This window comes from Nicotiana tomentosiformis, chromosome 6 (assembly GCF_000390325.3).
Source record: "Nicotiana tomentosiformis chromosome 6, ASM39032v3, whole genome shotgun sequence".
Lineage (NCBI taxonomy): Eukaryota > Viridiplantae > Streptophyta > Magnoliopsida > Solanales > Solanaceae > Nicotiana > Nicotiana tomentosiformis.
The window spans coordinates 66,361,883-66,433,971 of NC_090817.1; the positions used below are offsets into that span (position 1 = coordinate 66,361,883).

Consider the following 72,089-nt stretch of genomic DNA (forward strand, 5'->3'; position numbering starts at 1 on the left):
TCCCAAGTAGCCTCCTCTACCGGCTGACCGATCCAATAAACCTTCACCGATGCTATATTCTTTTACCTCAACTTCCGAACCTACCGATCCAAAATGGCCACCTGCTCCACATCATAAGTTAAATCCCCGTCTAACTGCACTGTGCTAAAGTCCAAAATATGTGACGGATCACCATAATACTTTCGGAGCATAGAAACCTGAAACACTAGGTGAACTCTCAATAGAGTAGGTAGCAAAGAAAGTCTGTAGGCTAGCTCCCCAACTCTCTCAAGCACCTCAAAAGGACCAATATACCTAGGGCTCAACTTGGCCTTCCTCCCGAACATCATCACACCCTTCATGGGCAAAACTTTGAGTAGAACCTTCTCACCCACCATATATGCAACATCACGAGCCTTCATGTCAGCATAACTCTTTTGCTTGAATTGCGTTGTACGAAGCCACTCCAGAATCAACTTTACCTTCTCCAAAGCATTACAGACCAAATCAGTGGCCAACAACCTAGCCTCCCCAGACTCAAACCAACCAACCGGAGAACGACAGCGCCTCCCATATAAGGCCTCAAACAAAGCCATCTGGATACTCGACCGATAGTTGTTATTGTAGGCGAACTCTGCTAACGGAAGAAACTGATCCCATGAACCTCTGAAGTAAATGACACAGGCACATTGCAAATCCTACAAAATTAGAATAGTGTGTTCGGACTGCCCGTCCGTCTAATGATGAAATGATGTATTCATCTCGACTTGTGTGCCCAACTCTCGTTGTACGACTCCAAAAATATGATGTGAACTGAGTGCCCTGATCCGAGATAATAGACACAGGCACACCTTGGAGGCGAACAAACTCACGAATATAAATCTGAGCCAGCTGCTCCGAGGAGTAGGTAGTCATGATTGGAATGTAGTGTGCAGACTTGGTAAGTCTGTCCATAATGATCCATACTGCATTGAATCTCCTTAAGGTCCGTGGGAGCCCAACTGCAAAATCAATAGTGATACGCTCCCACTTTCACTCCAGAATATCCAACCTTTGAAGCAAACCACCGAGTCTTTGATGCTCGTACTTCACCTACTAATGGTTCAAACACCGAGCAACATACTCAACAATATCTTTCTCAATCCTTCACCACCAATAGTGCTACATCAAATCATGGTAAATCTTCGCATCCCCCGGATGAATGGAATACCGCAAACTATGGGCCTTCTCATGAATCAACTCTCGCAACCCATACATATTTAGAAAACAAATCCGACCCTGTAGCGTCGATACCCCCATCATTGCCAATAGTAACCTCCTTGGCATCATCGTACTGCACCGTGTCCTTTAGGACAAGCAAGTGGGGATCATCATACTGACGCACCTTGATGCGATCAAATAAAGAAGACTGTGAAACCACATAAGCAAGAACTTTGCTAGGCTCCGAAATGTCTAACCTCACGAACGGATTGGCCAAAGCCTGAACATCTAATGTTAACAGTCTCTCCCCAAATGGAATGTAAGATAAATTCCACATGCTCTCAGCCTTCCTACTCAAAGCATTGACCACTGCATAGGAATTCTCCGGATGGTAAAGAATGTGATATCATAGTCCTTTAATAGATCTAACCACCTTCATTGCCTCAATTTCAGATACTTTTGGTTGAATAAGTGTTGGAAACTCCTGTGATCTGTGAATACCTCACAAGACACATCGTAAAGATAATGCCTCCAAATCTTCAGTGCGTGAACAATGGCTTCTAACTCCAAATCATGTACATGGTAGTTCTTCTCATGGGGCGTCAAGTGACGTGAAGCATATACAATAACTCTACCCTCCTACATCAACACGCACCCAATACCAATCGAAGAAGCATCAGAACAGACTGTATAATAACCCGATCATGAAGGCAAAACCAAAATTGGAGATGTAGTCAAGGCAGTCTTGAGCTTCTGAAAGCTCTCCTCACATTCATCAGACCACCTGAATGGGGCACCCTTTTGTGTCAATCTAGTCAAGGGGGCTGCTATAGATGAAAATCCCTCCACAAATCAGTAATAATACCCAGCCAAGCCAAGCCAAGGAAGCTCTGGATCTCTATAGTACAAGACGGTCTGGGCCAACTCTGAACTGTCTCAATCTTCTTTGGATCCACCTTAATCCCCTCACTAGATACTACATGAACCAAGAATTCCACTGAATTAAGCCAAAACTCATACTTGGTGAATTTAGCATATAACTTCTTCTCCCTCAAAGTCCGGAGCACGATCCTCAAGTGTTGCTCCTGATCCTCACGGCTGTGAGAATACACCAATATATCATCAATAAACACAATGATGAAAGAATCTAGATACGACTGAAACACGTTGTTCATCAAGTTCATAAAGGTTGATGGGGCATTGGTCAACCCAAAATACATCACCAAGAACTCATAGTGGGTATAATGCATCCTGAATGACGTCTTCGGAATATCTAAAGCCCAGATCTTTAGCTGATGATACCCCGATCTCAAATCGATCTTCGAGAGCACCCTAGAAACTTGAAGTTGATCAAACAAATCATCAATACGTGGTAGTGGGTACTTTTTCTTGACAACAACCTTGTTCAGCTGCCTATAATCAATACACATCCGCATAGAACCATCTTTCTTCTTCACAAATAGAACTGGTGCACCCTAAGGCGACACACTAGGCTTGATAAAACCCTTATCAAGCAACTCTTGAAATTGTTCCTTTAATTCCTTCAATAACGTCAGTGCCATGTGATACGGTGGAATAGAGATGGGCTGAGTGCCCAGCACCAGGTCAATACAAAAATTAATATCCCTGTCAGGTGGCATGCCCGGAAGGTCTGCAAGAAGAACATATCGGAACTCCCTTACACCAGAACTAACTAAATGGTAGGAGTATCAACACTAACATTCTTCACGAAGGCCAAATACGCCAAACATCCCTTCTCCATCATTCATTGAGCCTTCAAATATGAAATCACTCTACTGGGAATATGATCTAGGGAGCCTCTCCACTCTAACCTCGGCAACCCTAGCATGGCCAACATCATCGTCTTAGCATGACAATCAAGAATAGTGTGATATGGTGAAACCAATCCATGCCCACAATTACATCGAAATCTACCATGCTGAGCAATAAGAGATCAACTCTCATCTCATAACCCCTAATGGTCACCACACACGACCGATATACATGATCTGCCATAATACAATCACCCATCAGTGTAGATACATAAACAAGCATAACAAAAGAATCATGAGGCATATCCAAATAATGAGCAAAGTATAATGACACATATGAATAAGTGGAACCAGGGTCAAATAACACTGAAGTATCTATGTGGCACACTAAAACAATACATGTGATCACGACGTCGAAAGCAACTACCTCTGGCCTGGCCGGAAATGCATAGCAATGGACCTGACCATCGCCTGACCGACCTCCCTCTCTAGGTCGACCTCGAACTAACTGAGCCCCATCCCTAACTGGTTGTGCGACTGGTGTATCTGCTGGTGCTGAAATCATAGGCTGCAAGCTCTGCTTTGGAATCCTACTCAGAAGTCTGGGGAAATCCCTCTTGAGATGACTCAAGTCCTTGCACACGTAACAACCCCTCCTACAAGACTACTGACCCTAATAACCCAAAGAACTTCCTGTGGAACCCTGAGAAGATAGAGCAAGTTAAGAACTATGTGCCGGCAGTGCACTGAATGATGACTGAACTGGGGGAGCACTGTATGAACTGTGGCTAACTAAAGAACCACGAGGATTATGATGAGCTACCTTCACGAGCCTAAGAGGATGACCTCTACTGTAATGTGACTGGCCTCCAAATGAGGCACTGCTAAAACCACATGAACCACGTGGCCTCACATTCAAGCCTATGAACTTGCTCCAATCGTCTAGCAATTTCGACCACCTTGTCAAACCAAGCATCCGTCTCGGCGTCTCGAGCCAAACTGTATTGTAAACCAAAGTTGAGGCTATCAATGAACCTCCTGATTTTCTCCCTCTCTGTGAGAACCAACCATATAGCATGACATGACAAATATGAAAATCTCATCTCGTACTGGGTCACAGTAATACCCTTCTTGCATATCTGCTCATACTCCCTACGCAACTCATCTCTACGAGTCTGTGGGACAAACTTCTCTAAGAAGAGAACTGAGAATGTATTCCATGTAAGTGGTGCTGCACCAGCTGGCCTACCTGACTCATAAGTCTGCCACCATCTGTAGGCTAACCGGTGAGATTATGGGTAAGGGTTCTTGTTCTTCTAAGGGGAAGGTGTTAGGCACACCTTAAAATCTACCCGAGGTAGCTCCATAGGACTTAGACTAGGTTTGGAATCCGTTATTTATACTATGCCTTTATAATTATATTTTATAAATCATGTGTAAAGGAGTTATAATACACTTGGTTTTAGAGAATGGATGTTCATGTAATTCTAAGAGATGTTTGTAAGAAAGTGAGCCTAAGATATACCTTGATTTGAAGACTTAAAGAAAAACCATTTTGTTGAAAATCCTTTAGGGCGATAGTACTTTATTTTTTCGAAATTTTGATTTTCTTTTGAAGATAAAGCTTTCCATTCAGATCCGATTCTCCTTTTGAAAATGGGGCTGCTACTTTTGCTAAGTTCTGGGGACTTCAAAATCTTGTTATGAGAAATAGGTGAGCGAAAACATAGTATGATATAAACAAATGTAATTAGCGAAATGGGGATTAATTACTAACTAATTCTTTTTTAAACCCTATATTGTTTAGGGCTTGCCTATGTTTTATATGACTTAAGGTATAAATCAAAGCATGTAATCCAATATATAAGTGTTAAATACATGTAGGATGGATTAACAACAAAAGATGTTACAAAATGCAATAAGTAGTGGATTAAACTAGCGAAGCAGTAAACAATAATAAAGGAGTTTAAGGAGAGAATTGGAATCTGGAAATTGGGCCTCAAGAAGGCAGGCCCAGCAGTAAAGGGACGACAACAACTGACTCCAAACTTCCAAAAAGGTAGCAGTACCGGGCTTGGGCCTGAGTTCCTTAAGAACTCAGTAGGCCCAAACAAATGTACATGTCCAAAAAAAGAGAAATCATTAGATACATATTTTATATGTTCAGTCATGCATTAGACATATAAACAGATGATAGAAGAAATAATGTAACAAACTATCAATACTATAATGCAATGAGAAAACTTATACTAATGTGGTGATTATACATGGCAAATAATTTACATTAAAAACCTTTCATTGTCATTAAACACTAAACCCCTAAAGAACCAAGAGTGTCAATGAATTGAGGGCTAAGGAGAGAGTTCTACTCAAGGTCGATGCCCCCTTTGAATCCGCTGACACTTCAAAGTTTCCAAGGGTCTCAAGGCCCGGGGCAATGCTTGTGCCGGGGAGAGCAGCCCAACCTAGAGTTAAACTCCACTCCCAAATACCCCTAACCACTAACGACTCATTTTTCCCTATGGGTTTAAGTGTCAATGAGGCCCTTTCAATGTAAACTAAATAATATAGTATTCCCTACCACATAAGCATATTTTTCCCCTTAACAGGATAACATGAAGACACAAAGACAATTTTTGTTCTTATGACTACATTTCTAACACCAGATGAATATATTAAATAAGTCTGAAAGTCAAACTTCAAACACACATGGGAGAGAAACAGAAACACTATAATATTACTATTAAAGGTCTAAACACCGAGTAACACATTCAAAGAAAAGGTAAAGAGAACCCAGTTCAGGTATGCATCACTATAAATACTTAACAACAGATTGGTTAACTCAGGCTTTGCAACTGGCATATGCAGAGATTGATAAGACTACTTAAAATTCTATAGAGATTCAGACAAATGGTCATGACTAGAAAACACTATAGGTATTGTCAAAGATATAAGAACTCTTAACATGACTATAGGTTACAGATCCAAACATGGAACTCTTAAAGATGCTTAACAGGATCATTCTCATAAAAGTATCAATCTTAAACAATCCACTATGTTCAAGTAGTAGCAGTAGAGAACTTCTCATAGGATATCAGATTCAGTTTTAGAATAACAGAAAAGAGAGGACTGAGTGTAACTTCAGAACAAAATATGAAGTCATGCAGACAAACAAGGATACATGCAACATTTGATCACTTATATATATAGACATTTCAAATAGGGGTGTGATCATACACATACAGGGTGAGCTTTACATGTTATAGAATCAAGTTAGCAATGTCATAAAGGGAAGATGGGTTATAGACAAGGGAAGGATTATACTTAAACAGGTTTAAACTCATCCATGTAATTGAGAGTTCCATCTAAACATGAAGCATTTATGCTTAACTTAACATCAGCTACCAGTCAACTATAATAAACATGATTATGACTTATTTTTTATGAAAAAGGATGGCTTAATCTTAGCAGGATATATATAACAAAGTTATTGATATTCATGAAAAAGTTCAACTCAACAAGACTATTTCATACAGATGCAACCAACAATTAGATATAATCATGAGGATGTCATAGGGATAAGCCAGAAGTTTCCCTCAGAGTTAGAAGATATAGGCATAGAGGAGGAAAGAACTTAAACACTTAGACTTTTATGCTTCAGTTAAATGGTGCATGATGTAAACTATGAAATCTCAAGTTTTATCCTAATTAGGATTATCAGATAGTGATCTTGACCATAAGACAAACAGAATGCAAGAAAAAATATGTAGAGAATCATAACGGAATCATCAACGGAAATTATGAAGTCTAAGTAAACATGAGAAGTCATTAAGGCACATTACAACTTAATCATGTAGACTATTTAAACTCAGAAATGAAAGTCATTTGAGGGCACATAACATCTTGATCAACAGTAATTAAAGACTTAGAAGCATGGCAAGTGATCGTAAGTAAACAAAATCTTATCATAAACTGAAAAATAATATTTCTATACTAATTATAAGCATCATAAGCTAGCACGGTTAAAAGAAAGCAATAGCATGTTCATAGTAGTCTAGTAAAACAATTAAAGAGAAGGGGGTGAAGGTGTACTGTCCTTCTCTAGGGCAATATACCAAATAGGACTCGTTTAGCCGTTAGGATCCAAGAACTCAAATACTTCAACCAAATGAGTACCTCATAGCAAAAATCTGAATTCAAGTAAGAGCTTAGCCTTAGTCGAAGAAATTCTACAACTACTATATTGATTTTTTGCCTTTTTAGATGTTCTTAGTGTGTTTTGCTTTAGTGTTAGGTGGTGGCGGATGATAGTAGATGAGAACATTAAAGGCCCTATTTATAGTGACATTAAAGGCTCTAGGGTTTCACATATTCAAAATGATAGTGGAAAGTGACGAAAGATTGATGATGATAGCAGGATTGGGGAAAATCTAAAAGGACAGAGTGAAATCAGAGTGAATCGGAGAGGAAAATGAATGAATATTTTACCTGAGTGCAAGACAATCATTACAAGTGATAAAACCATCGGGTAAAGACCGGAGGTCCAGAGGTCATTGCATTTGACCTCTGGTTCAGAATAATCATCATGAGGAGATCATGCATGCTCTATTTTTGGAAGAACGAGTGGAGAAACAAGATGAATGAAGATTCATCATTTAGGTCTAGGGTTTCAAATTGGGGTTTTGAATTTAATCAACGAAAAAGAGAAATGAAAATCATTGGCTTCGTCACCTAGGGACAAAGGAGACGAATATGTATGTTGGATTTGAAAGAACGAAGAAGAAATGGGGTTTCAACTTTACTGGCCACATCTGATCTCTCAGATTTGAAGAGCAAAAAGGGAAAATCAACGAGATTCGAGGGATGGAGAAGCAGGGAAGGACGATTTGGTGAAGGTTTTGTGACCTTGCATTGATTCGTGCAAGGTTTCATGACTGATAGGTTTGAAGGGATGAGAGAAAGGAGAGAGTAAAGGAAAAGAGAGGTGGCAGAGTGAGGTGAGAAAGGATTAGGGTTTGGGGTGATGGGGAGGCCGTCTCTGAGTTAAAGTTGGGAGATGGAATGGGAGTCATTGGATCTGTTGATCAACGGCTCTGATCATTTTAATAATTAGGAATTTAGAAATGATTTAAATGGAAAAATCGGTGGCCGTTGGATTACTTTGATTAGATGGTTAAAAATAAATCTCTGGATGCTTGAGAATTAAAGTGGAAATAGAATTAAAACGTGGGCCTTTGATTCAAGAAACGAACGGCCCAGATGATTTGTGTTTGTTTTGTGTGTGCTGGAGATGGGTGACATGGCACGTGATGATTGGTGTAAAGGTGATGGCAAGGATTTCCAGAGTGGAATGAGATGGGGAATTTGGATTGGGTCAGATCCGTTTGGGCTTGGTATTTGGGCTGGAAATAATTTAAGAGATGACCACTTTGTTTTTAATTGAGAACTGCAATTGTAGCTTTTTGTCTTTTTATCCATATTTGAAATTAATTTAACTAAACTTAAAAAAATTTAATAAAATATGGTAAAATTATAATTATTATATATATTACTAATTATTTTAATTAATTATTTATAAAAATACTTTATTTTCTAAATTGTAACATTAATTTCGAATTATTAACATATTAACCTAATTTACTAGAAATTAAGGAGTAATTCATTAAATTAACTATATAGGCCTTTGTGATGTATATGTAAAAGTTATTTCAATAATCTTAAAATAGTAAGTATATTTGTTATTACATAATATTAATACTACGTGATTAATTTTAAAACTAATACTTAATTAATTTGTAAAAATAGATATTTATTACTAGAAAAATACTTTTAAAATATTTATTGTAAATTATTAAGTATAAGTAAATTAATTTTAAATTAAGTGAAGATTTTTGAGGAAGTGACACTAGTAGGAATTGCCTCAGTATCGTATTATGACGATACGGCAAGACGGCGGATTGGGCACTCATGATAGCTTGAATTTTGCGGCTTGATTTGAAGAATTTGAAAATTTTGAGTTTCATTAGTCATCTTGAAATTAGATCCTTGCCTGCTAATGGGTTGGCTGCCCCTCATAGCGTTGTAGTTTGGTCTGCTGCTAAGAAAAGTTCCAATCTGCAGTGTTTGTTCCTGCAAAAAAAATTAAATACACGCATACCAATATATTGCAATACAGAGTATATTAAGATGCAATGTAAATGATGCAGGAATGATGATCCTTGGCTGCCGGCGAGCTGTTATTTGGGATCGGGATGATGGGTACTTAATCTTGACTCGATTTGTTAGTCGGGCTGTGTACCTTTTAGGAGTTGTCGGAGCATTTGAAAATTGTCTCCGCTTGTTGGTACAGCTTGATTTGTAGAGTGCGTCTCTGCTTGTTAGAGAGGTTTGCACTAAGAAATGTATCCACTTGTTGGGAGAGCTTAATTTATAAAATGCATTTCCGCTTGTCGGGAGAGCTTTGCACTAAAATGTAAAGTAACCTTTGCTTGGAAGTGACTGATTAAACCGTAATCATGCATGAAGCTGCATGATCAAAATGTCAAAACATACAAAGCAATTGCAAAAGAAATAAAAGCATACCCAAGAGATACTCTTGACTGTGAAGCTAAGTTGCGGCCATCGATTAGCAAAATGTTGGTGACGAGGTTTGCGACTGTCTATTCTGGCATCCATTGTGATGGAGCATTGATGCGGATTGTTTTGTTGTCGAAGTTTATAGTTTGCTATATATAAGGCTCTGATTGGCAAAGCCAACGTTCGATTTATACAGGGCGCTCCGATTGATTATGCTGATGATTTGCTATATACAGGACTTCAATTAGTGAAGTCGATGGCTCATTTGTACAGGATGCTCAGATTAGTTGAGCAGGCAGTTTGCTATATACATGACTTCCTTTGATGAAGCCAGTGATCCATTTTTTACAAAGTGCTCCGGTTGTTTGAGCAGGCGATTTTCTATGTACAGGTTTTTCCGTATCAGTTGTCTGATTCCGAGGTACCTGTAAAGGATTCGAAGGTTAGCTTTACTTGTACCAAAAAAAATTCAAGTAAAGGAGAAAGAGAGATAATCTTAGGCAAGTGGTGGACCCGTCATTTTCCCTAGTGTGGTCTTAGTGCTTCCTTACTCCATGTTGACCCTGCACTCAAAGAAAAATTCTTAGTGGGGGCGGGGAAGTTGATTTGTGTCGACCACAGTATTGGTTTGCCCCGTCCTTTGACATGATTGTGCTGCGAAGTTTGGTAGATGGAACAAATTACTGTACATATATATTATTTTAGAAAACATTTTGAAAATACTTCACTTTTTTAAGGCAAATGTCGTTGTTCCGGATTATGACACGCTACGAAAGGTTCTCCACACGTGAGCGTATTCTCTTGAGAACTTTGTCCTGTTGATGTCGATCCTCCATGATGCTTCTGACAACGTGGTTGCTTGCTATCGCGACTGCGTCCTAATTCAAACTAATGCATTACAAGGCTTTCCTAAGGTTATGACCGAACCCTTTCAGGTTGCCTATGTATCCAAAATGGAATCAGGTCTGAACGTAGTTCGTGGATTATGATAAAATATGATGAAGATAACCGAGCCTGACTCAGGAAGCCTATGTATCCAAATGTAATCAGGTGAAAGCATATTTCCATTACAACATATGCAAAATGATGATCCGAGTCTGACTCAGACTGCCTACGTATCCAAATGGAATCATGCCAGAAGGTAGTTCAATTACAAAAGATGACTGAATCCGATGAGGATTGCCTACGTATTCCTTTATGAGGAAATCAAGTCGGCGTATTTCCTCAGAAACATACAAAAGTGATATTTGGTTTTTCTATTACAAGAGAAAGGAGAGAGAAACCGAACCCTATGTGGGTTGCCTATGTATCCCTCCGTGGGAAGTCAGGTTGAATGTAGTTCTGTTACAGCAAAATGTAACTCTATTTGTCTTCAAATATAGTATCCCTTGATTGTGTCTGGGTTGATGTGCTTCATGTTGACTCTTCCGTCCATTTCTTCCAAGATTAGAGCTCCACCTGACAATGTTCGGTGAACCACGTAAGGGCCTTGCCAGTTTGGTGCGAACTTTCCTTTGGTTTCTTCTTGCTGGGGAAAGATTTTTTTCAAGACCAACTACCCTAGTTTGAACGAGCAAGGTTTCACTCTCTTGTTAAATGCACTGGCCATCCTATTTTGGTATAGCTGACCAGGGCATACTGCATCCATTCTTTTCTTGTCAATGACCATGAGTTGCACCTGTCTGACCCGTATCCACTTTGCGTTGTCTAATTTTGCCTCTTGAATGACCCTTAAAGATGGTATTTCGACCTCTGTGGGTATCACAGCTTCAGTGTCGTATACCAACATGTACGACGTTGCCCCAGTGGATGTTCTTATGGTAGTCTGATAACCCAGTAAGGCGAAAGATAGTTTCTTGTCCCATTGCATGTGATTGTCCACTATCTTTCGTAGAATTCTCTCTATAATCTTGTTGGGTGCCTCGACTACCCCATTCATTTGTGGTCTGTAGGTTGTGGAATTGTGGTGGACGATTATACACTTCTCGCAGATTTCTCTCAAGAGGTCGTTGTTGAGGTTAGCGGCATTTTCAATGATAATAGACTCCGGTATCCCAAATCTGTAGACAGTGTTGTTTCGGACGAAATCTGCCACTACCTTCTTTGTGAAAGCCTTGTAAGTAGATCCCTCGACCCATTTGGTGAAATAATCGATAGCTACCAAGATGAAACTATGTCCATTTGATGCGACAGGCTCTATAGGTCCAATCACGTCCACGGCCCAAGCGGCGGATGGCCAGGGTGAACCCATTACGTTTAACTCATTCGGCGAAACCCCGATGAAATCCCCGTGAATCTGGCATTGGTGACACCTCTGCACATAGCGGATATTGTTGCTTTCCATAGTCATCCAAAAGTATCCAGCTCTCAAGATCATCTTGGCTAATGTGAACCTGTTCATGTGGAGTCCGCACGTTCCTGCACTACAAGAAATTGGTTTATTAGTGGCAACATAGAGCAGCGACCCTATAGGTTGCTACAACAGCAATATTATTAGCAGCGACTTTAAAAGTCGCTACAGAAGGTTAATGTTTAGCAACGACTTTTTAAAGTTTGCCTCTGATGTGGCTGGAATTTTTAGTCCCTCTCAAAATAAAATTTTGGCTCCATGTTTTTTGTGGTGACTTTTTGAAAGTCGCTGCTAAATCTCTCTTGCAGCAACTGGGTCACTCCTATACCATAGATTTTTACTTTTAAAATAATAAAGAAAATAAAAATACCTATCCTAATTAAACACTGTCTGCTGCAAAATCAGCCCTCTCTCTAGAAATCAGTTCTCTCCTCGGTAAAAATTTCACCCAAATCAAAATCCCTCAAATCAAAATGTGAATCTCATTTTTCTGGTATGTTCAAATCCCTAATCTTTTCGTTTGTAGGGAAAGAAGATGCTCTGCTTTAATCGATCGATTTCGCAGAGGCAGGATCAAAAAAATGATTTCTATTCCTAATCGATTATATGCATCCTTTCCTTCTTATTTGTTGCATCCTTTCCTTCTTATTTGTTACTATCTCATGTCTAACTAGCCATGGATGTTCAGGCATTGGCCAATCAGTTGGTTAGATTGGATGTTTCGGAGCCTAGTCGAGTTCTTGCTTTTGTGGTTTCTCGGTCTTCTTTATATGATCGCATCAGATAGCGTCAGTATGACGAACCCTATTTTCTTGTCCTCAAGGACACGGTTCAGGATGGTGATGCCAAGGAGGTTCTATTGGAGATGACGATGTTTTGCGGATGCAGGACAGGTTATGTGTGCCCAATATGGATGGGTTGCGTGAGTTGATCCTTCAGGAGGCCCACAGTTCGCTATTCATCCGGGTGCCGCTAATATGTATCAGGATTTGAGGTAGCACTATTGGTGAAGGAGAATAAAGAAAAACATAGTGGAGTGTGTAGCTCGGTACCTAAATTGTCAGCAAGTGAAGTACGAGCATCAGAGGCCGGGGGGTTTGCTTCAGAGACTCGAGATTCCCGAGTGGAAATGGGAGTGTATCACCATGGATTTCGTTGTTGGGCTCCCACGGACTCATAAGAAATTTGACGTGGTATGGGTGATTGTGTACAGGTTGACCAAGTCGGTTCATTTTATTCCTGTAGTGACTACCTATTCTTCAGATAAGCTGGCTCAGATCTATATTCGCGAGATTGTCCAACTTCATGGCGTGCCGGTATCCATTATTGTACCCCATTTTGCACAAGTCAAAACAATGTACAACTTATAGTACTCTAAAAGTCTAATTATCTAAGGTATATTAGGATACCTATACTATACTTCGTAATATACACTTTAACTATGATCTGCGAAACCGTTGAGATTCTAGGTAAGGGTTCAACTTATCTCGAGGGGAAGGTGTTAGGCATCCCTCAAGATCCAAAAAATATTGTTCTGGTGGACTCAATCAAATAAGGGAGGGAGGTTCAAAGATAATTAACAAATACTCACAACTGTTGCAAAGAATAAGAGAATAATTAACGCATACTCGAATGAATAGTAATGATATTAAATATGTAATGAATTATGTGCGGATGAAGTATGCAAGTACTTTTTATATTTTTGAAATGAAATGATTTAAATATATTGACTCGTATAAAATATATGTAAGTGGACAAGGGAATCGTATTCCAAAAGATAAGCTGAGTGTCAAGTGAGTTCTAGATAAGAATAGCAAACTATTTGAAAAAATATATGTGCAAAAAAGTACAACATGTGAATGAATTAAAAAAGATATTAAAGAATGGTATTTTAGTGTAATTTGAATAATATGAAAAGAACTATACTTAAAGAATTCATGTTAACTCAAATTGTTTGAATAAAGTCTTGAACTTACAAGAATAAACTTGAAGAGAAAAGACTCATAATTAGAGTTTAAAAGTTTAGATGGATGACCACAACGACAAGAATTGACACGACCCTAATTTTCCTCTGTAGGATGTTGTGATGGCACCTAGTCTCTAAGACTAGGTAAGCCTAACATTCATGCAGAAATAACTGAAATAATAATTAAAGTCTCAAAACTCAGTAACTATATAACACAAACTCTGTAACTCAGTATATACAACTCCCAAAACCCAGCGAATACAAATCACAAGCTCTAAATAGTAGTATTGAATAATCGTATACATCAATGTCTATAAAAGGATAAGGAAAAATAGCATAGTCTAGGTAGAGGAGGACTCCAAGGCCTGCGGACGTCGGCAGGTATACCTTGAAGTCTCCGCAGCTGAGCTCTCGCTAATACCTGGGCTGGTAGGAGTTACCTGGATCTGCACAAAAAGATGTGCAAAAGTGTAGCATGAGTATACCACAATGGTGCCCAGTAAGTGCCAAGCCTAACCTCAGTAGAGTAATGATGAGGTCAGGTCAAGGCCCTACTGGAATAAATAAGAAAAACTGTATAAGAGTATGCTAGTGTAGTAATGCCAGCAATGAAATTGAAACAACAATAACTTATCAAGGTTAGCTACACAGAACTAAAGCAAATAATGCAACACAGAGAAAACGAGGAATGATATGCTAAGGAAACAAAATAACCAAAGACAAGGGCAGCAATAGAGAAATACCGACAAGAGTCACTACCGAGGTACCGCCTCGTAGCCCCAAATCAAAAGAATAATTCACAATCTTTCCTTATATCACTGCGGGAGCCTTGCATTTAGTTTTGAAAATCTTTTTCCCGAAATAGCACCCCGCGTTTTAGCCCAACTTATCACACTGCATGACTTCTAGTAGTTCCCCTACTAGCCATGCGTATCAAGCACACCTTATCTCACCGCATGCTCTTCAACCCCAAAACCTTATATCACCGCATCCGTATCAATATCACAATGTATCACAAATCGCACCTCAAGTGCCCAATATCACAACTTGCGAAAGAATCAACAATAACAGTATTTCAATAATAAAGAGCCCATGGCTAAACCATAATATACACAAGAGTCTCAACAATAACAACCGGAAGTGAATAACTCAACAGAATAGTATTTCACAACTTAACACTTGACCTCAATGTAAATCGCGGCCTTTATAACTCAATACCAGTTTTATCAACAAGATATTCCAAGAACAACAACTTCAAGTAAAGAATTCAACGGTCAAATAATGAATATCGAATAAAGGAAACAAGAACTTCAACTAAACATGTAGAGCAATTAACAAGTAAGAGGTAAGACAAGTAGAGCATGTAAAAATAGACTAGTGATGATGAAGATAACATGTTAAGATAACTCGATTAAGTCATAAAAGGAATCTACATTAAGGGTGGGCATAATACCGGCCGAACCATAAATTTCGGTTTTTCGATTTCGGTTTAATCGGTTATTCGGTCAATGTGCGGTTTTTAAATTATTAAATTTCGGTATTTGGTGCAGTTTACGGTTTTGATATTTCGGTTTTCGGTTAAACCGAAAAATCGAAGTTATGAGAGACGAGTTGAGAAAATCAGAAATATACTCATAGAATATTAATTATTGGGTTTGAAAATATGGGCTCGCCCACCTCCCTTTTAGCCCAATTGACCCAATACCAATCCACAAATCTGAAGCCTAATTTACCCAATATCCTAACCCTCCAGTCTAGTACTCTTACTTTACTTTCAGTCTTCCTTAGAAATTAGAAAATAGAAATTGTCTATTTGTCTTAGTTCTAAATTCTAATTAGGGTTCTTGAGAGTTGAGACCTGACTTTCCTTCTTCCTCTCGTCGCCTACTGGTGCTGTGCCTGGTCGCCTGTTGTGACGCCTTCTTCCTCTTCCGCCACTCGTCGCCTCCAGTCCTTCACGCCTCGTCCTTCTTCCTCAGGTTACCTCCTTCTTCTGAGTTCATTTTCCCTAGTTCTCTCCTTCTTCTGAGTTCTAATGTGCATAAATTTGCAGTGCATAAAAAGAAAATTGCAATGTGCATGCTATTAAAATTGCAATATGCATAAAATTAATCTTTCGATTATTATTACTTTATTAGTATTGCTTGTTTTTTTCAACTTTGGATTTTTATGCTCTTGTTTATAGTATTTATGTGCGTTTGCCTCTGACTTTTAGGACACTTTCGAGTTAACATTTGCCAAAAAGAAGTGACAATTGCATCCTCTGTTTTTGCATTTTTAGTTCTGTTTTCATTCGATTTTGTATAGATGGCAGAAGTTGAAAGTAGAGTAAGTGAGGTGGGTTCATCTAAACGTGAACCTACTTCTTCACCTACAAATTCAGTTGAAACTAGTCAAGGCCCAAAAAAAAAATCCATACAATCTAGATCAACTACTTGGGATCATTTTGAAAAGTTTAAAAATGATAATGGAGTTGATAGAGCAAAGTGTAAACATTGTGGTCGTGATTATAAGGCTGATTCACGATTGAATACCACGGAAAGTTGATAATACTCGAACACAATTGTATTTACAAAAGGATGGGCAATTGAATGGTGGGGTGCTTTGGAAATTTGATCAAGAACTAGGTAGGAGGGCTTTAGTTGAGATGGTAATTACGGAGGAATTACTTTTTAGCTTTGTTGAAAAGAAAGACTTTAAGAAGTTTATGAGCATAGCCCAACCTCTATTTAATGTTTCTTCTCGTAGATCAATTACAAGGGATTGTTTTCAAGTTTATAGTGAAGAGAGACTTAAACTAATGAAAAATTTCAAAGAAGTAAAACCAAAAGTTTTCCTTACCACAGACACATAGACTTCGTTACAACGAATTAACTATATGTGTTTGACGAGTCATTTTATTGATAGAGATTGGGTGTTGCATAAAAGAATACTAAATTTTTTCCCTATCTCTAGTCATAAGGGTGACGAGATGGCAAAGGTTATTGGCAATTGTTTGCTTGAATGGAAATTGGATAAGGTATTCATTGTTACTGTTGAAAATGCTTCTTCGAATGATGCCATGGTCAAAGAATTGTCTAAACAATTAGATATGTGGAAAACTAATTCGATGAGTGGTCAGCATCTTCACGTGAGATGCATGGCTCATATACTTAATCTAATTGTGCAAGATCGTTTGAAAAAAATTGATATTTCTGCAAAAACGTGTTAGACAAGCTGTGAGGTATGTGAGATCATCTCTGTAAATGACCTTAAATTTTAGGGAATATTTTATACATCAAGCGGTAGAATATAGCAAAACATTATCTTTGGATGTTCCTACTGGGTAGAATTTCACCTACTTGATGTTGGAAACGGCGCAAAACTTTGAAAAGGCCTTTGACAAGCTTTATTTTCTTATGATGGATTTTCTACTCATCTTTGTACGCAGGTTTGTAAGGATGGGAATGTTGCAGGTCCATTTGTATGTGATGATTGGGTGAATGTGAGAAACGTGATAAAGTTTCTTGAAAGATTTCACGAGCTCACCAAAAAAGTTCCAGGTTCACGTTATGTCACTTCTAATTGTCATTTTGAGGATATATGTGAGCTAGAGAGTCATTTGAAAGTTTGTTTAGCTAGTGATGATACTAGTTTGAGTAAGATGGCAGGGAAGATGATAGAAAAGTTTAAAAAATATAGGGGTGAACCTGAAAAGATGAATAAAATGATATTCATTGCTTCTATATTAGATCCTTATAACAAATTAGAGTATGTTGGTTTTGCACTTGAGGAAATGTTTGGGGAGGAACCAGGGAAGAAATTAACTGCCGAAGTGGATGCTAATTTGAATTCTTTGTTTGGAGAGTATCAAAAAAAAATATTCAAGAGGATGTTATCTTCAATCATCTCCATCTAGATCTACTTCATCTGATGACACATTTGATTCATCTAGTGAGAATGTGAGAACAAAATATGTGAGAATAAAGCTTCAATTGAAAAGGCAAAAGGAAGACTCTGGAAGTGGAGGTGCTAAATCTTAGTTGGAAAGATATATTGGTGAAGGACAAGAGCCAGTGTCTGATGATTCTGATGACTTTAAAATCTTAGATTGGTGTAAAATTAATGCGCCTCTATTTCCTATATTGGCCATTCTAATTTATAGTGTTGCATCGGAATGTGTATTTAGCACCGCATTGATTCATTTAGGAGTTCATTGACTCCTCGGTTAGTGCAAAGTCTTGTTTGTGTTCAAGATTGGTTTAGATGCGAGGGTACTCCTATTAATGTTGAAGAAGATTTAGAGTTTCTTGAGCAAATTGAACTTGGTAAGATTTTGCGTTTTATGAGTGTTTTAAAGAAAATTAATTTACTTTGTAAGCTTATATGACACACTTTATCAAATTATATTTAGATATGGCAAAGAGCGGAAGAGTAACTTGCATTGTTGAAAGAGATACTAGCATTGTTGATGCATAGTTTGAACAAGTGTAAGTTTAAAGATTTGATTATTTTATGATATCCTTTTGTTATTTATAATTAAAAATAATTTATTTAACTTGTGATCTTTTCTTATTTTGTAGGTTCAACTATGCCTCGTGATCCTAAAGCTAGATCGCCTATTTGGGAACATTTTGAGGTAGTTGAAGAAAATAAAGAAGTCTGCAAAGCAAAGTGCGTTCATTGTGGTCGAGTTTATAATTGTCATCCGAAGTATTATGGCACTTTTGGCTTATTGAAGCATATTAAGAAGTGTCGCATGCCTCATCCAGTGATTCGTATTTAAGATTTTACGTATCCTTTTCTAGACTTACTTTATGGCTTGTGGCTTGTGGCTTGTGACTAGTTTGCCACTATTTTGTTGTTTGGTGATGGTATTTCTAGACTTATTTTGGTTATCTCTTGAATTCTACATGATCTTGTATTGAACTAAAATAGTAGTTGTTGCTTGCTTTTTAAAAACTTCTGCATTGCTCTCATAAATAGTAGTTGGTGACTGCTTCAGTGCTTCTGTATAATGTGGCAAAATCTCTAACGTATGTTGCTCAAAAGTGTGAGGGGTTTCATGTGAAAAATAGAAGATTCAATGCTCACTGCAATTGCTGCTAATCCCTTTCTTCTTATTGTTTTGCAAATCTATTTTCATATTCATTTAGTTCATGTTTCATTATTGCCTCCTTCAAGTGTTCCAACTCTTTAACTACAGCAGTCTGCATTTGGCAAAACAAAGATTGATTCTCCATATAGAGCATGCAATCACAAGATGTGTCAAGAGTCTCGGTAGTACTTGAAAAGTGAATCAACAGTCAAGAATTGGATAAAATAGACTTACAACAGGATAACTGTCTATTTCTATGAACACAATTTGCATGTTGACATAGATTTCGGAGATGCTAGCTTTTCACATAATACTTTCCTTTGAACTTTCAACCATCTTCTTCCGAATCAGTTGGTTGACGTTAATTACACAAAGTGTTAACTTTCAAATTGGCAGCACCGGAGGCAACAAACTAAATCAGTAGCATATATCACTTCTCACAAATTAATTTGGCTATGTTTAACTTACACCGTTAATAACCGAAAAACTAAACCAGAAATAACCGAACCGAACCTTAAAAAACCTGCACCGAACTGTAAATACTTTGGTTTGGTTAAGTTATTAATATTTCAAAATCAAAAACCGATAAACCGAACCGCACTTTCATATTAACCGACCGAACCGACCGACGCACACCCTAATCTACATAGCTAAAATCGGTAAATTTCTATATTTATCCTGTGTACATACTCGTCACCTTGCGTACAAAGCTTTCACACATTACATTTATCATAAAACAACACAAATCCTAAGGGGTAATTCCCTTACACAAAGTTTGGCAAGACACTTACCTGAAAATAAGCTACTCAACTAGTAGGTCTTTCCCTCGATTATCCAACTTCGAACGGCTTGAATCTAGCCAAACAACTTCATACTATAAATATAAACTATAGGAAAGTATTTCGAACAATAAAATTACAATCTTTGCAAGAAAATAAAAAGTCAACTCAAAAAGTCAACCCGGGCCAGCATCTCGGAATCTTACCAAAATTACAAAATCCAAACACCCAATCGATAACGAGTCTAACCATACAAGAATTACTCAAATCCGACCGAAATCGCCTTTCAAATCTCCAAATTTTAATTTTTCCTCAAATTTCTAACTCAAATCTGTCACGCCCCAACCTCGGGGAGCGCGATCGGCGCTCAACCGAGTGAACCCGGTCGAGCAAGCCTATTAAACCTTTCCTACCCGACTCATTCATAATTCAAAAAGGGATCGCATCACCATTTGTAAAACCGGGGAGAGATCAGTTATATAAATATATAAACGTTGCTAGTTCATTTTCCTTATATACATTATGCCATAGTTCAGTTTTTAAAATACAACTCGATCTAACGACCACCCCAACACACATACATGACCCACATAAACATCTACGGAGCCTCTAAGGGTACAACAGAGCAACATGACAATGGCGATAACAAGGCCTCGGCTATACCTCAAAATATAAAAACTAATACAAAAGAAGGACTACATGATCCCAGGAAGAAATGGGGCTCACCAAGACTGTTGTGATGAGTGTTAGGGAGAGCACCACTATCTACGATCAGCGCTATCTGCGATGGAACCACCTACATCCATTCAAAGATGTAGCGCCCCCGGCAAAAGGGACGTTAGTACTGTCGAATAGTACTAGTATGTAAGGCAAACACCAATCTTAGTAGAATGAACAGTGAAACAAAGAGAAGGCAGTCATAATAATCAATAAGTACTACATAGAAATACAAAGAAACACCAAGTAAGGATCACATAGTTTCCAGTTCAATTCTTCCATCTTTTTAGGTTGATAATCTTTAGTGCCAAAACCACAACTCATAATGCCACCGTATTTTTACACGGAGTCCGGTCTCGGCCCGACCGGCTAAGCCATCTCAAGTAAGACATATCCATATCCACAATGTAAATCAATAATTCCAACACAAATGCCACCATGTGTACAGCATGGCGTCCGATCTCGGCCCGATCGGCTAAGCCATCTCACTTGAAACATAACCTCTTTCAATTGTTCACTCAATTCACATCTCTTTCCCATCTTTCGTTACATGGCACAATTAGCCTCATTCATTAAGTAGTTCTTGGCACTTGGGTACATTTTACAATTCAAGTCTTTCCCTTTTTATTTGTTCAAATAACATCATCATTCATGTCGATAAGTACCATCACATAAGGCATTCCACACATAAGGGAATGAACTTGGAAAATCATAATTACGTTCTCAAATAGCATGATGACATGGTAACCATCTAAAACAATTAGGGAACATGAATCTTTCAATCAAACACACCAAGGCAAATAATTCTAGTATAATCAAGTTGGAACTTACACCAATTATTCGGACACCAGGAGTTCGATTCTAAGAAGAAGAGAGTTAGCCATACATACCTCAATTTTGCTTCTTTGGACTCTACAATTATTCGGAACCCATAGCAACCTCAATCTATTTTAGCAATATACAAATTGAACCCAGAATTAGGAAAACGTTCATGGTTCTAACTCACTTTATTTCCCCACACTCTTTATCACACATGCATGCAAGATAAACCACCCTCATACTCATGAAGTATCACCCCAGTACCCCATTATAGCTATGTTTGAAATTTAGAGCTGGGGTGATGAAGCCTTACCTTTTAGGGTGAAGAATTTTGGTGCTCTACTTGAATATTTCCAAGGCTTTGAGTGATGATTGAAGATCAATTTGATGAAAACTTAGGCCCTCCCTCTTGAACCCTCTCTCTCTCACTCTAGAAGTATCAGAAAAGGAACTCAAAATAGACCTAAGGGGTGTTTTAACGGAATGGGGGTCAGGTATTAAATTAAGAAAAATGGTGCCCCGACACAGGTCTGCGGTCGCATATGCGACCGCATAATGGTTATGCGGTCCAAAAAGTGACCGCAGAAATGGCCCTCAGGGGCCTAAACTTTCGGCTCAGGTATGCGACGAGTATGCGGTCCGCATACTTGTTCTGCGGTCGCATAATGCACCGCAGAACTTCCTCCGTAGAAACCCAAGAGGAATTATGCGACCGATATGCAGTCCACATATCAATTATGTGGTCGCATAATCGACCGCAAAACTGACCTCAAATTGGCCAAACTTACTGCTTCACTCTGCGGCCATTATGCGGTCCGCAGAGTGATTATGCGGTCGCATAATGGGCCGCAGAAACGCGTTCTTATGCGAAAAAGTTTCCTCTCAGTCCGTAGGGTACTGTTCAATCCAAAAAGTACTTTTCTATTATAGTAACACAGGAATCTATCTTGGCACCATGAAACCCTGAGTATTTTGGTTAAATTTTTTACGGGTCCTTACATCCTCCCCCACTTAAGATCATTCATCCTCGAATGCGGATCAAGGTTCACTTAACACAGTTTCAGTTATGCCACATACCATCAGCCCCAAATTTGCCTACTTCCTGAAAATTTCGTTAGAGTTTCCTTTGTATTTAGGCCTATCCACCTGTCAGAGAGCCCCCAAAACACACCTTAGCAACATATATAGAATTAAATGACACAACAGAATACAAAATAACACCAACGGAAACCTCTTAGGGGACATATAATTAGAAAGGAGTGTCTTTATATTAGCCGGCCAAGTGATACAAAATTTAGGGGCGGACAACTTTATAGAGCTATTACATGGCTATTCAAATAAATGAGGGTACTTTTTTTTCATTTCATCCTCGGCTTCCCAAGTAGCTTCTTCGACTTGTTGGCTTCGCTGTAATACCTTTACGGATGCAATTTCTTTGTTCCTCAACATCCGGACCTATCTATCAAGAATAGCAACCGGAATTTCTTCATATGACAATTCTTCACTAACCTCGATGGTCTCAACCGGCACAATAGCGGATGGATCTCCAACTACCTTCTTCAACATGGACACATGGAATACCGGGTGTACTAATGACATCTCAGGTGGTAGTTCAAGCTTGTACGCCACCTGACCTATCCTTTGAATAATTCTATACGGCCCGACATACCTCGGACTTAATTTTCCTTTCTTTCCAAACCGCATGATCCCCTTCATGGGAGATACCTTCAAGAACACCCAATCATCTTATTTGAACTCAAAGTCTCTGCGACGAACATCTGAGTAGGATTTTTGACGACTCTGAGCAGTTTTCAACCGCTCTTTTATGATCTTAACCTTTTCCATAGCCTGATGCATAAGGTCTGGTCCTATTAGTTCAGCTTCTCCAACATCGAACCACCCAATCGGCGATCTACATCTTCTACCATACAAGGCCTCAAACGGTGCCATCTGAATACTGGCATGAAAGTTGTTGTTATAAGCAAATTCTATGAGCGACAAATGATCATCTCAGCTACCCTTGAAGTCAAGCACACACGCACGCAACATGTCCTCAAGCGTCTGAATAGTCCGCTATGCTTGCCATCAGTCTGTGGATGGAAAGTCGTGCTAAGATTTACCTGCGTACCCAAACCTTGCTAAAATTTCTTCCAGAAATTAGCTGTGAATTGGGCCTCTTGATCGGAAATGATGGAAACTGGAGCGCCATGAAGCCTGACTATTTCCTTGATATATAATTGAGGATATTGTTCCGCAGTGTCGGTGGATTTAACTGGTAAAAAGTATGCTGATTTCGTGAGTCGGTCCACGATCACGCAAATTGAGTCAAACTTACGCAGAGTGCGCGGTAACCCTACCACAAAATCTATGTTGATCATTTCCCATTTCCACATTGGAATTTCTATACTCTGAGCTAACCCACCGGGCCTTTGATGCTCGGCCTTCACTTGTTGACAGTTTGAACATTTTGCCACAAAGTCCGCCACACTCCTCGTCATGTTATTCCACCAGTAAACTTACTTGAGGTCATGATACATTTTCGTAGAACCTGGGTGCACGGAATATCTAGAAGTATGAGCTTCTGCCATGATCCTTTCCCGAAGACCATCTACGTTTGGAACACATAACCGCCCTTGGTACCGTAATGTACCGTCATCCATGCCAAGAGAAAAAGTCATAGTCTTATGTTTATGAATCCCTTCCTTCAGCTGCACCAACACTGGATCACTATATTGCTTCTCCTTGACCTCCGCCACAAGCGATGCTTCCGCCCTATTCCGCACAATCACTCCCCCTTCATTAGAGTCTGCAAGACGAACTCCCAAACTGGCTAACTGGTGAACCTCCCAGGCCAAGGGCCTTTGACATGCCTCCAAGTGAGCCAAACTACCCATAAATTTCCGACTAAGAGCATCCGCCACCACATTAGCTTTCCCCGGATTATACAAAATGTCGATGTCATAATATTTGAGCAACTCAAGCCACCTTCTCTTCCTTAAGTTCAATTCCTTCTGTTTGAAAATGTATTGAAGACTCTTGTGGTCCGTGAATACATATACATGGACTCCATACAAATAATGACGCCAAATTTTTAATGCAAAAACCACCACCGCAAGCTCTAAGTCATGAGTTGGATAGTTCTTTTCATGATTCTTAAGTTGCATTAATACACACCCAAGACCGATCCTTGAAGCATTGCAATACACCACAAACCCCTCGGTACCCTCTGGTAGGGTCAATACCGGCGCCGAACTCAATCTTGATTTCAATTCCTGGAAGCTCCTTTCACAAGTATCGAACCACTAGAACTTAACCGCCTTCTGCGTCAATTTAATCAATGGAGAGGCAAGAGTGGAGAACCCCTCCACAAACCTCCTATAATACCCGGCCAAACCCAAGAAACTGCGAATCTTTGTTGGAGTAGTAGGTCTAGGCCAATCCTTCACCGCTGCAATCTTTTGAGGATCAACCTTAATTCCTTCTCCGGAGACGACATGACCCAAGAATGTAACAGATTTAAGCCAAAATTCACATTTCGAGAACTTTGCATACAATTGGTGTTGATGAAGAGTCTGCAGAACTGTCCTGAGGTGGTCGGCGTGATCCTCTTGACTTCGTGAATATACAAGGATGTCGTCAATGAATGCTATCACAAAGGAGTCAAGAAACGGTTTGAAGACTCGATTCATAAGATCCATAAAAGTTGTCGGGGCATTTGTTAGCCCGAAAGACATTACCAAAAATTCAAAGTGCCCATACCGGGTTCTGAAAGCTGTTTTCGGAATATTCTGCTCCCTTACCTTCAACTGATGGCACCCGGACCGCAAATCAATCTTGGAGAAGAACTTAGCACCTTGTAATTGATCAAACAAATCATCTATTCTAGGCAATGGGTATTTGTTTTTGATTGTGACTTTGTTGAGTTGCCGGTAATCAATACACATCCGCAGCGATCCATCTTTCTTCCTGACAAAGAGAACCGGTGCGCCCCAAGGCGACACACTCGGTCGGATGAAACCTTTCCCTAGCAAATCCCTTAGTTGTTCCTTTAGCTCTTTTAATGTTGTTGGCACCATTCTATATGGTGGAATGGATATAGGCTGCGTGCCCAGCATCACATCAATCCCAAAATCAATCTCTCTGTTTGGAGGAATTCCAGGGAGCTCATCCGGAAAGACATCAGGGAATTCATTCGCAATTGGTACAGATTCAAGGGTAGGCACCTCAGCAGTGGTGTCCGTAACTCGAACCAAATGATAAATATACCCCTTCTTGATCATCTTTGTGGCCTTAAGGTAAGAAATAAACCTATCTTTTTGCATAACATTATTCCCCTCCCACTCAACAGTTGGCTCGTTAGGAAACTCAAGCCTCATGATTCTGGCTCGGCAATAGAGTTTGGAAAAACATGAATAAAGCCAATCTATTCCCATTATTATGTTAAAATCAATCATCCCTAGTTCAATAAGATCGGCCATGGTATCCCGACGACACACTGTGACAACACAATCCCTATAAACTCGTACGGCCCTAATAGACTCACCAACCGGAGTAGATACAGAGAACGGCTCATGAAGCTTTTCCGGTTCTATCCCGAAGATCGTAGCAACATAAGGAGTAACATAGGACAAAGAAGATCCGGGATCAATAAGGGCATACACATCAAGCGATTGAACAGTCAATATACCTATGACGACAACTGGGGAAGCCTCTGCACTCTGTCGACCACTCATAGCATAAAATCGGCTGGGTCCTCCCGAACTCTGTGCACCACCCCTAGCTGCACCACGCCCTATGGGTGCTGGAGAGCCTCGAGCTGGAAGGGGTGCTGAAGATGTAGCGGTTGTAGGACTGGATGACTGAGTTGTGCCCCTGCCTGCACCCTGACGGGATGTACGACACTCCCTCTGAATATGGCCTCTCATTCCGCATCCATAACATACTGGCATGTCCAGGTAGCAGACTCTTGAATGTATCCTCCCACACTTAGGGCATGGAACCCTCTGTGCTGCTGGAATCTCCCTCCTGATTGACCCTTATGGTGGGACCCCCTGCTGCCTGACCGGGCCTAAAGCGACTCCCCTGCTGTTGACCGTGTGCTGATGGCGGGGCACTAGCTGAAGACTGAGCATAAGACTGGGATGATCCTGATGATCCTCCCCGAAAAGCTGATCTCCCACCTCCGAATGAATCCCCAAGGTTGCCCGCTGATCGGGCCCTACTACTACTTTCCCGTTCCATCCTGAACTTCAACTTTCGAGCCTCCGTAGCTTGGGCAAATACCACTATCTTTCCATAGTTCATGTCAGAATTTAGAGCAGCTGTGGCAGCCTCATTAATAACCAAAGAGCTAAGGCCCTGCACAAATCGACGCACTCTTGCCTCCATAGTCGGCATCATATGAACAGCATACTTTGACAGGCGCACGAACTACATGTGATACTCCCACACATTCCTACTACCATGTTTAAGCGTTTCAAACTCCACAGCACGGGCTGCCTTAGTCTCGGCAGGCAAGAAATGGTCTATGAAGGCATCCGCGAACTCATTCCATCTCGCCGGAGGTCTCCCCTCCTCACGGGAATCTTCCCACATCTCAAACCAGGAATATGCCACCCCTTTCAGACGATAAGAGGCCAACTCTACTCCCTCTACATCAGTAGCACGCATAATTCGGAGAGTCTTATGCATCTCATCAATGAAATCCTGAGGGTCTGCCCCGGGATCAGTACCTGTGAACACTGGAGGGTCTAACTGAAGGAACTTGTTTACCCTGGAACCAGAAGAATCCTCTTGCGAGCTAAATAAGGTGGGTGCAACATTTGACCTCTGGGCCTGAGAAGCTACTAATTGAGTCAACATCTGAATAGCTCCCCTAAGATCCCCATCAGAAATACCGGGAGCTGGGGCTGGAGGTGGAACAGGTATATCGGCGGGAGGGATTGGGGCATCCTCCGCGAGTGTAGGAACTGGGGTAGTATGTTCTGGAGTAGACGAATCAGGCAGTGTGAAAGTAGGGGGATTATCCTCACCCGCATTATCAAGTAAGGGATCAACAACCACTCCTGGGGTAGTATTGGCTTCTTGTCCAATTCTCGCTCTCTTCTTAGGTGCCATTTACTGAAAGTTAGAACAATGCACGAGTTAGGGGAAAACAACCTCACGTTCCGCTCTATCGCTCGATATAGAACAACAATGAAGGGTATCATTCTTAAATGTCCAAGTAGCCCCCTTATTATAGATGTGGTCGACAACACACCGATAAGAAGGGCTCTACTAGACACGGCTCCGAGACATCCTAGGACACTTTAAAACCTTAGGCTCTGATACCAAGTTTGTCACGCCCCAATCTCGGGGAGCGTGACCGGCGCTCAACCGAGCGAACTCGGTCGAGATAGCCTATTAAACCTTTCCTACCCGACTCATTCATAATTCAAAAAGGGATCGCATCACCATTTCAAAAATCGGGGAGAGATCAGTTATATAAATATATAAACGTTGCTAGTTCATTTTCCTTATATACATTATGCCATAGTTAAGTTTTTAAAATACAACTCGATCCAAAGACCACCCCAACACACATACATGACCCACATAAACGTCTACGAAGCCTCTAAAGGTACAACGGAGGAATATGACAATGCCGGCAATAAGGCCCCGGCTATACCTCAAAATATTAAAACTTATACAAAAGAAGGACTACATGACCCCAGGAAGAAATGGGGCTCACCAAGACTGCTGTGATGAGTGTGAGGAAGAGCACCACTATCTGCGATCAGCGCTATCTGCGATGGAACCACCTACATCCATTCAAAGATGTAGCGTCCCCGGCAAAGGGGACGTTAGTACTGTTGAATAGTACTAGTATGTAAGGCAAACACCAATCTTAGTAGAATGAACAGTGAAACAAAGAGAAGGCAGTCATAATAATCAATAAGTACTTCATCGAAATACAAAGAAATACCAAGTAAGGATCACATAGTTTCCAGTTCAATTCTTCCATCTTTTAGGTTGATAATCTTTAGTGCCAAAACCACAACTCATAATGCCACCGTATTTTTACACGGAGTCCGGTCTCGGACCGACCGGCTAAGCCATCTCAAGTAAGACATATCCATATCCACAATGTAAATCAATAATTCCAACACAAATGCCACCATGTGTACAGCATGGCGTCCGATCTCGGCCCGATCGGCTAAGCCATCTCACTTGAAACATAACCTCTTTCAATTGTTCACTCAATTCACATCTCTTTCCCATCTTTCGTTACATGGCACAATTAGCCTCATTCATTAAGTAGTTCTTGTCACTTGGGTACATTTTACAATTCAAGTCTTTCCCTTTTTATTTGTTCAAATAACATCATCATTCATGTCGATAAGTACCATCACATAAGGCATTCCACACATAAGGGAATGAACTTGGAAAATCATAATTACGTTCTCAAATAGCATGATGACATGGTAACCATCTAAAACAATTAGGGAACATGAATCTTTCAATCAAACACACCAAGGCAAATAATTCTAGTATAATCAAGTTGGAACTTACACCAATTATTCGGACACCAGGAGTTCGATTCTAAGAAGAAGAGAGTTAGCCATACATACCTCAATTTTGCTTCTTTGGACTCTACAATTATTCGGAACCCATAGCAACCTCAATCTATTTTAGCAATATACAAATTGAACCCAGAATTAGGAAAACGTTCATGGTTCTAACTCACTTTATTTCCCCACACTCTTTATCACACATGCATGCAAGATAAACCACCCTCATACTCATGAAGTATCACCCCAGTACCCCATTATAGCTATGTTTGAAATTTAGAGCTGGGGTGATGAAGCCTTACCTTTTAGGGTGAAGAATTTTGGTGCTCTACTTGAATATTTCCAAGGCTTTGAGTGATGATTGAAGATCAATTTGATGAAAACTTAGGCCCTCCCTCTTGAACCCTCTCTCTCTCACTCTAGAAGTATCAGAAAAGGAACTCAAAATAGACCTAAGGGGTGTTTTAACGGAATGGGGGTCGGGTTTTAAATTAAGAAAAATGGTGTCCCGACACAGGTCTGCGGTCGCATATGCGACCACATAATGGTGATGCGGTCCGCAAAGTGACCGCAGAAATGGCCCTCAAGGGCCTAAACTTTCGGCTCAGGTATGCGACCAGTATGCGGTCCGCATACTTGTTCTGCGGTCGCATAATGCACCGCAGAACTCTCTCCGCAGAAACCCAAGAGGAATTATACGACCAATATGCTGTCCGCATATTGATTATGCGGTCTGCATATCGATTATGCGGTCACATAATCGACCTTAAAACTGACCTCAAATTGGCCAAACTTACTGCTTCACTATACGGCCATTATGCGGTCCGCAGAGTGATTATGCAGTCGCATAATGGGCCGCAGAATCGCGTTCTTCTGCGAAACATTTTCTTCTCAGTCCGTAGGGTACTGTTCAATCCAAGTATTTCGACTATAGTAATGCAGGAATCTATCTTTGCACCACGAAACCCCGAGTATTTTGGTTAAAATTTTTACGGGTCCTTGCAAAATCACTAATTTAATGATGAATTTAACAATAGATTTGTGTAATTTAACCAAAACTGAGTTAGGATTTCTTACCCAAATTTTTCATTGAAAATCTGCCGAAACATCGCCACAAACCAAGCTCTCTAGGTCAAAAAATGTATAATGAAATCAAACCCTCAAAATTAGGCCTTTTCTGCCCAGCGATTTTGCTTTTGCGGCCCTTTAGTCGCAACTGCGACGCCGCACCTGCGGAAAAAACATCACAGGTGTGGTTTCCACTTAATCCATGACTTTCCGCTTCTGCGGACAAAACACACATTTGCGCATCCGCTTCTGCGGACTAAAATGCGCTTTTGCGCACTCGCTCCTGCGGGCAAGGCCCGCTTCTGCGATAATAGACCAAGCTAGCCTTGCCCGCAACTGCGACCACTATCCGCATCAGCGAACTCGAAGATGCGGATATCTCCTCACACATGCGATCCCAGCTGGGCAAAGCTAGTTTTGCTTCTGCAATCAGCTCCTCGCATTTGCGTGTCCGCACCTACGGCCAAACCCTTCGCAAGTGCGATGACACCAGAACAACAGTGGTTTAGCAATTGCACATGCCCAAAATTGTTTCGGATTCAATCTGTTTCACACCCGGGGACCCCATCCGAATATACCAACAAGTTCCAAAACACCTAACAAACATACTCGATGCCAAAAATAATATCAAACAACATCGATTCTACGAATCGCAGCCAATTCAAGCCTATGAAACTATGAACTTCCGAATTCCAAAACTAATGTCGATTCCAACCAAAACAACTACGATTGACTTCAAACTTTGCACACAAGTCATAGATGACATGACGGACCTATTCCAACTTCCTAAATCGGGATCCGACCCTGATATCAATAAAGTCAACTCCCAGTCAAACTTTCCAATCTTCCAAACCTTAAAATTTCTAACTTTCACCAATTCACGCCGAAACGACCTACGGGGCTCCAAATTAACATTCGGACATGCTCCTAAGTCCAAAATCACCATACGGAGCTGTTGGAACCGTCAAAACTTCATTGCGGAGTCGTCTACCCAAAGTCAAACTACGGTCAACTCTTTCAACTTAAAGCTCCAACTTATGGACTATATATCCCATTTCACTCCGAAACTTACCCGAAACCAAAACCAAACACCTCTGGCAAGTCACGTAACTATAATACAATAAAGAGGAGGCAATAAATAAGGGATCGGGGCTAAAATACTCAAAATGGCCGGCCGGATCGTTATATCCTCCCCCTCTTAAAACAAACGTTCGTCCTCGAACGAGTATAGAGACATACCTGAAATGGTGAAAAGATGAGGATAACGACTACGCATATCGTGCTCGATCTCCTAAGTCACCTCGTCGACTGGTTGACCCCTCCACTGAACCTGCACTAAAGCAATGTTCTTCGACCTCAACTTTCGGACCTGCCTGTTCAAAATGGCCACTGGCTCCTCAACGTAAGACAAATCCTTGTCCAACTGGACTGATCTGAAATCCAACACATGAGATGGATCGCCGTGATGCTTCCGGAGCTTAGAAATATGGAATACTGGATGAACTGCGGCTAGACTAGGTGGTAGTGCAAGCATGTAGGCCACCTCTCCAACCCTCTTAAGAATCTCAAGAGGTCCGATATACCTAGGGCTTAACTTGCTCTTCTTCCTGAACCTCATAACACCCTTCATTAGCGAAACCCGGAGCAAGACCCCCTCCCCAACAATGAATGCGACGTCGTGAACCTTCCAATCCGTATAACTCTTCTGTCTAGATTGGGTTGTGCGAAGCCGATCTTGAATCAATTTAACCTTTTCCAAAACATATTAAACCAAGTCTGTACCCAATAGTCTAGCCTCACCCGGCTTAAACCAACCCACTGGAGACCGAGATCGCCTCTCATACAAGGCCTCATACGGAGCCATCTGAATGCTCGATTGGTAGTTGTTGTTGTAGGCAAACTCTGCAAGCGACAAGAACTAATCCCAAGAACCCCCAAACTCCATCACACATGCATGGAGCATATCCTCCAATATCTGAATAGTGCGCTCGGACTGTCCATTCGTCTTAGGGTGAAATGTTGTACTCAACCCAACCTGTGTGCCTAACTCACATAGTACGGCCCTCTAGAATCGCAATGTAAATTATGTACCCTGGTCAGAGATGATGGATACCGGCATGCCATGAAGTCTGACAATCTTGCGAATATAAACCTGCGCCAACTGCTTTGAAGAATAAGTAGTCACCACTGGAATGAAATGAGCCGACTTGTTCAACCTATCCACAATCACACATACTGCATCGAACTTCCTCTGGGTCCGTGAGAGCCCAACAACAAAATCCATAGTAACTCGCTCCCATTTCCACTCTGAAATCTCTAGCCTCTGAAGCAATCCACTTGGCCGTTGATGCTCATACTTCACCTGCTGACAATTTAGGCACCGAGCTACATACTCCACTATGTCTTTATTCATACTCTTCCACCAATAGTGTTGCCTCAAGTCCTGATACATCTTAGCGGCACCCGGATGACTAGAGTACTGTGAACTGTGAGCCTCCTGAAGAATCAACTCATACAACCCATCTACATTGGGCACATATATCCTACCCTGCATCCGTAACACACCGTCATCCCCAATAGTGACCACATTGGCATCGTCGTGCTGAACCTTGTCCTTGAGGACAAGCAGATGGGAGTCGTCATACTGACGCTCTCTGATACGATCATATAGAGAAGACCAAGAAACCACACATGCCAAAACTCGATTCGCCTTCGAAATATCCAATCTAACAAACTGGTTGGCCAAGGCCTGAACATCCAATGCTAATGGCATCTCTGCTGCCGGTAGATATGCTAAACTGTCCAAGTTTTCCACCTTACGACTCAAGGCATCGGCCACCACATTGCCCTCCCATGATGATACAAAATGGTAATATCATAGTCCTTAAGCAACTCTAACCATCTCCGCTGCCACAAGTTAAGATCCTTCAGTTTGACCAGATGATGTATACTCCGGTGGTCAGTATGGACCTCACAAGGGACATTGTACAAATAGTGTCGCCAAATCTTCAAGGCATGAACAATAGCTGCTAAATAAAGGTCGTGGATAGGATAATTCTTCTCATACACCTTCAGCTATCTAGACATGTAGGCAATCATCCTACTGTCCTGCATCAACACCACATCGAGGCCAACACGCAACGCATCACAGTATACAGTGTAAGACCCTGAACCCGTAGGCAACACTAACACTGGGGCTGTAATCAAAGCAGTCTTGAGCTTTTGAAACCTCTCCTCACACTCCTCGGTCCACTTGAACGAAGCACTCTTCTGGGTCAGTCTGGTCATAGGTGCAACAATAGATACAAAACCCTCTACGAATCGACGGTAGTACCCTGTCAAACTAAGAAAACTACGGATCTCAGTAGCTGAAGATGATTTAGGCCAACTCTGCACTGCTTCAATATTCTTCGTATCTACCTTGATCCCCTCACTCGACACTACATGACCCAAAAATGCCACTGAATCAAGCCAGAATTCACACTTCAAAAACATTCGCATACAACTTCTTTTCTCTCAAGGTCTGAAGCACGGTCCTCAAGTGTTGCTCATGATCCTCCCGGCTCTGGGAGTACACCAAGATGTCGTCAATAAACACAATGAAAAATGAGTTAAGATAGGGCTGGAATACAATGTTCATCAAGTGCATGAATGTTGCTGAGGCGTTGGTCAGCCCAAATGATATCACAAGGAACTCGTAATGACCATACCGAGTTCTAAAGGCAGTTTTCAGAATATCCGACTCCCGAATCTTCAACTGATGATAGTCTGACCGCAAATCAATCTTTAAGAACACTCTGGCACCCTGTAGCTGATCAAATAGGTCATTAATGCATGGCAATGGATGCCTATTCTTTACTGTAACCTTGTTCAACTTTCGATAATCAATGCACATACGCATAGAACCATCTTTCTTCTTTACAAACAAAATCGGAATACCCCAAAGTGATGCACTGGGCCGAATGAGACCCTTATCAAGCAACTCTTGCAACTTCTCCTTTAACTCTTTCAGCTCTGCTGGGGCCATACGATATAGTGGAATAGAAATGGATTGAGTGTCCGGCAATAAATCAATACCAAGATCGATATCCCTATCGGGCGGAATGCCCGGAAGATCCTCCGAAAATACATCTGGATAATCTCTCACTACCGGAACTGACTCAACGGTAGGAGTATCAACACTGACATCTCTCACAAAGGCTAGATATACCTCACACCCCTTCCCGACCATCCGTTATGCCTTAAGGAAAGACACCACCCTGCCAGGAATATAATCTAAAGTACCTCTCCACTCCAATCGTGGCAAACCTGGCATAGCTAACGTCACCAATTTGGCATGACAATCAAGAATAACATGATAGGGCGACAACCAGTCCATACCCAAAATAACATCTAAATCTACCATATTGAGTAACAATAGGTCGGCTCTGGTCTCAAAACCACCAACAACAACTAAACACGACCAATACACACTGTCAACAACAATGGAATCTCATGCAGTCATGGATACATAGACAGGACAACTCAAGGAATCACGGGATATACCCAAATATGGAGCAAAGTAAGATGATACATAGGAATAAGTGGAGCTTGTGTCAAATAAAACCGATGCATCTCTATGAAAAACTGAAACAATACCTGTGATGATTGAGTCAGACACAACTGCCTCCGTCTTAGTAGGAAGAGCATAACATCTGGCCTGGCCTACCTCTCTAGGGCGACCTCTACCCGCCTGACCTCCACCTCTAGCTGGATGTGCAGGTGGAGTGGCAACTAGTATGGTGACCACGGCCTGAGAAGCCTGAGTGCTATATGGAATACGTAGGGTCTGAGTAGTCTGTAGAGGTGCACCCCTCCTGAGTCTGGGGCAGTTTCTCATCATACGACGAGTGTCACCATACTCAAAACAAGCTCTCGGAGGACGTGGCTGCTGGAACTGGATCGGGCCTGATCGGCTAGACTGACCGTTGAAAGCACCTCGTGTAGGAGGTGCACTAGATAGTGACGGTGCATAATAGGCAACCTCAGGCCTGGGAGTAGCCGGAATACCGCTGGAAGCTGGAAGTGTCGAATGAACAAGATGGCTCACATAGCCTCTACCATGACGGGCTGCAACTGGGGCACGGGCTCCACTATATGTGCCAGAATCTCGAGGCTTTTTGGCCTCCCTCTGCTCTCTCTCCCGGGCCTACATACCCTCCAATCTCCTAGCGATCTCCATAGCTTGCTGGTACAGGATGTCAGTCCCCAACTCTAGAGCCATGCTGAATCTAATACCAGGGTTGAGCCCCTCGATAAATCGACGAACTCGCTCTCTGACAGTGGAGACTAAAGCTGGTGCATGTCGGGACAACTCGTTGAACCTGACAGCATACTTTGATACGATCATAGCACCCTGATGCAACTGCTCAATCTCTGCATGCCATGCACCACGAAGGCTCTGGGGAACAAACTCCCTCATGAACATCTCTGAGAACTGAGATAGGTGAGTGAAGCTGCCTCGACCAGGCTACCCAACTCATACTCTCACCACCACTGATAAGTCGCTCCCTTAAGCTGGAACATAGAGAAAGAAACCCCACTCGACTCTACAATACCCATAGTATGGAGTATACGATGGCACTCTTCAAGAAAACCATGTGCATCCTCTAAAGCCAAACCTCTGAAAGTAGAAGGGTGGTACTTCTTGAACCTGTTGAGCCTGAACTGCTCCCTTTCAGAAGTTGTTGCCCTAACCTCGAGCTGAACTGGGATGACCGACTGCACTATTATGACCTCTGGGACCTGGTCAAACTGGACCCGCTGCTCTGGAGTACGGGCGGCGGGAGTGTGTGCTCCTCTCCAGCCTAACATGTGGCAGGAGGAAGTGGAATCAACCCTGTCTGAGCTAGAGTGCCAAACATGCTCAAAACCTAGGGGAGGGTCTCCTGGAGTGCAGGGGTAGTAACAGGTATCTCAGGTGCCTTCTCTCAAACTGGAGCTACTGGTGGCTCCTCTGTAGTAACTCGGGCAGGTGCTCTGGCTGCACCATGTGCCCGTCCTCGTCCTCTGCCCCAGCACCGGACTCTCGCGACTCTAGCAGAGGGCGGGTGTCTGATCATCCAATCCAGTTGTGCATGTCCTCACTATCTGTGAGAGAATAGAAAGATAGAAATTTAGAATTTCGAAGTCAACAATTTCGCACGATAAGGAATCAAAAAAGTGAAACTTTTCCTAACAATTCCATAGCCTCCCGAAGATAAGTACAGACGTCTCTGTACCGATCCGCGAGACTCTACTAAACTTGCTTGTAACTCATAATACCTGTGAACTTAGAGCTCTGATATCTGTCACGCCTCATTTTTTCGAAGAATAGGGAGTTTTTCCAATTAAAGTGATATTATTCGAAATGGGTTTATTTGTTTAATTAGAGTCGCCACTTGAAATATTTATTATAGTGTCGCAAGTCACCGGTTTATTTTAAAATTCCAAATCGAGGAAATTGACTCTGAATTATGATCCGCGAACACAGAAGATCGGGTAAGGAATTCTGTTAACCCGGGAGAAGGTGTGAGGCACTTTCGAATTTCATAATTTTAGTACGGTCGCTTTAATCATACTTGGCTTAATTAATTGATTAAAACGTATTTTTAGAACATGTGTGCATTGTGCCTTTTACCGCTTTTAAATGCTTGATTATTCGTGATTATGGAATTATCTTGAAACGAGTCACGCGTACTGTATTCGTTTTGTTTGGTGTGTCAAAATCATGTCACGTGTACGTGTACACAATTAAGAATACTTTATTATTAATATTGTTTCACCCAAAGTTACGCGAACGCATACCTTGGTTTTAATTTTAGAAATCGTAATAATGTCACGCGAATGTATATATAATCACGATGAATTGATTAAGAGCATGCCAAAAAGCACACTAACACTTTTGTATTGTTCCCTACTACTTTGAGATTTATTGTGAGGTCAAATGAATTATGGAAACTATTCTTATTTTTGAAGAAATACTACATAGGTTTAAGATTTTGAACTCGTTAGAATTATGCCCTTTTTGGATCATATTATTGAAAACCTAAATGCCTTGGCCCACGGCTCTCTTCTAACTTGCCAGCAACATTCGAGGCCCACTTAAATAACCTTAGTCAAGGTCCAATTAAAATGAAGTTCTACTCACCTAATTCATCTAATGTTAAAAAGGTTTGGCAATTTGTTCCCCTATCATCATAACTCAATGCAACATACCAACAGATATCAAGGAAAACGAGAAATTCAATTAAGAAAACATGCTAACAGAAAGACAATTACCAAAAATAAATCGAGAGTTACCGACATGAGTCAAACTACAAACACCGAATAAAATAGTAATGAAGAAGAGTAAAGATGGACCTTTAGCGAGCAACACTTTCTATTATATCAAAGAGAAATTGAACAGCCATACAAATCCAGAAGACCCGAACGGACCTCGAACAACAAAAGAAGCCAACTATCGGTACCTCGATGGTGCCCGAACTCAACCTTTCGGAGCTGCTACTTTTGTGCCAAAAGGGGCTGGGATTCGGACTGTTTTGGAAGTGATTTCCGATGGCTTTTGGTGACTTTAGTGACTAATTTTCATGGAGTTTCGGGCTGTTTTTCAGCAGAGAAAGGTGTTGTGTTTGGTGGTTGAACTTCTGCGTTTTTCAGCTGTGTTTATGAATGTTTGAAGGCTGGTTTTTGGCTGATTTTGCTGGGAAACAGAGCTGCTTTTGGAGGTCGTTTTTGGACTGTTTGGGGGTGATTTTGGATGCTTTTCATGGCTTTTTAATGGCTATGTTGCTGCGTTTTTTCAGCTAAGTTTTGGGGCTGATTTCCATGGCTTTTGATGGAGTTTAAAGGTTGTTTCAATGGCTGAAGGTTTTGCTTGTTTTCATGGTTATTGAGTGAGGAAGATGAAGTAGTTTGGTTTTTTGGGCGTAACTTTCGTGTGTTTGGCTCTTTGGCCAGGAGAAGCTACGACTGCCTCCTTTCTTGCTTATCTCGCTAGGTTTCTTTATGTGTAACCCTTTTACTATAGGCTAGTGTAGCTTATATAGTGTGTGAGATGAATTAGGGAGCAAGGAACCCATGTGCAGGTGATGAAATTTTTTCTTGAAAGGAATCCTTCTCTCCTTTCCAAATGCAATCAAAAGAAAAAATTTGTTAGTCAAGTGGTTAAGAGCATGTGATGAACGGAAATGGAATTGACAATGCCATAGTGAATGAATCTTTTGCAACTTGGCCCTACTGAAATAAATAAGAAAAACTGTATAAGAGTATGGCAGTGTAGTAATGATAGCAATAAAATTGTAACAATAATAACATATCAAGGTTAGCTTCACGGAACTAAAGCAAATAATGCAACACCGAGAAAATGAGGAATGATATGCTAAGGAAACAAAACAACCAAAGACAAGTGCAGTAATAGAGAAATACCGACAAGAGTCACTACCGAGATACCGCCTCATAGCTTCAAATCACAAGAATAATTCACAATCTTTCCTTATATCATCGTGGGAGCCTTGCATTTAGTTTTGAAAATCATTTTACCGAAATAGCACCCCGTATTTTATCACACCGCATGACTTCTAGTAGTTCCCCTACTAGCCACGCGTATCAAGCCCACCTTATCTCACCGCATGCGTTTCAACTCCAAAACCTTATACAACCACATGCGTATCAATATCAAAACGTATCACAAATCGCACCTCAAGTGCCAAATATCACGACTTGCCAAAAAATCAACAATAACAGTATTTTCACAATAAAGAACCAATGGCTCAACCACAATGTACACAAGAGTCTCAACAATAACAACCGTAAGTGAATAACTCAACTGAATAGTATTTCACAACTTAAAACTTGGCCTCAATGTGAATCACGACCTTTATAACTCAATACCAGTTTCATCAACAAGATATTCCAAGAACAACAACTTCAAGTAAAGAATTCAACGGTCAAATAATGAATATGGAATAAAGGAAATAAGAACTTCAACTAAACATGTAGAGCAATTAACAAGTAAGAGATAAGACAAGTAGAGCATGTGAAAATAGACTAGTGATGATGAAGATAAAATGTTAAGATAATTCAATTAAGGCATGAAAGGAATCTACATAGCTAAAACCGATAAATTTCTATATTTAGCCCGTGTACACACTCGTCACCTTGCGTACACTGCTTTCACACATTATATTTATCACAAAACAATACGAATCCTAAAGGGTAATTCCCCCACACAAAGTTAGACAAGACACTTACCTCAAAACACGCTACGCAATCCACTAGTAGGTCATTCCCTCGATTATCCAACTCTGAACGGCTCGAATCTAGCCAAAATAACTTTATACTATAAATATAAACTATAGAAAACTATTTCAAATAATAAAATTATGATCTTTGCAGGGAAATAAAAAGTCAACTCAAAAATTCAAACTTGGACCGCGTCTCGGAACTCGACAAAAATTATAAATTCAAAACACCCAATCGATAATGACTCCAACCATACAAGAATTAATCAAATCCGACCTCAAATCGTCTTTCAAATCCCCAAATTTTAGCATAAGAAGTTTTCACATTTTTTCCTTAAATTTTCAACTCAAATCACTAATTAAATGATAAAATTAACAATAGATTCATGTAATTTAACCAAAATCGAGTTAGAATTTCTTACCCCAATATTTTTCTTGAAAATCTCCCAAACTATCACCATAAACCAAGCTCTCTAGGTCAAACAATGGATTATGAAATCAAACCCTCGAAATTAGGCCTTTAATGCCCAGCGATTTCGCTTTTGCGGGCCTTTAGTCGCATCTGTGATGCCGCACCTACGGAAAAACTATCGCAGGTGCAGTTTCCACTTAGGCCATGACTTTTTGCTTCTGCGGACAAAACGCGCAGCTGCGCATCCACTTTTGCGGACTAAAACATGCTTATGTGGACTAAAATGCGCTTCTGCGCACTCGCTCCTACGGGCAAGGCCCGCTTCTACGACAATAGACCAAGCTAGCCCTGTCCGCATCTACGACCACTCTTCTGGACCTGCGAACTCGCAAATGCAGATATCTCCTAACACCTACTATCCCAGCTCCGCAAAGCCAGCTTCGCTTTTGTCATCATCTCCTCACTTTTGCGTGTCCGCACCTATGGCCAAACCCTCCGCAGGTGCGATGACACTAGAACAGCAGTGGTTCAGCAATTGCACAAGCCCAAAATTATTCCAAATTCAATCTGTTTCACACCCAGGGTCCCCAGGACCCTGTCTGAATATACCAACAAATTTTAAAACACCTAACGGACCTACTCGAGGACAAAAATCACATCAAACAACATCGATTCAACGAATCACAATCCAATTCAAGCCTATGAAACTATGAACTTCCGAATTCCAAAATTAATGTCGATTCCTACCAAAACAATTCTGGTTGACTTCAAACTTTGCACACAAGTCATAAATGACATGATGGACCTATTCCAACTTCTGAAATCGGGATCCGATCCCGATATCAATAAAGTCAACTCACGATCAAACTTTCCAATCTTCCGAACCTTAAATTTTTTAACTTTTGCCAATTCACGCCGAAACGACCTACGGACCTCCAAATCAACATCCGGACATGCTGCTAAGTCCACAATTACCCTACAGAGCTATTGAAACCGTCAAAATAGCATTCCGGAGTTGTCTACCTAAAGTCAAACTACGGTCAACTCTTTCAACTTAAAGCTCCAACTTAGGGACTATATGTCCCATTTCACTCTGAAACTTACCCAAAACCAAAAGCAAACACCCCCGGTAAGTCACGTAACCATAATACAATATAGAGGAGATAATAAATAGGGGCTCGAGGCTAAAATACTCAAAACGACCGGCCGGGTCATTACAAGAATATTATACTAAAGGATTGAGAAAAAAGGGGGAAGAGTATTTATTAGCACATGAGCAAATATTTAACAAGTAATTCGACCAAAGAGTGTTAAAATAATTATCTCAATATATAATGAGTAAAGTAAAAGAATTATTTTGATGATTAAAGAATGAATGTTATGTAGGAAGAATGTGTCAAAATGTTTGACATAGAAAACTATTGTATCAATATGAAGAAGTGTTCGCGCTAAAAAATGAGTCATCATTCAATAAGGAACCAAGACCATTTTTAGAGTCATGGACTTGAAACACAAATTATGTGAGCCAAGCCCAAATAACTACAAGGCCCAAGTCTCTCAAAGAATAGCATAATAATTCAATTAAAACTTCTTTATAAATTATGTCTACTCAAAACGTGTTAATTGAAAAGTAATGTATATATAGAGAGATTCGAAAGGCATGCTAGTATAACTTTAAGAAAATACGATAATATGATTTTTTATTTTTATTTTTATGAAAAAGAGGATGACATATTTTTATTTTAGGTATACAACTAACCTAATTGATTATGTGTATGAAAATTCTAATTAATCGACCAAGTTTAAAAATATATTTGACAACCTAAGTGTTCATACAAATTATGCGAATTATCTAATGTACAATGTTATAAGTTAACTGGATTATTAACTAAACGCAATTCACCCAAAGTGTTTGGAAAATAGGTAAACATCAAAGCAAATACGACATATATCTACTACTTTACTATACTTTACGTTTTGAGTAAAATCGGGAATGGGAAGTACGAAGCAGGGAATTTGGTGGGGTTCGTCTTCGTCTCTGAGCGTCGTCTTTCCAAAACGTTTTTGTATAAAGTATCTCGCAAGATAAGAGAAACGAAATTATTAGAGACATAATATAATGTAAAAGATAAAGTAATAAAGTAACATGTTTTGGAAATGATTTTCGTTTTAAAATGTTTTTGGAAAATCATTTTTCGAAAATGTTTTTGTTTTTGAAAGATTGTTTTTTTAAAAAAAAAAATTGGAAATTATTTTTGGAAAATAGATTTGAAAAATAGTTATAAAAATAATATAGGAAGATACACTTTTGAAAATAATTTAAAAATATTTTTTGAGGCTCGGATGGTGTATGCCATATAGAAATAAGACATTAGAACGTGAACGCCGACATGGTAGCAACTCCGGTGGCCAACTGTGTTGCCTTCCAAAGCGCGGATCGTTGCATTCTTGTCTTTTATTTTTCCTTTGGCTTTCGTCGTCGCTTCGTTTTTCGGGCCCAGTTCGGAGGGTTATTCGGGGTGTCCTGGCCTCAAAATTTATTCTCATCGGCCTAGTATTGTAGCACTGTATTATACTAATCCGGTCAATATCCAACATCAATAACCAATGAGAATTAGAGCAGTGGAGAAGCCGGAATTTTTACCAAGGGGTGAAAAAATATTAAAAAAATAGATATACTAAAAAGTTTAGGGGAGTCAACGTATAGTAAATATACATAAAACAGAAAATTTTATCTAGCAATACAATGTAATTTTCCGGCGAAGGGATGTCGATTGACACCCCTTGGTTAAATGTGGCTCCGTCACTGAATAGGAGCAGCGTGTTACTCCAATCAACTAGAAGACAAGAAAAGTGTCATGGCAACAACGGTAAGATCAACAAAGTGAATGAAATCCTTTTAGTGTGGATGCCCGAAGGTCCTCGTCCAAGTCTCTCACAGTTTTGCACTTCAGTTTTCCAAATAAAACACAGTAAGTAATCAAGCAATAGCTGGAACGGAAAAATAACCAAACATCGCTAACGAAAGAAACAAAAAACAGTAGCTATAGCCCAGATAGGAGTTCCATTTCCTCATAATAAAATATCAAAGGTGTAACATTCAAGATTCCGGCCAGATCTGGTATAATTCCCGTTCACCATAAGTAAATCCACCAACAACATAAAAATACCAAGACAAACGGATAGTGACCGGAAAACCAGCAGACCGTCGGAACAAAATCACCGGCGGTGACTCGCGTTATAGAGGTCGCCAAAAAAATTCCAATTCTGGCCAGGTCTGCCTGTGTTTAGCCAGCGAACAAAACTATTTTTTTTTTGATTTGGTTTTATCTTTTATAATAGCACATGAAGATGAGAAATAAGAGATGGGGAAGAAAGGGATCTGCCAGCATAAATTTCTCCGGCGAGATCTGAAAATCCCGACGTGTTTTAAACCTGCAAAACCAACAAAAATGAGTTAGGTATGAAATAAAAGTGAAGAAGAAAGAAGGAAGAGAGGGAGTAAAAGAGAAGCAGTGGTTGCCGGCCTTTGGACTCGCCGGATTTGGCCATTTTCAGCGATGTGACGGTGAAAAATAAGAGGAGAGGTGAAAGGGAAGAAAGAGTAGCAGTGGCGTCACCGCCTGGCCGGTCATCACCTCCGGCAATGGCGACAAATAGTAGCAACATAATTAGGAAGACAATGAAGCAAGGTTGGCAGCTGCCATGGTATACAATCACCGATCGACGGTCAACTCCGGCCGACATCAGTACCTAAGAGAAGCAAACGGCTGAAGGTTTCTCAAAAATGAATAATGAGAGAGAGAGCTATTCAAAGGGGGTTAAGGTTGTTCCTCTTGAATAATGAGAAAAGATGGGATTTTTACTAGGGTTTTCACCCTTTTCAAAAATCTAATGTGTTGTCTTTTTGTAGTGTAGTGGGTATGTATTATATGGTGGGGTATGGTGTATTGAATAGAGTAGGTAGATATTTTGTAGTGGGTCTTTACCCATTGGGTAAAAGTTGTGCTTATTCAAATCAAATGTCATGTCACATCAAAGTCACATCAAAGATCAAAGTGTTATCAAAGTCACAATAGATGTCTAGTCACATCTAATGTGTCATCACATCGGACGTTGACGGGATATCGAATTTGATCGGACTTGATCCGTATTTTGAAATAAATTCTACTGACTTCTGTGTAATTAATATACTATGTTATATAAGACAAATGTTTAATTAATCAAGAAATCTTGTAGTATTTATTTAAAATTGTAACTACTATGATGACGTAGTAATTGTTATTTTTTTTAAGGATAATAAATTGATAGAAATTCTAATATGTGAAAAATAGGACAATAATCAATAAATTATTTTGATTTTTTGGAAAAATGCATAAAAATGGTAGTATTTGACTAATTGTAACAAAAAGATAAAAATTCCTATATTTTGTAAAAAACAATAAGCATAATTATCAATAAATTGCATAAGAGCTAAATAATATGTAAAATACTATATTTTATCGTTTTTGATTCGGAAACCTGCATAAGTTAATTTTTAAATACAAAGGGTCAAAATTGAGTGTCAACAGCTGTCCTCTTCGACCGGAGATGATGTAAGAGTCTTCGGGCAAAGCAATTGACATCATACTCAATTTTGCCCCGACATGACAGAGTGGGAATGAGGATATTTTGAAGGTTGTGACCGAACTCTGATTTCTGAGTTGCCTACATATCTCTGGTTGCACGAGAATTAGGTCGCATGTAGTTCTTGAAGATTGAGTATTACTTATGAATCATAGCCTCATTGAGTGGAAAACAATTGTTCGAGGACAAAAAGGTTCGTGTGATCTCGATATTGCTTCCATAATTGCCTCAGTATCGGACTGTGGTAACACTGGGGCGTGGATGTTGGATGATGGATGGATTGATTGAATGGACTTTGATGTAGATGTGGCCGGGCTCTGTGTTGAGCTTTCCTACATATCTCGTATGTAATGAGAATCAGACCGATTGTAGTTCGAGAAGCGATGGGATGATTTTGATTTTGAAAATTGCCCCAGCGTCAAGCTGTGATGACACTGATTTTATTTTGACCATGGGGGTTCAGATTACCTACACACTCTATGTCAATGGGACGTAAGAACGATACTTGGGACATGCCGTCAATTGTTGTTGGAAAGATCGACATTCGTCCTCAAAATCTGCACCAGTTTATTTGCTAGAAGATAATTCCACGTCGTGTCGCGTCTGTGAATAGTAGAGTTGACGATGTGTGGACTATGCTTTCGTTTGGATTGAGAAAGATGGACATGTAATTTTTGAGTGAAATAGGGTCCCAAGTTGGAACTCTAATTCGAAAGAGATCCGTGCTAGATACCGGTCCGAAGTGATCAGAGCACTTTGGATTTTGAAGAAAATTTGGGTTGTATACCGGTCCGAAGTGATCGAAGCACTTGAAATATTAAAGAAAATTCGGGCTATGTACCGGTCCGAAGCGATATCGGAGCATTTAAATCTAAAATACCCGTATTAGAAAATGGGCACCTGTAAAATTTGAACTTGAAATGAAATTCCCATTGTTCAGGAGGGTGCCTAAAAAGTTTGGTTTTAAAATGAAATGCCCATTGTTTAGGAGGGCGCCTGGGAAAGCAAGAAGCTATTATTTCTATGTAGAAAAAATTAAAGAAAAGGGTTCTGTTATTAATGACTCATGTAGGCAATAGATATAAAATGATGGAATTTTGGAATGATATGGCCGGGTCTAACTCAGACTGCCTATGTATACCAATGAAAATCAGGCCAAGACGTAGTTCGATTACAAAAGATGACTGAATCCGATGCAGATTGCCTATGTATTCCTACCAAAGGAAATAAAGTCGTGGCGTAGTTCCAAACAATTAGAAATGATTTTATTTTATTTTTGGTTTTTCTATTACAAGAGTGGGACCGGACCCTACGTGGGTTGCCTACGTATCTCCCGTGGGAAGTTAGGTCGAGCGTAGTTTTATTACAACAAAACCTAACAAAACTTGACTCTTTTTGTTTCTGCATTTTTTGCTGTTTGTAGATTTTTATAGAGAATATTTGAAAATTTGAAGAGTAAAGAAAGACTGATTTATTGACCGATCAATATTTTTTGACTTGATTTTGGTTGGTACCAACAGTTAATTTTGTGCAAAAGAAATTTTCACCATATACTTTCCAGCAAACCGTGATCAGCTTATGGGTAATTGCTATAGCTTCGAATGGTACCACATGTATACCTAAGTTCGACAAAATTTGTTCATCTTTCTTCAATCAAAGGTTTTGAATTTAGCCTAATATCACGTTTCAAGTGCCCTCACCACAAATAAAGTCCTAATTTTCACACATATTTGAAGTATTTTTTTGTATTTTGACTTTTAGGACATTTTGAGAAGTATACTTACACTCAGAAAGATGTTTAATGCATGCAATTGAGTTACCATATGCTTGGACTTTATGTGAGTATCCACTAGTGTGAGAACACTTGGAATAGGATCATGTAGGGCTTTGTTTTTGTCTTGTAATGTAGGCTTGGGGATGGGTAGGATACTCATTCGGGATAAAAGTGACTAATTCTCCTTGAGAACTACACTGTGTATGTGTCTTCGGAGTTCTACCCATGCTTCGGCGCTTGATCTTGTTTGGCTCGACATATCTTTCTTTGCTTTGACTTCTTTCAAGCTTGTCATCTTGTCAGAGGTTCTTCTTCCTTCTCTAGAGATTTTCTTTTTTTTTTCTTTTTTTCTCTTTTTTTTTCTTTTGAAGTTTCTCTTTCTTTGCAGGAGTTTTTCCTTCTTTTTGTTGGAGTTCCTCCTCTTTGAATTTGTGGAGTTTTCTCCCTTTCGTAGGACTTTTCCTCGAGTTTACGGAAGTTTTCCTCTTCTTGTTGTATCCTCCTTTTGAATTTGCGGAGTTTCCTGTTTCTTTTCTTAGTCATGTCTTTGGTTGTCTTGGACTTTGCATCTTTTGCCTTTACATGCTTATCACCTTCACGTTGGTTTTCGTTCGAAGTTACACATTTTCAGTGCGCGTAAGGAGGTTAGTCCAAGAGAGGGGTAGTGCTCGTAAGCACAAAGAAGGGTATAGGCTAAGATGTGGTTTGTCCAAGAAAAAGGCTTATGTCTCAAATGGGGCAATGTTAGGGATCAATGTCATTTGGAAGGCTTGAAAAGCTTAGACGGATCAAATAAGGCCTACGATCCTTTCCCAAACCAAGTGTTGCTCAGGATTTTACCTCAACAGACATTCAGTCCAAGTTCTAGATCTACAATGTAATGCAATGAATTTTAAATCTAAAGCTCACCACACAATGCACAAGTAACGATGAGCTCGGCTTTGTTCTTACCCTAACAATAAGTAGGAGATTTTTCAAGCGTCACTAGGCATAATTAAGAGATATCACAAGATTTTGTGGTTTATTCGAAACTGATCCTCTCCATCATACCACTTAAACACTTTTTCTTTCCCATGCGCACTCCTAACTGTGCTGGTACCAACCAAGTCAAATTTTGATGGCAATTTTTGACCTCTTCTTCTTCTTCTTCTTCTTCTTCTTCTTTGCTTTTTAATAAATGGGACCAAACCCGAGTAAAGGTTCCCTTTTTTTTTGGATTTTTGGATTTTGACTTAAAAAAATTCTCTTCCTTTTTTGAATTTTTGACTTAATCAATTTTTTGTTTTTGTGATTTTTGAAAATATGAGACCGAACCCGAAGGTTGCCTACGTATCTCGTTGAAATGAGAATCAAGTCAAGCAAAGTTCAGGAAGGGTGGAAAGAAAATATTTTTAGATTTTTATTTTATTTTAATTTATTTTTTTTAATTTTGAGTTAATCAACTTTTTGTACTTTTTGATAAAGAGAATTGAATGTAAAACGGGCTTTGTGGTTACCATTCCTAAGCGCTATCAGAGCATTGAAAGTTAGATGGTCTTTGTTATCGTTCCGAAGCGATATCGAAGCATTGATTGTTTCTATTACAAAAGAAGAGAGAGAGAGAGAGAGAGAGAGAGAGAGAGAGAGAGAGAGAGAGAGATCGGGCCCTACGTGGGTTGCCTATATATCCCTACGTGGGAAGTCAGGTCAAGCGTAGTTTCGTTACAACCAAAATATAACTTTACTGTCTTCAAATGTAGTATCTCTTGATTGCATATGAGTTGATATGCTTCGTGCTGACTCTTTCGTCCATCTTTACTAAGATCAGAGCTCCTCCCGACAATACTCGATGGACCACGTAAGGACCTTTCTAATTTGGCGCAAACTTTCCTTTAGCTTCTTATTGATGAGGGAATATCTTCTTCAAGACCAACTACCTCGGTGTAAATTGATGAGGTTTCACCCTCTTGTTGAATGCACTGGACATACTACTTTGATACAGCTGACCATGGCACACTGTGTCCATTCTTTTCTCATCAATGAGCATGAGTTTCTCCTGCCTGACCCTTATCCATTCTGCGTCATCTAACTTGGCTTCCTGAATGACTCTCAAGGATGGTATCTCGACCTCTGCAGGTATCACATCTTCGGTGCCATATACCAACATGTATGGCGTATACCCTGTGTAGGTTCTCACGGTGGTCCGATAATCTAACAGGGTGAAGGATAACTTCTCATACCACTGCCTATGATTGTCCATTATTTTTTGTAGAATCCTTTTGATGTTTTTGTTTGATACTTCAACGGCCCCATTCATTTGCGGCCTGTAAGCTGTAAAGTTATGATGGACGATTCTAATTTTTTGTAAATTCCGCTCATGAGATCATTATTGAGATTGGTTGCATTGTCAGTGATGATTGATTCAGGTATCCCAAATTGGCAGATTATGTTGTTACGAACGAAATCGAACACTACTTTCTTCATGACAGATTTGTATGTAGAAGCTTCGACCTATTTGATGAAGTAGTCAATGGCTACCAAGATGAAATGGTGTCCATTTGATGCAGCGGGCTCTATAGGTCCGATTATGTCTATGCCCCAAGCGGAAAACGGCCAAGGTGAACCCATTATTTCAACTCATTAGGTGGAACCCAGATGAAATCTCTGTGAATCTGGCACTGATGATACTCCCACATGTAGCAAAGTCTATCGCTCTCCATGGTCAAGTATCTGGCTCTTAAAATATTCTTGGCTAAGGTGAAGGCATTCATGTGAGGTCCATAAGTTTCCGCATGTATTTCTTCTAGCAATTTGGTTGCTTCAGTAGCATCTACACACCTTAACTGACCTAAGTCCGGGGTTCTCCTATACAGGACTTCCCTGTTCAGGAAAAAGTGATTTGCTAGCCTTATGAGCGCTCGCTTCTGACCATTGGTGGCATTCTCTAGGTACTCTCTTATTTCTAGAAACCTCTTGATGCCGTAACACCACGGCTTACCATCTGGATCTTCATCTACATGGAAACAGTATGCATACTGATCCCGTACCTCTATCTCAATAAGGGTCTATGTAATTCTTATCCGGATGTTGGATCATGGATGACAAGGTTGCGAGAGCGTCGGCAAACTCGTTCTGGATCATAGGAATGTGTTTGAACTCGATCTTAGTGAACTTCTTGCACAACTCCTTTACGCAATGCATGTACAGAAGGATCTTGACATTCTTGGTAGTCCATTCTCCTTGAACTTAATGTATCAACAGATCGGGATCTCTTATGACCAAAAGCTCCTTGATGTTCATGTCGACTGCCATCTTAATCCCAAGGATGCATGCTTCATACTCGGCCATATTATTGGTGTGGGAGAACCTTATCTTTGCTGATGACGGGTAATGATATTCTAATTCTAAAATTAAGACGGCCCCGATTCCCACTCCTTTGAAATTTGCGGCCCCGTCGAAGAATATTTTTCGTCCTGGTTATGACTCTGCGATGTCTTCTCCGGAGAACAACACTTCTTCATCCAGAAAGTATGTAGTGAGCGGCTCATAATCCTTGTCCACTGGGTTATCTGCAAGGTGATCGGCTAAAGCTTGTCCTTTGATGGCCTTCTACGTTACGTATTCAATGTCGAACTCACTGAGAAGAATTTGCCATTTGGCCAGTTTTCCTGTAGGCATCGACTTCTGAAAGATGTACTTGAGTGAGTCGAGCTGGGATAATAGATGTGTGGTGTATGCTGACATGTATTGCCTCAACTTCGGGGCGATCCAAGTCAAAGCGCAGCAGGTACGCTCTATCAAAGTGTATTAGGCTTCACATGGTGTAAACTTCTTAATCAGGTAGTAGATGGCTTGCTCCTTCCTTTTGGTCTCATCTTGTTGTCCCAACACACATCCAAATGCATTGTCCAAAACAGACAAGTATAGTAACAATGGCTTTCCGGGCTCGGGAGGAACCAATACTAGCAGATTTGACAAGTACTCCATGATATTTTTGAAAGCTCTTTGTCACTCTTTTGTCCATTTCGTAGCAGCATCCTTTTTCAGCAACTTGAATATGGGCTTGCAAATTATCGTAGACTGGGCTATGAATCTGCTGATGTAACTCAATCTGCCAAGGAAATGCATCACGTCCTTCTTGCTCTTAGGCGGCGGTAAGTTTTGAATGGCTTTGATCTTTGAAGGATCCGACTCTATCCCTTTCCTGCTTATGATAAAACCTAATAGTTTTTCGGTAGGGACTCTGAATGCACACTTTGCGGGAATCAAATTCAGACTGTACCTCTGCAAGCATTCAAAGAACTTCTCCAGGTCCTCCAAATGTTCTGCACTCTTTCGAGATTTGATGATGATATCGTCCACATACACTTCGATTTCCTTGTGGATCATGTCATAAAAGAGAGTCCTCATGGACCTCATGTAAGTAGCACCGGCATTCTTGATGCTGAACAGTATGACTCTGTAGCAATAAACTCTCCAAGGCGTAGTGAACGTTGTCTTCTCCGCATCTTCTTCGAGCATCAGGATCTGATGGTATTCGGCAAAATAATCCATGAGTGACTGTAGCTCATGCTTCGGACAATTGTCAATGAGAATATGAAGTTTGGTAAAGGGAAATCGTCCTTTGGACTGGCCTTGTTAAGATCTCGATAGTCCACACATATCCTAATCTTCTCATCCTTCTTAGGCACCGGTATGATATTTGCCAATCATGTGGGATAATTGGTGACCCTCACCACACTTGCCTCTATTGCTTGGTCACTTTTTCTTTTATCTTCAAACTCAAATCCAGCTTGAACTTTCTGGGTTTTTGTTTGACTGTCGGTTTAGCGGGATCAGTAGGCAATTGATGCGAAACAATGTCGGTTCTGAATCTGGGCATATCGTCATATGACCACGCAAATACGTCGACGTATTGTCAGAGGAGCTCGACCAGTTCTTCTTGCTGCTCTACTTTGAAATGAATGCTGACTCAAGTTTCTTCCACCTCTTCTTCGCTTCCAGGTTGACTACTTCTGTCTCTTCAAGGTTAGGCTTTTTCTAGCTTTCCAACTGTTCGATCTCTTGTGGGGGATTATCTAGCATCATGATTTCTTCGTACTCCTCGTAGTCTGGATTGCTTTACTCGAGGGTTTTGTTACATGTCATAATCACGGAATGCGGTTTTTATTATTTTGATTACTGAAAGAAAAACTAAGTATAAATGAAGAGATAAATAAGTTTACAATAATTTTTAGGAAATCAATTCTTATTTTATTAAAAAGGAACGTCTACGCGTTCAAGGAGGCAATTGACAAAAGAGCACAATCACGGTTCGAGCCTCAATTGACCGTGCATTTTTTTCAAAACATTTATAATTCTACACTACCAAGACTCCCGGTGAACCAGAGACGGGTTGGCAGTCCAATTTTGCAAATTCTCTCCTGGTTCGGCATCCCGAATGGTCGGTGTTTTGATATTAACTTTGTCGCAACATTCCTCGATCATGGTCACAAACAGCCTTCCCATTCCATCAACAATGTCGTCCTCTAGTGTTGAGCTCAGACCCGGATCCGGAACACGCTCTGGCACAAAAGCCTTCTTCCCGAAGCCACCGGTGTAAGTCTTCCCAGTTGGAGGCTGATACCCTAAACCAGCTTTTCCTTTCTGTCCCCTTGGCTCAATCGGCTCTGTTATCCCATCTGATCCGGCTCCCAGCCCGGTCCCTGGTCGGTACCCATACTTCATCATTTCTCTCATAGCCGTCTTTGATCTGTATGGTGACTGCGTACCCAGATTCAGCTCAGTCTCCTCTATCTCTGTGGTCTGCATGATCTTGGCCGCATAAAAAGTGACCCCGTATAATCCTTCTATGAACGGAGCTGCATGTTCTAGATAAGTTGACTGGATCCATTCGCCATGAACTACAATCTCTTGATAACCCCACTCAAACTTCATGCACTGATGGAGGGTGGACAAAAATGTTCCCTCCATATGTATCCAAGGTCTTCCCAGCAACAAGTTATATTAGGATGAAATGTCCATTACTTGGAACAGTATTGGGAACTCAACTGGTCCAATTTGCAGAGCTAAGTAGATTTCCCCACTGATGCCTTTCTGCAACCCGTCGAAAGCTCTCACCCTCACATGGATTTCTTTCACTTTTCTCAGATGAATACCCAACTCTCGTAGAGTAGAGAGAGGGAAGATATTGACTCCAGATCCTTCATCAAAAAGTACTCGAGACACCACTTTATCCCCGCACTTGACGGTAATGTGTAAGGCCCTGTTGTGACCCATGCCCTCTACTAGAAGTTCATCTCTTCGGAAGGTAATCATGTTCTCCCCGACCATCTTCCTGATGGTCGTTGTCATTGCCTCGCTGGTAGTATTGCTCGGCACACTCACTCCACTTAACACCTTCATCAAGGCGTCTTTATGACTGTCAGAACTCATTAGTAGGTCCATGATCGATATATGTGCATGGGTTTTCTTTACTATCTCCTGCACGGAGTATTCTTTAGTGGACATCGTCTTCCAAAATTCTCTAGCCTCAGCATCTGTTATATTTCTACTTTGAATATGTTCCCTTCATGGATTTCCTCGGTTTACCTCCTCCGGAGCGTAACACCTCCCTGACCTGGTCATTCCATTAGCCGATGCGGAATCTGTCATCTTGCCTTTCCCTTTCTGCTGATATGTCCATGGGGTTGTCTTGTATTCCCGATCCTCCTCATTCCTAATAACGGCAGTGGACTATTGCTAGTATGTCTGGACAATCAACGGAGGTTTTAATTGTACGGTGATCATCGGAGTTCTTTGGGGTGGAACCCTTGCAGCCTCAGTGTTTCCTATTGTGATGATAGTCTTTTTCAAGTCATACTCTTCGTCCAGGGTGATCATATTAGCTCCTTGATTTCGGTGGTTTGGCAGTGGTTTACGGTTCACATTTGAAAAGTTGGGGCCCACTGAATGGATCCACTTTTGATCAGCGACTCAATTTCATTGTTCAGTCTAAAGCAATCCTCGGTATCATGTCCCAGTACACCTGAATGGTAGACACACTATTTGGTCGCATCAAAGTATTTTGAAGAATGCTCAGGAATCCTCCCTTCTATCGGATGTATCAAGCCAGCTCTCCTCAATCTTTCAAACAATTGAGACAAAGGTTCAGCAATTGGGGTGTAGTTTCTGGGACCTCTTTCTTCGAAATTTGGGCAAGGTCGGGGTGGATAGGTGGGTCGAATTTGATGGGTGGTGGACTGAACTGGAGTGTATGGTCATGTTGTATTTTGATTTATATGGGCACAAGGTGGGTTATATTGAGTTTGGGGATTATAGTATAGTTATGTGTTGTATACTGGAGCATAAGTAGATGGGTGTGGAGGATGGATGTTCGGAGAGTAAAAGTTGTTTCCATGGGGTAAATTGGACTGGTAATAGGGAACGATTGTTGATACCTCTTCTTTCTTCTTCTTTCTGCTGCCTATCGAATCAGATTGAATTGCTTTGCTAGCTGCTTGCAAGGAAGAAAACAACTCAAGCATTATAAACTGCTATACTTAAATAAAAGTGGCATCTCTATACTTAACCTTAGGTGTTCATATCCATGTAGGCTAATTATCAAGCGAATCATACCAGTAACACTAAGGCAAACTAATATGGCACACATGAGAGCCACAGCAGAACACCAGAAGAGTAAGACAACTATATGAGATCATTTGAAAGTTCCTTTGTTATTCTCAGAAGCTTAACAATATATAAGTTATTCAAAGACATGCTCATTAAGATTACCATAATAACTAATTAGTACATGATTTTGATTTCAGAATATTAAGAAGTTTATAACTCTAGAGTTTAGTGACCAGTTATGTATTAATGAAAAAAATATAGAGATAATCAAGCATAATATATTAGAGACAGAGTTAATTAATAAGAGACAATAGAACAGACATGCTTTCAAATAAATGATTAAAAGAAAAGAAAAGGTCGAGGTTCACTGACCTTCTTTTGGGCAGCAAACCAAAAGAGAGTCTTTCTCAGCCGTTAAGAAGCAAAGACTCAAACTCCGACCAGTGTAGAGCTCATAATCGAAAAGAAATCAGAAGTTAGTTAGAAAACTCTTGCTTGATTTTACTACTCAGGACTTATAATTGATATTTCTATTTGTTAGGTGATTTTGTGTGTATCTTGTGTTGTTAGGTGAGAGCATTAAAGCTCCTATTTATAGTGGCATTAAAATGATTTAGGGTTCAACAGAAATCAAACTGGTAGTGCTGAGTGATGGAGGGGTGGTGAAAGTAAGATGGGGAAGTTGATCGTCAAAGGCAAGAACTGGCGGATATGTAAGGCCCAGTAAACTTTTGCCAAGGAATTCAAGTTTTCTAGAGCCGAGGTAGAGTAATGTGTACGGAGGTAGGTTCGGACTTTTTGGGTTGAAGAATGCATCGAGGTATTGGAGGAAAAGTTTTGCTGAAGGGCTAATTATGCAGTCAGATTCACGACTGCGGATTCATTCTGTGGGCCACATACCCATAGCAGAGTTGAGCAAAAAATTTGTTGAATTTTGAAGGTTGTTCTGCGGTCCATTATGTGATCGCATACCTGTTTCGCGGTCCGAACTTCCATTGCAGATTTAGCATGAAGAATTTCGAAGGGTGATTCTGCGGTCCATTTCGCGGCCGCAAAAGTGGTCTGCGGATCGCAGACCTGTCCAAACCAGCCTAGTTTTTGGCATCACTTTCGCGGTCCATTTTGCGGGCCACATATCTGTTTTGTGATCCATTGTGCGACCACAGACTTGAGTTCGGAGGGTCCATTTTTCTATTTTTATAACCCGACCCCATTCTGATAAATAACCTTTGGGGCTCATTTTGAAATGAATGTCTGATGCTTTTAGAGAGAAGTAAGAGTATTTTAGAGAGATAAGGGGAATATCTAGTATTATAATCACCCATTCTTTCACCAATCTTCAAGAATCATGGAAGCCACTTACTAGACCACCATCTATCCGGGTAAGTTCTTGTCCTGCATCATACATGCAAGTTTGTTTAGTGTCTAAGTAGATAGTGGAGTTGGAGATAGGCCATGCATGTGATATTAGGTGGTAGTCTGTGGGGTTATTGAACTATTTTGGGTAGTTTCGTGTTGAAATTGGTTGAGGGAGGAAGGGATTACCATTGTAGAGGTTTGTAGTCGATTTTTGCATAATAAGTGTTTGACAAAATTCCTAAGAGAGTTACACTATGAGAATCCTTCTAATTACTATCCGATTTTCGCTATCTTCTTATAGATTGATATTGCTAGAGGTGTTGGGACATTATAGTAACTTAAAGAAAGCTCAATCAAGGTATGTTGACTAAACTTCTCTCTAGAGTCGAATTCCATGATGATCATGTAAGCTTCAAGTACGGTTGACCCAAGTTCCTAAATCCCATGTTATGGGTTGTTCCTAATAAATTTGATTAATCTAAACAGGTGTTGTGTTGAAAGATATATGTACTCAAAATGTTTTCCAATTTCTCATATCTTATCATGATCTCTTTCGAAAATGAGTTCAAGTAAGGGTGATGAATTAAAACGTTATCACTTCAACTAGTATTTCAAATGAAAGTCTATTATGCTTAACTTGGAAAGAAAACCCATTGTGCTTAAGACTCATATTGCTTATATACATGTTTGAGGTATTGATTCCAAATTCCCTTAATTGTTGATAACCTATTATAATGTTTGGAAGTGAAAGAAATGAGAGTGAGATATAAAATGTGGCCATGGTTGTTGTAACTAGTACATTTGAGTTGAATTCGTGTTTCAATCGTAAATCACCATGCTCTCCTTTATAAATATTTCCAATGTGATTTGAGTTCTTACATACTAATGAGTTGAAATTGTGTATTACCCTTTTGGGAAAAAGTATTTCAAGAATAAGTGGTGTATCACTCGTTTATGATTTTGACTTGTGCTTCAATTGCTAGTCATTTTGCTTCATTCTTTGGAAATGAATCTATTGTGTTTAAAACCTTCATTACTAATGAACCTAAAGTTGTAATTTCTGGAATATTCTATATGTTGATGTTATAATGAAGATCCTTGAAAGTAAAGAAATAAAAGTGTGGAATATGAAATACGGCCAGCGTGCCATGAATGAAAAATCATACATATGGCCAATAGAGTCAAGAAAATAATGATGGTGTGAATGGTTGAAAGTACTAATGAAGCTCTATAGTGTTAAAGGTTATGAGGTGAATATATTTGTACTTATGTTTCCCTTGTGTGCAAACAAAATATTTATGGGAGTATCATTAGCGAACCGAGGAAGGGTGGGTCGTAAGGCCCACACCCGAAACTACACGTGTCGGTGTAGGAGTTGATTGAGATTATTCCCCTTATTTGGGATGAGATTGATGTGTTGAGATTATTCCTCTTGATTGGGATGAGATTGTTGGTATCCCTGTATTTGATGTCGACTCATATGGCATATGTGGGGAGATGACCTAGCTGGTCGGGTGATGATCGGATGCCATGTTGTGCGCATGGTGGTTCCTACTCTTGGTAACACCTTTCTTTCTTTCGCATCACATGTCAATCCACATTTTTCATTGAGAGACGGCTTAGCCAATCGGGCCGGGATCGGACTCCGTGCTAAAAATACGGTGGTATATCGGTGCTAATGATCTCCCAACCAAAAATATTATTACATTCGTATTTTGAAAATTGTTATGTTTTAACTTTGCATTTGGGTATCATCGATCGTTACTTGCTGATTTCATAATTATTCCCTTCTTATATTGGTATTTTATTTCGAAAGAGGACATTTAGCTTCACATACTAGTACTATTCCATATGTACTAATGTTCCTTTTGTCGGGGGCGCTGCATCTTCAATGGATGCAGGTGGTTCGTCAGCGGGCAACTTTGGTCTTCATTAGAAGTTACTCTCTATTCAGCAGGTTTTGGTGAGCCCTACTCTGTCCCCGGGACTTATGTCACTAGACATTATACTTTATGTTTTGAGGTATAGCCGATGCCTTGTCGCCGGTACTTTCATACTACTCTTATGTTGTACTTAGAGGCTCTGTAGACATGTTGTAGGTGGTGTTCAATGTTGGGAAATGAATTAAAAGTGTTGGTATATTGGCAAACATGTTTTCTCTCACAAATATGAATTTGTGATGTTTTGAAAATGAATATCCTTTGAGTAATGGAAAAGAATATGAAGCACTTGACTCTTCTCATGTTTATCTCTTGTTATTGGGTAAGATTGGGTAGAAGGCATCAAGTAGGCTTGCTTGATCGGGGTATCTCGATTGAGCGCCGTTCGCACTCCCCGAAGTCGGGGCATGACAGGATAAGAGCCTCAATGTCCAGAGGTCGCTTCGCTTGACCTCTGGACCAAGAATAATCATGACAGCACTAGGACGGCTCGAATCTAGCCAAAATAACTTAATAACATAAATACAAACCATAGGAAGCGATTCCTGATAATAAAGTTTCAATCTTTAAAGTCAATTCAAAAAGTCAACCCCGGGCTCGAACCTCGGAATTCGACCAAATTTACAAAATTCGAACACACATTCCGATACGAGTCCAACCATACCAAAGTCATCCAATTCCCACCTCAAATCGACCTTCAAATCTTCAATTTGTGATTTTGGGAAGTTTTTACAAAATCCCTCAATTTCTCCAACTCAAATCACTAATTAAATGATAAAAATAATGTTGGAATCATGAATAATAAGTAAATCTGAGTCAAAAACACTTACCCCGATCCTATCCTTGAAAATTCTCTCCAAAATCGCCCAAAACCGAGCTCTCTAACTCAAAGTGTGGAAAATGAAATAAACCCTCGATTCAATCCTTTTTCTGCCCAGACATTTTGCACCTGCGGCTTCACTGTCGCATCTGCGACTCCGCATTTGCGGACTATACATCGCAGATGCGGCTTCACTAAGGACTCAGTAACTTTTGCTTCTGCTAACCACAAGGCGCATCTGCGGTCCCGCTATTGCGGACCCAAGGGCGCATTTGCGCGTTCGCTTCTGCGGTCATCAACCGTACCTGTGGTCCCTTAATGCTCACCCAAATTCCGCTTCTGCAGACCAGTCACTGCTTCTGCGCGTGCGCACCTGCGCTCAGGTGTCCGCACCCGCGACTTTCCCCTGGCCAACCCCCCTTCGCTTCTAAGATCTCAAGGCACACCTGCGGCCAATCGCACCGCAGGTGCGATGACACCAGAACTCAAATTTTCTTCAGCAATTTTCCTAAGTCCGAAATGAATTCGAATTCAATTCGAATCACACTCGGGGCCCCAGGGACCCCGTCCGAACATACCATCAAGACCCAAAACACAACACGAACCTACTCGAGGCCCTAAATCACATCAAAAAACATCAAATCTATGCCCAATTCAATCCTATTAAATCAATGTGACCTATACGAACTCCCGAAATTACAATCCGAGCCCGATATCAATAAAATCAACCATCGGTCAAACCTATCAACTTCTAACTTTCGCCAGAAAGCACCGAATCAACCTATGAACCTCCAAATCAACATCCGGGCATACGCCTAAGTTCAAAATAACCATACAAAGCTATCATAACTATAGAAACTCTATTCTGGAGTCGTCTACTCAAAAGTCAAACTCCGGTCAACTCTTCCAATTTAAACTTTTAACCTTGGGACTAAGTGTCCCAATTCACTCCGAAACTCACCTGAAACCAAACCAAACTACCCTGATAAGTCATATAACTACAATTGAACATAGAGGAGGCAATAAATTTGGGAACAAGGCTAAAATGCTCAAAATGACGGTTGGGTCGTTACATTTTGAAATTTTCTAAGTTTGACTTAGAGTGGATTTCGGTGTTATCGGTCTCCGGGTGGTATTTTGGGATCTTGGATAGGTTCTCTTTATTGATTGGAACTTGTGTGTGAAGTTTGATCATGATCCGGAATGTCGCTTATTGGAGTTTGGAGCGAAGTAAATCTCTTGTCTAACCTTGTGAGGAGGAATTTACCTCATAGGTGCTATATTTGTTATGTGCTACATGTTATGAGAGCTACGCATATATGAGGTGATGAGTGTCTGTGCGTATGCCAGATTATTAATCATGTTCAGGTAGACTTAGACTCACACCATGCTTAAATTGTACTACTTGAGTTATCCTTGTCTGTTTATATGCTTTGATTTATATTTTAGCCTGAGACTAGACTTGCGTAGAGTGTCGAACTTTCTATTTTAGATACTGGAAGTTGTACTTCCCTTACGAAGTGGGTTGTGCGTATTCGTCCGAAAATATTCTTGAATTTTATAAATCACATGTATAATCGTGAGTGGGTCCAGTGACCCGTCAAAGTTTCATATTCTAATGGGATCGGGCTGAATACCTCAGCAATACTCGTATGGGATCAGGTCGTTCGCCTCGGTAGTATCGTGCAATACTTTTATAGGATCGGGTCGTTTGTCTCGGCAGAATTATGTAACACACTCTTATAGGATTGGGTCGTTCGCCTCGGCAGGATTATGTAATACAGTCTAATGGGATTGAGTTGTTCGCCTTGGCAGGAGTATGTAACACATTCTTATGGGATGGATCGTTCGCCTCTGCAGGACTATGTAACACACTCTTATGGGATCGGGTTGTTCGTCTAGGCAATTCTATGAAACACTCGTATGGGATCGGGTCATTCGGCTATGCAGAATCGTGCGTGATATTTGATAAAGAGTCAGTGTACCTATGAGTTTTCCTGACTTGAGATGTGACATTTTATCTGGTGTTGACCATTATGAATTCCATTCGAGGTAGTATCTGGTTATTAAGGGCTTCGTATTTATTCTTTTGTTTTACTTGTCATGTTTCGTACCTGTCTACTTTTATTATACTTGATTTATTGGAGCACTAGTAAGTGTCGATGTCGACCCCTATCACTACTTCTTTGGGGTTAGGCTAGATATTTAGTGGGCACGTATTGATTTACGTACTCATACTATACTTCTGCACGGATTGTGCAGGTATTGAGACCGGTACATTTGGTGGTCATCTTGGCGTAGAGGCGCAGCTGCTGAGGAGACTTTGTGGTAGCTGCATTCTATGTTACGATCTGCAACACACGGAGTTCCCATCTTATTCACTTATTATATCTTGTCTATTTTATATTCTAGACATATGTTGTATTAGTATTATACTTCCTAGTAGATAATCATGCACTTGTGACACCGGATTTTGGGGATTTAGATCTTGCTCTTGGTTGTATTGCAGTATGATTTTCCTAGTTTATATTTTGGCCTCATTCGTACATTTAAAATAATAACATCTACCTTTTCTATAAAAACGAACGATTTTCACTCTTTATTTATTTAAATGATTCGAAATGCATTTTGGATTAACTATTGATGTGTTGATTAAATGGTTGGCTTGCCTAACGTTAGTATTAGCCGCCATTACGGTCAACGGTTAGTTTTGGGTTGTAACAGCCGTAATAGTATTATGTATATGTGGATCGGATTGCACGCCGCAATGGTATTATATATATATATATATATATATATATATATATGTGTGTGTGTGTGTGTGTGTGTGTGTGTATTTTTGTGGTGTGTGTGTGTGTGTGTCTATGTTTGTGTATTTGTGTGTGTGTGGATCGGATTGCGCGCCACAATGAAGAGGTTATATTGTAGTAATATTTTGGCTGTTGGTTTCTGTTACCGTATCGTATTGTGAAATTGTGAAATGATGATATTCTGGGACCCTCTGTCATTTATATTTTTATTTCATCTATTATGTGGTTATTCGTTTTTCTATCTCGTATTGCTCTTTCTGCTTATTATCTGCACAGGTAAAAAAAATAAGTGAGTATCTTTTAACTTGAAACCTCGTCACTAATTCACCGAGATTAGTTAAGATACTTACTGAGTACATGGGGTCGGTTGTACTCATACTACACTTCTGCATCTTGTGTGCAGATCTTGGAGCTGCGTAGTTGTGGAAGACAAAGCCTTGCATTGAAGATGTTCCAGATTCAAGGTACCTCTTGTTCATGGTAGTTTAGGACTTCAATTCTGTTTATATATATTTCAAACAGATATTATACTTATTCTTCATATTGGTTTTGTTAATCTAAATCATAGTGGCTCATGACTTGTGCTACCGGTCCTTGGGAAGTTGTATAGGATCCAGTTATTCTCATTCTTGTTGTTATTGATCTTTCACTTGAGTTACCTTGCTCTATGTTTGGCTTACCTAACACTTGGGTTAGGTTCCATCATAATTAGGTGGAATTTGTATTGTGACAATATGGGGCACATAGCTCTTGTTGCCCTATACTCACTTCTCTTATAAAGTATTTCACAAATCAAATGTTACTAGTAAGTTCTTTCTTAATTCCATTAGGAAGGAACGATATAACCTCTTATTTTTTTAACAGGTCTTTCACCTTTGTCTACATTAACAGTGGTAAGTCTGGGACAAGCTTACGCCTTAGGTTCTATGGTGTAGTGGTTAGCACTCTGGACTTTGAATCCAGCGACCTGGGTTTTACTCCCGGTAGGACCTTTTTTGTATTAGTATTCTTTTGTATCTTTTTACCTCTCACTCACAAAGTAATCTTGAGTCCTTGAAACGATTATAGATAAGCCCTGGCCCATGTTAAGCTATGGCCCAAGACTGGAGATGGAATGTCATTGTTCTTTGTAAATTCCTCTTATTGTTATTTGGATTGTTACACAAATAGCTGATTTAATATTTATTTTTTCTAGTCGTTATACATAAATTATACATTAATTATTCATAGTTACAGGAATAACTATGAATAGCTGATTTGGGTTAATTCTTCTAATGTCTAAGCTGTCGTAATCGAACTTGCAAGCAACTCCTAATGTTTGTCGATCTTTACTATGTGATTTTTTATTACTTGAATTGTTTTCTAATATTACTATCTTATAAAACTTATGGATGACTATATTTTTTTTTTTTAAAAAAAAAAAGGACAACGAATAAGTAAAACACAATTGTATAGTTAGCGCTTGACCATGGTTGTTGGCAGTTGGCAGTTGGCATCACGCATTAATATCTGTTATAATACTTCCAGTTATTTAGTGCAACTGCGTTGTTTAATACTATTCTAATTTTTCTGGGACACCTTTGCATATTTGGTCAACTCATACACCGAATAAATAAGTTGGTAAACTACCTAATATACTCAAATATGTTGGGTGTATAGCTCTTGAAAATTTCTAAACAAGGCTACAAAATATGTATTCATAAATAAGAACTCGCAAAGATCTTGATAAAATGTTTGCATTTATCTGATAACTCGACCTTGTACATAATTTTAAATTCGACTTCAAGTCATAAGATTAGTTCCTTCAATACTTATCTTATGAGTCATTTCTTTGATTAAAAACACTTTGAATTAAACTTAATTTGTCAGAACATACTTGAGGCAATTTTGGCGTCGTGATACATGTCATGACATTTATCTAAGTTCGAATTGATACCTACAGAGTTGACACTTCATAATATACATTTATAGAAAAGTAAAAATTGTATAACTCAGAAAAAGAAATGCATTACTGCTTTCTAGGTATCATTGAGTCATAAAATGGGTTTCAATGGATTTTTAAAAGTTTTTTGCCCATTCGCGTTAAAGATATGACGTTTTTAGATCATAGTTTGACCTTTTATTCTCAAGGAACTAGTGTTAAAACCCGTGCGATACGCGGATAATTTGACAGAATATTAATCTTATAAAATTATGATCTAATATATCATATTATTTTAATAAATATTAGTTATTATTTTATTATTTAATGTAGTGTCCACAAATATAACAAAATCTATACAAAATCAAAGGATACACATCATATAGTAATCAAATAAATTGTTTGTTCTTTATATATTCTTTATTAAATTAGCAAGTATTTAGTACTATACATTTACTAATGTGACTTTTTATTAACTTGGCAATTGGCTTAATATTTCGATACTACTTCTCTTTTAATATAATATAGATATATATTTTCTTACTCTAGAAATATTTTTTTTTTTTTAAACTTATGTTATACAATTCAAAATTCTTCAATTGTCTAAATTTATCACTAATTCTTTTGAGTGTTATTTATTTAGCTTTTATTTTTAAATTAATTAAAATATAAATATCATAAAATTATCTTTATTCCCCTGTTTTCGTACATTCTTTTCTACTGTAATATTTGATTAGTTTTCTCATTTTGTAGTTTACTGAAAATTTAAATAATGCAATATTATTCTATTAAATTATAATTTTGCATTCATCAAAAGTAAAAAACAGATAAGCCTTCCTTTATTTTTTTCCTAACAACGTAACAATCTATCTCTATGTGTTTGGTTCTTTCATGTAAAATGGAATTAGCTTCAATTTGTAATGCATCTTTAATATCACACATAACATCCACTGGCTGCCTAACATGGATATTAAGCTATGTAAACATCGCCAACAACCGTATAATTTCTGCAGTTGTTGCGGCTAAACTTTTATACTCCACTTCTGCATAACTTCTTGAGACTGTCAGTTGCTTTTTTGACTTTTCATAGACTAATGATTCCCCAAATTTTACAAAAAAATCAGTCACTGATCTTCTAGTATTATGACATGCTGCACAATCTGCATCACAATAACAAACCAAACTGTATGTGCTTTTACTGCTCATCAAGATCCACATTCTTGGGCTTTGATTGATGTACTTATCGCTCTTACTGTGAGACTGTTTAGGTAACTGCATGAATTGACTCAAATGTCTGCACAACAAATATGATGCCAAATCTGATAATTGTTAAGTATATCAGCCTACCAATCAATATTTGGTACGCTGAAATATTTGTTAGCACCTCATCTCTTGCTACTCCAACATGCTCATCAAATTCTACTAAAGTGAATTTTTTATTTATGTCTATAGGAGTGGCAACAGGTTTTGTTGTTCCCAATCTTAAATCAGATATTAGTTGAAGTACATACATTCCCTGTTTTAGCAAGATCCCTTGATAGGATCTCACTCCCTCATACTTTCTCAACTCTCCAAGATCCTTTATTTTGAATTTCTGGTTCAAAATAATTTGTATCTCCTGAATGAATTCCTATTGTTCCATGTGATAAGCAAGCCATATATATATAGTAGAACAACCACAAACTCTGCCCCTCTCTTCTTTGTGAACAATGAGTAGTCATATAGACTTTAAACATAGCTTGCCTCAGGTAGTGCTTCAGTGAGTTTGATGTTCCACTGTCTTGAAGCCTACTTCAAACCATATAGAGACTTCACTATTTTGTACACTTTTGTCTCCCTAGTCTTATAAACCCTTGAGACATTTCCATATACACCTCCTTATATATGTCTCCTTAAAGGAATGTATTGTACACATTTATTTGGTACATGTTCCAACCTTTGGAGGCTGCCACTGCAATGACTGACCTCACAGTTACTATTTTGGCAACTAGTGAGAAGGTCTCATGATAGTACAGACCCTCTTTCTGACTGTATCTCTTTGCCAATAGTCTATCCTTAAATCTTTCAACTTCTCCATTGTCTTTGAATTTTATTTTGTACATCTATTTTGATCTAATGGTTTTCTTTTCTTTAGGTAGATCCACTATTTTCCATGTTTTATTGTCCTCTAGAGCCTTGATCTCTAGCTGCATTGCTTCAATCCATCTTTTGTCTTTGGAAGCTTCTGCAAAACTCTGTGATTTTTTAAGTAAAAAGATCTTTGCCACAAAGCTCTGACACTTTGCGAATAGCCTGATATATGAAAAATGATCGGACAGAGGATATAATATCATACCAAGTGCCTTTTTCATTGTGACATAACCTTTCAACCATAGAGGCTCATTGGTGCTTCTTCAGATCTCCTTTGGTTCTATATTGCTGAAATCAAGGCCCATATTTGGTATTATGTCTGCATTCTGTAAGAGCTCTACTGATTCAGCTTCTTCTGCATCTTCTACACTCTGTCACTGATTTTGTTTCTCCTTCAACAGGTCCCCTCTCACCACTAGAATCTGATTTTAGTTTTGGTAAGACAACAATTTTAGGTGTTTGAGATGCAAATGCTGGTTGAGCTTCTTCTTGCAGTGGTTCATCAATTTTTTGAAATAGTACATGATCAACTTAAAATGGTTCATGATCAACCTGCACACTCCCCTTATCATGGACCATGGAAGGCTGTCATGATGAGGGCTAAGCAAAAGAAAATAAGTGCCCTTTAAATACAATATCCTACATACAAAAAATTGATTAGTGGAAAGATCCATCAATTTATATCTTTTTTGAGGTTTTGAGCATCCCAGATGTACTGTTGGCTTTGCTCTAGTTGAAAACTTATTCTCATGCACCAAAGTAGGGGCATAACACAAGCACCCAAACAGTCTCAAGTGGGAAAGGAAAGGTTGTTTATGATACAACAGCTTATATGGTGTCTTCCCATTCAAGAAGACAGTGGGAAGTCTATTAATTATGTACACAATAGTCTATTAATTATGTACACAAGAAGACAGTGGTGTTGATACCCAATTTTGCCCTCATATATTTTTCAAATAATATGCATACTTTTAAAATATTATTTTTGCATTATTATTAATTTACAGGATTTACACAAGCATTTCTTATAATTTTTCATAATTTCAGAGTTTTAAAATTAATTTTTCTTGCATTAATTTACATAAAAATTCAGTAATCACTCTTTTAAATTATTTGTGATGACTTAATCACCTAACATTATTATTTACATTCCTAATATATTTTTGAAATATTTTTACCCCAATTTTTATATAATTACAATGGTATTTTTAGGCTATTTGCATAAATTTGCAATAATAGCCTTCATTTTGCATTCTTATTGCAATTGATATTTCATTTAGGGTCAAAATAACATCTTACATTTTTATAGTCTCCTATTATTGTAAAGTATTAATTTGCATAAGTAGCATTTTTATATATTTATTTACCTATTTATTTAAATTATTTTTCTTTTAATTTCTATTTTTTAAAGCTGGCCCAATTTTGAGTCAAATTTTTGGATCAAACCAGCCCAATACACTAACCCAATAACCCCAGCCCAAACCGTTCGCAACCCGCCTAGACAACCCGACCCAACCCCTCTTTAAAATTCTGGTCGTTAATCTCTAAGATCAACGGCCCACATTTAATCCCCCATTTTAAATCACCCAACCCCAAACCCTAATCCTATTCCCTCTAAATCTGCCGCCCTAAAACTCTCCCCCTCTCTGAAGAACCCAAATCGCCGCCTCTCTAAACCCCTGTCCTAATCCCTCTTCTAATGGGATTCTCCTCTCATTTACTTACCATATTTGTGTATTTCTACTAGTGGTTGATTCTCTATGGTATCACCTAGTACTTGCCTAAACATAGCAAGTACTACTTCTCTTATTCTGTCCGATTGATTCCTATCTCTTAAATCTTGACCATATTTCGTCTACACACATTCTATTCTACACTGTGTGAGTCCGATTTTGTTTGTATTTTGCTGATTTACACTTTCCCTAAAACTTAGGGTTTACCAGATTTTCTCTCTTAAATTGATTTCAAATTGATTTGCATGTTTCTTTTCCTTGTTTGTTGTTTAAATTATTTTGTTTCCTTATATGTTTGCTCGATTTTTGACTACTATATAAACCCCCTTATTTTCCCTTCTGGGATAGATTTTGAGAAAATCTATTTCTTCATTAAAATTTTGAGGTTTTTGCTACTCTCTCTTGCTTGGTATTCTGTATTGGCCGGCTAAAAGCCAAGCCCATTAGCATCTTGTTACTTAACTTGTTCTTGGTGCGAACGCTGCCCTGAGTTCATCGAAGCTCTTAGGAACTTTGACGCATTAGGGATTCTGGGTTTTCTGTGGAAACTTATTCTTTACTATTCTTCGCTTAACTGGTGAGTCACTATACTTTGAAATTTCATTCCTAGGCATCTATGGTTTGTATACATTTTTGAAATTGTCAGTTCAATATGTTTTCTGGATTGTTTTTGTGTGTAATTCTGTTTGCTTTCCTCAACTCTTTAGGTCTCTTTAGCCTTTAGCTTCAAGCATGCCTAAACCTGGTTCCATTAAGTTCTAACCGGTCAATGTGTTAGAAATTATTACTGTTTGATACCCTTATACTTGTTATCATATTCTGGTGTTTAATTTAGTCTTTTGCTATCAATCTTGTTACTTGAATATGCCTCACTAGCATAATTTGTACTTATTTAGTCAACTAGTTGATTGAGTTCAAAAGCATGAATATGTACCCCCACTGTATGGCACAAGCCTGTGTCCTCTCATGTTCTGAATTTTTGTATTGATGACTTGCCTATCTGACATATTTTGACCCTGCTCTTTATCAGTATGCCCTTTAGCATGTTTAACCCCCTCCCCATCCAGTATGTCTTATTGAGGTTACCTGGCCTATCATAATATGTGTTTCAACACTGCCTTACCTCCTGATGAGAATTAACCTGTTTGTCTTGTGATGCTAAGATGTATACTTAGCCTAAATCGGACTTCTTAGGTCTCAACCTGTTAGTGCTGATTTTTTGTCAAACTTTGCAAACTTGTTCATTCCCCTAATTCTCCCAATATGTGTTTGTGATGTGCTACTTTGCCAAACGTTGAAGTTCTACTAAACAGGTCTTATGACCTTCTTGATTGGCTATTCTGTATGCTCAACTTAGCTATGTCTACTTTAGGATATGAGTGTATCCCCTAACTTCAGTCCACTCTCCTTACTTACAACTTATGATATTCTGAACTCTTCATTCTTAGCCGGCTGAATGCCAAGTCTACCTAGGTTCTATTGTTGGCCTCCCTAATGTGAGTACTGCTCGTAGTCCAATTGAGACCCTTGTGAACTTTGGCACACTAGGGCTTGGTCCTTAGTCACTCCCTCAATCTCAAACTATTCATATTCACTCTACTTCCCCTTTTTATGTGTTGTGTACTTGAATTGACTGATTTAAATGATGCAACACTTAGGTGCCATGGTTGACTAAACTGGTTCTGGACTCCTCTATGGATCCCTGAGTCGTGTATTGAATGTGGCTCTTTGTTGAAGGCATGGGTATGTTGTGTAAGATCTATTGAAGGCCCAGGCAATGCTGGATATTTATTTTATTTTGGCCTGCTATGGGCCTCTTATCACTATTATGTAACATTTGTATATTTTACTCATTATTGGGTATGTAATAACCTTTTGTATAAACAATTGGGGTGTTAGTAAAAAAGGAATGAGTAGAATTTAATATCTACATGCAATGGGTAGATAACATGCCTATAGGACTTGGTAATATGTTTGTTATATGTGTTGTTCGATCACATGAGCACTGTAGAGATCATGCCATTAGAAAAAGTACACACACACACACACTACTTGTTTACCATTAAACATGAGTTCAAATTCTATATCTACTGCTACGTGTTGTCACCATCCAATTTCTCCCTCCGTGAACCGTCGTGACGGCACCTAGTCTCTACGATTAGGTAAGCCTAACACTTTTGCGGAAATGAAACTAAAGTATGAACATTAACTACTAACAGTAACAAATATCTAATAAGCAACTGAATGTCACTCGGGATATATAATTATCACCTCTGAAAATGTAAAAAACAATTCCCAAAACCCGGAATATCGTAAGTCACAAGCTACTAAGAAGTCTTAACCGTTCTATACATCATTTCTATAGAAAGAAGGCAAAATGAACATAATGGGATAGAGGGGGACTCCGAGGATCTGCGGGCGCGAGCAGATTTACCTTGAAGTCTCCAATAAGCAGCAGCGACTCCAACTATTGATGAGGCTGGTAAGATAAACCTAGATCATGAACCAAGCTCAAATCAATCTCTCATAATGCTCATTCCACGAATATCCGACTCCGAATGGCTCAAATCAAATTGATATCTCTGAAAATCCCTCAAAATCTCGTCCAAATCCGAGCTCCCAAACTCAAGTTTTGATAAAAGAAATGGCTAACACTCGATTTTGAAATGTTTAAGTACTACCCAGGTAATCCTTCTTCGCGAACACGGCTATCTCCTCGCGTTCGCGTAGAACAAAAATCCATTGATCGAAATTCCTCTTTCGTGAATGCGAGAGTCCTCTCGCGAACACGTAGCTTCATCTACCAGACCCTTCGCGAGCGCGTTCTCCTCTATGCGAATGCGTAGAACAAATCCTTGGGGTACCAGCTGTTCCATTTTTCCTCTATGCGAATGCATCCTACTCCTTGCGTTCACGATGCTTCCACTGGCCACACCTTTGCGAACGCGAGCTCTTCTTCGCGAATGCGAAGAACAAACTTCTGCAACAAAAACCAAAAAAATCTGTTATCCTTCCAAAGTCCAAAATGATCCGTTGAGCATCTGACACACACCCGAGATCCCCAGGACCTCAACCAAACATACCAACAAGTCCTAAAACACCATACGAACTTAGTAGAGCCCTCAAATCACATCAAACAATGCTAAAATCACGAATCACCCTCCAATTCAAACTTAAAGAAATTTGAAACTTTCAAATTCAATAACCGATGCCGAAACCAACCAAACAACGTCCGATTGACCTCAAATTTTGCACACAAGTCATATTCAACACTACTGACTTACTCCAACTTCCGGAATCGGAATCCGACCCCGATATCAAAACTTCCACTACCGGCCAAAAACTCCAAAAATTCAACTTTCGCTATTCCAAGCCTAAATGAGCTACGGACCTCCAAAACACAATCCGAACACGTCCCTAAGCCCAAAATCACACTATGAAGCTAACGGAATCGACAGAATTCCATTCCGGAGTTGTTTTCACACAGTTCCGACTACGGTGCCAATCCTAAGGCTTAAACCTCCATTTAGGGACTAAGTGTCCCAAAACACTCCAAAAAAACAAAACAAAACCTCCCGATAAGTCATAATAAAATAAATAGATATGGGAGAAGTAGTTAATAGGGTATCGGGGCTATAACTCTAAAAATGACTGGCCGGGTCATTACATCCTCCCCCCCTTAAAACAATCGTTCGTCCTCGAACGAGTATAGAGACATACTTGAAGTGGTGAAAAGATGAGGATAACGGCCGCGCATATCCTGCTCGGTCTCCCAAGTCGCCTCCTCGACCGGCTGACCCCGCTACTGAACCTTTACTGATGCAATGTTCTTTGACCTCATCTTCCGAACCTGCCTGTCCAAAATAGCCATTGGCTCCTAAATATAGGATATATCCTTGTCCAACTGGACTGAGCTGAAATCTAATACATGAGATGGATCACCGTGATACCTACGAAGCATCGTAACATGAAATGTCGGATAAACTCCTGCTAGGCTGGGAGGTAAGGCAAGCTCATAAGCAACCTCCCCAACTCACCGCAACACCTCAAAGGGGCCAATAAACCTTGGGCTCAGCTTGCCCCTCTTTCTGAACCTCATAATGCCATTCATAGGCGAAACTCGAAGCAGGACCCGCTCTCCAACCATGAATGCAACATCGCGAACCTTCTGGTCCGCATAGCTCTTCTGTCTGGACTGGGCTGTGTGAAGTCTATCCTGAATCACCTTCACCTTCTCCAAGGCATCTTGAACCAAGTCCATACCCAATAATCTGGCCTCGTCCGGCTCGAACCAACCCACTGGGGACCGACACATCCTACCATACAGAGCCTCATACGGTGCCATCTAAATGCTAGAGTGATAACTGTTGTTGTAGGAAAACTCTGCAAGTGGCAAGAACTGATCCCCAAGTACCTCCAAACTCCGTCACACACACACGGAGCATAACCTCAAGAATCTGAATAGTGCGCTCGAACTACCCGTCAGTCTGAGGGTGAAAAGATGTGCTCAACTCCACTCGAGTACCCAACTCCTATTGTATGGCTCTCTAGAATCGCGATGTAAACTGCGTGCCCTGATCAGAGATGATAGATACCAGTATGCCATGAAGTCTGACAATCTCACGAATGTAAATTCGAGCCAACTGCTCGGAGCAATAGGTAGTCATCACAGGAATGAAATGAGCTGACTTGGTCAGCCTGTCCATAATCACCCAAACTGCATCAAACTTCAGCTGAGTCCGTGGGAGTCCAACAATGAAGTCCATAGTGATCCGCTCCTATTTCCACTCCGGAATCTCTATCTTTTGAAGTAACCCACCCGGTCGTTGATGCTCATACTTCACCTGCTAGCAATTTAGACATATAGCCACATACTCTACTATGTCCTTCTTCATCCTTCTCCACCAATAATGTTGCCTCAGGTCCTGATACATCTTCGCGGCACTCAGATGAATGGAGTACCGTGAGCTGTGAGCCTCCTAGAGAATCAACTCACGCAAACCGTCCACATTGGGCACACATAACCTGCCTTGCATCCTCAATGCACTATCCTCCCCAATAGTGACCTCCTTAGCATCACCGTGTTGTACCGTGTCCATAAGGACAAGCAAATGGGGGTCATCATACTGACGCTCCCTGATACGATCATAAAGAGAAGACCAAGAGACCACACAAGCCAATACTCGACTCGGCTCAGAAATATCCAATCTCACAAACTGGCTGGCTAAGGCCTGAACATCTAATGCCATGGGCCTATTTGCTGCTGGTAGATATACTAAACTCCCCAAACTATCTGCTCGACGACTCAAAGCATCGGCCACCACATTGGCCTTCCCGAGATGGTACAAAATGGTAATGTCATAATCCTTAAGCAGCTCTAACCACCTCCTCTGATGCAAATTAAGATCCTCCTGCTTGAACAGATGCTGTAAACTCCAGTGATCAGTGTAGATCTCACAAGGAACGCCGTACAAATAGTACCTCCAAATCTTCAAGGCATGAACAATAGCTGCTAGCTCAAGGTCATAGACAGGATAGTTCCTTTCATGCACCTTCAGCTATCTGGACGCGTAGGCAATCACCCTACGGTCTTGCATCAACACCGCGGCAAGGCCAACTCGTGACACATCACAATAAACTGTATAAGACCCCGAACCTGAAGGCAATACCAATACTGGGGTTGTAGTCAAAGCTGTCTTGAGCTTCTGAAAGCTCTCCTCACACTCCTCTGTCCACCTGAACGGAGCACCCTTCTGGGTCAGCCTGGTCATAGGTGTTGCAATAGAAGAAAATCCCTCAACAAACCGACGGTAATACCCTGCCAAACCAAGGAAACTCCTGAACTCTGTAGCTGAGGACGG

The 72,089-nt window shown here is 39.9% G+C and overlaps 3 protein-coding genes and 1 non-coding gene across 4 annotated transcripts; 2 read left to right on the forward strand and 2 right to left on the reverse strand.

Moving 5' to 3' along the window:
- The first annotated feature begins 16,814 nt into the window (after positions 1-16,814).
- On the forward strand, positions 16,815-18,301 carry LOC138894134 (zinc finger BED domain-containing protein DAYSLEEPER-like). The gene is made up of 5 exons (XM_070178814.1): positions 16,815-16,973; positions 17,274-17,689; positions 17,742-17,851; positions 18,079-18,150; positions 18,237-18,301. The coding sequence occupies exons 1-5, from the start codon at positions 16,815-16,817 to the stop codon at positions 18,299-18,301; spliced, it is 822 nt and encodes a 273-aa protein (XP_070034915.1).
- A 29,536-nt stretch (positions 18,302-47,837) lies between these two features.
- Positions 47,838-48,164, reverse strand: LOC117279507 (uncharacterized). The gene has a single exon (XM_033659056.1). It carries the CDS (start codon positions 48,162-48,164, stop codon positions 47,838-47,840), a length of 327 nt encoding a protein of 108 aa, XP_033514947.1.
- A 13,200-nt stretch (positions 48,165-61,364) lies between these two features.
- TRNAQ-UUG (transfer RNA glutamine (anticodon UUG)) lies at positions 61,365-61,436 on the forward strand. Its single transcript has one exon. It is a non-coding gene; the product is annotated as a tRNA-Gln (tRNA).
- A 1,904-nt stretch (positions 61,437-63,340) lies between these two features.
- On the reverse strand, positions 63,341-64,442 carry LOC138894135 (secreted RxLR effector protein 161-like). The gene is made up of 3 exons (XM_070178815.1): positions 64,383-64,442; positions 63,750-63,881; positions 63,341-63,637 (listed from the first exon to the last, which is right to left on the reverse strand). The coding sequence occupies exons 1-3, from the start codon at positions 64,440-64,442 to the stop codon at positions 63,341-63,343; spliced, it is 489 nt and encodes a 162-aa protein (XP_070034916.1).
- Between the last annotated feature and the right edge of the window lie 7,647 nt (positions 64,443-72,089).

Coding starts and splice junctions, on each gene's coding strand:
- LOC138894134 (XM_070178814.1), top strand. CDS start 16,815: ATGGCAAAGGTTATTGGCAATTGTTTGCTTGAATGGAAATTGGATAAG. Junction 16,974..17,273: donor TGAGTGGTCAGCATCTTCAC/GTGAGATGCATG, acceptor CTTTGTACGCAG/GTTTGTAAGGATGGGAATGT. Junction 17,852..18,078: donor GGAAGACTCTGGAAGTGGAG/GTGCTAAATCTT, acceptor TTTGTGTTCAAG/ATTGGTTTAGATGCGAGGGT.
- LOC117279507 (XM_033659056.1), bottom strand. CDS start 48,164: ATGGACAATCATAGGCAGTGGTATGAGAAGTTATCCTTCACCCTGTTA.
- LOC138894135 (XM_070178815.1), bottom strand. CDS start 64,442: ATGGAGAAGTTGAAAGATTTAAGGATAGACTATTGGCAAAGAGATACA. Junction 63,882..64,382: donor GAGATACAGTCAGAAAGAGG/GTCTGTACTATC, acceptor TTGCTAAAACAG/GGAATGTATGTACTTCAACT. Junction 63,638..63,749: donor TTGGAGTAGCAAGAGATGAG/GTGCTAACAAAT, acceptor CAATTCATGCAG/TTACCTAAACAGTCTCACAG.